This window comes from Halichoerus grypus, chromosome 13, assembly GCF_964656455.1.
Source record: "Halichoerus grypus chromosome 13, mHalGry1.hap1.1, whole genome shotgun sequence".
NCBI lineage: Eukaryota > Metazoa > Chordata > Mammalia > Carnivora > Phocidae > Halichoerus > Halichoerus grypus.
Genome location: NC_135724.1, coordinates 40,129,866 through 40,187,547, shown reverse-complemented (window position 1 = coordinate 40,187,547; position 57,682 = coordinate 40,129,866). Strand labels below are relative to the sequence as shown.

Here is a 57,682-nt window from a genome sequence, read left to right as displayed (position 1 = left end):
ATTCACCTCTATGTTTACTGCAGCATTATTTACAATAACCAAACTATGAAACCAAACTATGAAAGCAGCCCAAGTGTCCACTGATAGATGAATGGATAAAGAAGATGTGAGATATATATATATATATATATATATATATATATATATATATATATACAGGAATATTACTCAGCCATAAGAAAGAATGAAATCTTGCCATTTGCAACAACATGGGTGGACCTAGAGGGTAAAATGCTAAGTGTAATAAGTCAATCAAAGAAAGAAAAATGCCATATGATTTCACTCATACGTGGAATTTAAGAAACAAAACAAACAAAGAAAAAAAGAGACAAACAAGAAAACAGACTCAAGATAATATAAAATATAAAGAACAAACTGGTGGTTGCCAGAGGGGAGGATGGGGGATGAGTGAAATAGGTGAAGAGATTAAGAGTACCTTTGTCATGATGAGCACCACATAATGTATAAAATTGTTGAATCACTATATTGCATGCCTGAAACTAATATAACACTGTATGTTAGTTATACTGGAATTAAAATAAAATAAAAATAAATAAATAAAATAAAACCTAGGGGGAAGAGCCCTTGCCTCAAGAACTTTCCCATAACTACTCAAAATGTCAGACTCTAATTCTTGTCAAAGGTCACATCTGGGGGTGCTTGGGTGACTTAGTCGGTTAAGCATCTAACTCTTGATTTCAGCTGAGGTCACAATCTGAGGGTCATGAGATTGAACCCCGTGTTGGGCTCTGCACTCAGTGAGTGGGGAGTCTGCTTCTCTCCCTCTGCCCCTCCCCCTACTCATGCACACACACCCGCACGCTCTCTCTCAAATAAATAAATAAATGTTTTAAAAAAACTGTCATATCTGGTTGGGCCCAGAATGTAATTTGTCACATTTTTCAGTGGAAAATACTTAGCTGTGTTCAAATTAATAGATATCTTTTTCAAAATATATGCCAGTTTCTACTTGACAAATTACTGACCTGGGCTTCTCAATTTGTTTTGATCACATCTGAGGTTGGGTTTACCCAGAATTAGACCCTGAGAAACAGGATTTGTGGGCAACCTGAGGGGGAAGGGGATGGATGTAAAGGAACACTGCTAAGTAAATGAAAAATGAAATAGAGAAGGGAAAATAGCCAATAGAGGCCAGTCACCCCCATGGGCAACTAAAGCTCAGCCCTCCTGGGGAAAATGTTGGAAGTCAGTGTAGTGCACACACCGCAGAGTTAAACCATCCCAGAAATGAGGATTTCACAGGCCTGTCCTCCACATTCCACTGTAAATAAGAATGGATTGTAAATTAACATATTGATAAACTGGATAACAAAACCCGGTGGTGTAAAATAAGAAAGTCTTCAAGTCCCCCTTGTCATTAATTTGTACCTTTATGATATTATATGATTCATGTTAATTAGATGCCTGTCCCTGTAAAGTGTTTAGACATGTAATCATTCTCCCCTAAGAGATGACTTAGCTTTACTGTTATAAACTTAGGAGTGACCTTGACAGATAATTGGTTTAGATGTTTGTTTACTGCTAGAAAGAAGGGTCATGAGTCCATTAAAGTCATCATTTTTTGTATAGGCAGCCCAACATTTTAAAAGCTTATTTCCAATAACATCATGTTATTTCACTCAGTTTCTAAGACATGTTCTTCACCTGGCTTATTTAAAAAGGTACACCAAAAATTGTATTGCCATTCTTTGGATGTGGAAGTGATTAAATAATAAACTTTGAAATTATGTGTGATACGCAGAGGTCAGCACAGCAACAAACAACAACCCAATAATTATTTGTTGAATACATACATAAATGCAATCCATTCACTACTCGACTTTTCTAAAATCCACCCTTGCATTGACAGTCTATATAAGAACTGAGCCCCCAGATTACACTATATTGCTTGTCAAATTCCACCATTCCCAATAGGACTTCTCCTTCTAAATTATTCTTTGGCCTGATGATTCCTCTTTAAAATGAGGAAGAATATAATTTAATTTTGTTAGATTGTAAAATACATTTTGACCAATGGTCTTAAATGTGCTTTGGAGAAAGATTAGATATATAAAAATTTAGATCTTACTAGGATGTAGTTGGAATTAAAGGTAAACTAAAAAGTAGTTTATTTTCAAATACAACTAAACATTTTTCAAGTGGAAAATATTTGGAAAATAGAGTCCAAAAAAACGGGATGAAAAGGTGGCTTTCTTCATATGACAAAGGTCATGGTGGCAGTTGAAAAAGCGTTCCCAGAACTCTGTGAGATTGATAAATCAACAAGCAGAAACTCAATAATTATTTGTTGGATACATAAATAAATACAATCCATTCACTTACTCAATTTTTCTAAAATATATCACCTGATAAATTAAATCAAATCTTTGTAGAAGTTCAGGCCTTTCCATATGCTGTTCCCTGAGAGAATAAATAAAGGTATTTCCTCTCCTGGTAAAAGAATATCTTACTAGATACCCCTTCAGCTTAGATGAAAGGCATGTCAAAATAACTATTCATCTTTGCTTTCCATTCATGATCAATAAACAATTTTTGAGCTAGTACCTTGATTGCTAGGGTAAGTGGAGGGCATTTAGAGAGAGAATATAAACTTTATAGTTATCCCGCAATGGAAAAATCTCCTCATGGCAAATTAATAAATTAGTATTTTACTTCATAAATCATCTTCTATAAACATGATTATTGAACACCAATCACCAAGAAAACTAATCTACTTTCAATATAAAGATGAAAATAATCTGAGGCTAGAAAGCTTGAATGTAAAGCTTGCCAGCCACCCAGGCGCCCCTAATGAACCAAATTTTTAAAAAGATATATAATGTATTTTGGGGCACCTGGTTGGCTCAGTCAGTTAAGCAGCTGCCTTCTGCTCAGGTCATGATCCCAGGGTTCTGGGGTTGAGCCCCACAACAGGCTCCCTGCTCAGCAGGGAGTCTGCTTCTCCTTCTGCCTCTATCCCTCCCCCCTGCTTGTGCTCTTTCACGCGCTCTCTTTCTCTGTCAAATAAATAAATAAAATCTAAAAAAATAAATAAAAATAAACTCTTTTTAAAAAGATATATAATGTATTTTAAAAATCATTAAAACCAAAATGAAGATCAAAAACCAATTAAATAGAACAAAATTTCAAACACAGGTACAAAACTGTCAGAAATTAATGTGCTATAAACTAGAGGAGCAAGCAATAAGGAAAACCATATTTATTGACTGTCACTACAAATTAAATATTAGTATATGGAAAAAATAGCATATCTTTTTTTCTAAGATTTTATTTATTTATTTGACAGAGAGAGACACAGCGAGAGATGGAACACAAGCAGCGGGAGTGGGAGAGGGAGAAGCAAGCTTCCCGCCGAGCAGGGAGCCCAATACGGGCTCAATCCCAGGACCCTGGGATCATGACCTGAGCTGAAGGCAGATCCCTAACGACTAAGGCACCCAGGAGCCCCCCAAAAATAGCATATCTATAGCTAATGCCATAGGCTTTAATAAATGGCAAGTCTGTTACAGACATACACACTCTAGAAATGATGAAGAAAGAATACTAGTCAAAGAGAGTGGACTATGTGCTAGTTTCTCTATATAAATGTATCTAATTTAACTCCCAAAATCTGCCCGGAAGGAAATAGATGAGGTAATTGCAATTTACAGAGATAAATTAACTCACTCATAGAAACAAACCAAGTTAGTGAAATTTCTGGAATTTGAACCAGATCTGCATCTTTATCCCTTTCAATCTGCTACACTAGCATCACACATTTACCTTAACTCTAAATAGATAATTCTATGAGCATCACAAACTAGAAGCTATAATTAGAGATAAACTACATAAATAAAATTAAATTCTACACGACAAAAGCTAACAAATGTGATAATAACACATTCTTTCAAGATCTAGTGATGTAAGCAAGCTATAGAATTATCAGAAACCATTCTTCGAGGAACCAGTTCCACATCAGTGTTCAGTAGGGGAGTTGAAGCTGAAAGGCAGACTCCTTAAAGATACCACCTTTATTTTCTGTCACTAAGCTTCTTCCCCCATAGAGATTTTTGGGTATGAGGCAGGATGGAAAGGCACAAAGAGAGAGAGAGAACACAATAGCACATTCAACGTAACTCAGAAACCAATCCCAACTAGATTTAATGAGTAAAAACCAGCAGAAACAAGGGAAAGCAGAAAAATACCTAAAAAGACTTCAGATACGAAAATCATCAGGCATATACTATCAAACAAATAGAAATTTAGTAAAATTTATATACCTAGTGAGGCTGATCAAAGCAAAAAGAGAATGTACAAATAAAAAATATCAATTGTTCTTTAAAATAGGACCTGATTGTAGATTCCACAGACATTAATGAAATAAGAGGAGATTATAAATAACTGTTGCAGATTTAGATGAAGTGGACAAATTCAGAGTAAAAAGTACAATTTACCCAAACTTTCAAGAGCCAAACACTCAAGAAAGAAATAATTTCAATCTTATACAACTCTTCTACATAAGAGAATAAGACCTTACAATCCTCAACTCATTTTATAAGGCTAGCATAACTTTTTGACAAGTTCGACAAGATCAGTGTAAGAAAGGAAAATTATATGTTAATTTCATACATGAACATGGATGGAAAATTCTGTTTAGGGGAGTGGGAGGTACAGGCTTCCAGTTACGAATGAATAAATCACAGGGATGAAATGTACAGCATAGGAAATAGAGTCAATGGTATTGTAATAGCATTGTATGGTGACAGATGGTAGCCACACTTGCGGTGAGCCCAACACAACATATAGGGTTGTTGAATCACTGTATTATATTTGAAACTAATGTAACATTGTGTGTTAACTATATGTGAAGGAAGGAAGGAAGGAAGAGAAAGTTTACCAAAATTGCTGGATATAACAATCAAAAGGCCAAAATCAATTGTATTTCTTTTTTTTTTAAGATTTTATTTATTTATTTATTTGAGATAGGGACAGAGAGAGCACAAGTGGAGGGAGGGGCAGAGGGAGAGGGACAAGCAGACTCCCCACTGAGCCCGGAGTGGGGCTCAATGCGGGGTTTGATCCCAGGACCCTGAGATCATGACCTGAGCTGAAGGCAGACGCTTAACTGACTGAGCCACCCAGGAGCCCCAAATGTATTTCTGTATGTAAGAAAATAAATGTTGGAAACTGTAATTAAAGAAAATACATCATTTATACTAGTAAGATAATGAATTTTTGTTGTTTTTAGTCACTAAGTTTGTGATAATTTATTACCACAGCAACAGGAAGCTAATAGACAGGACTATTTATAACAGTCTATTCCAAATAAAAACATAATCATTTTCAAATGCAAAAAAAAAAAAAAAAGAAAAGAAAAATCACAACAAACTCAAAAGAGAAAAAAAGCAAAAAACAGTTTCAACGTATTTGACAGAAGTTGATTTCCCTTATATGTGATGAGTATTTACAAATCCATAGTAAATGCATCAGTAACACTGATGGGTGGGAAGGAAGTAAATTTTTCAAAGAAACACAAATAGCCAATACCAACCCCGCATGAAGAGATGCTAATCTCATGATATTAGAAAAATATGTTTACCAGCTGCCGTTTCTGCCTACGCCAACCTAGGCTTAATTACCCTGACTCGGTAGTTCTTAAAACTTCAGCCTGCACCCCCAGAATTATGTGAAGAGCATGTTAAGAATAAATAATTTTGGTCCCATCTCCAGACATTCTGATTCAATAAGTCTGGGGCCAAGAAATCTGTATTTCCTATATACTGGACCATATGATTTTTGGCACAAGTGGTCCAAGAAACAGTTTCAAAAACCACTGCTTAGCTTTTGACCTTCCTACTCCTGAATTTCTTCCTAGACAGCCTAAGCCCACATCCCACTTCAGAGTGTGCTAGATGCATGACTAACAGCATAAAGGGTAACCTATAAACACAATACAACTTTGCCAAAGAGGGGGGTCACCGCCAGAGCCACTGAAGCAGCCTGCATGACACTTAAGTAATTACCATAGTGCAGAAGGTGCGGCCACTGACATCATGACCAGGAGTCAGGGGACAGACAAAGATGATATTTTTGTGGGATAAGGATGCAGCAAGTATGTAATAAGCATGTAAGTGCACACTTTAATTAATACAGAGCGAGAAGCCACACTAGTCTTTCTGCACTGACTGAGAAGACATCCCACACCAAGGACAGGACATCACAGAGAGAGTCAACAAGTCCCCTCTGTCAGGGGGTAAGTATGATTTTAGGGTGTAAACTGACATCATCCTTATGGTATTAACGTAACTCTTTAGGAAACTGACATTTAATCTCTGTGATTTCCAACACCTCCTAAATAACCTGGTTTGCAGGAACCACAGTTGCCATACATAAATTGGGTTTAACGAGGAGACAGGTTGTTTATCTTCCGTGCCATTAACTCAAGGTGGACAGTCGGAGGTGTATTCACAGCACGGCTCTAGGTCAAAACCAAGACAAGCTTTGTTTACATTTTTGTTCATGCCCCTAGGCCCATGCTAATGAAAACCCTTTTGCTTGAGTCAACTCTAGAACCTACTTGCCTACTGCATTTGACAAACATAGTTTAGGACCATAAATATTTTTTAAATTTCCTTTCTTCTAACACCTGCTATCAAGAAATAGAGCTGCACTTGGATACTTAAATAATACCCACCGGTAACCCTACGCTGATAACTTGATGGCAAATGCTGCCTTAACATCATGTTCACAATATTTGGCCTAAATAGATTACATTTCTTTTTTTCAAAAAGAATTTGTACTGGCATGCATTCAATTACCTGTCTTTGGCGGCATTACTTTTAAAAATATGTAAGTGTTAAGATACTTACTCTTTTAGATGGACATGAGGTATGGAATGAGAAATGTCCCACTACTTTAAAATGTCCCGTACGAGACAATATTACAGAAGCACAGAACAATGCTGAAATATCAAGAGCATCCCTGAAATTCTACGTAGGAGCAAATGAGATGCTACTGGTTTGATATTGAACATTAATAAGAGGACAAACTTACTTTTAGAATTTGCTTGCAGTGCCAGCTATTAAACTTAAGAGTTTGGTAAACTCTAAACTCTGTAAAGAGTTTTTGTAAAAGATAATAGCATTTAGCCATCAACTCTTTTTTATTTTGCTTTCACATATCCAGCCAACACTGAATAGTGGTTTGGTATTTATATAAACTGACTATACTCAGGAGGTAGAATTCTTGCCCTACTTGGGCGCTAATAAACTGTACAGCCTCTCAGGGTTATACCTGTAACTTGGATCGGAGAAAGGAAGAGAGGAGAGATTGCATTAGATCATCTCTAGGGTATTTTTAAGCATTAATATTTTAATGTTCTGTTTTTATGATGGCTGGTACCCCAAAAGAGAAAGAAAAGTAGCTGCTCTTTATCTACCTAAGCTCAGAATCATGACCTAAGTTTTGCCCAGAAAAGGATTTCAGTTAGTAACTAGCCACAAACTGAAATCCTTTCAGGATTCTACTCTGAGATCACTTCCACAACTGTCCCAAGGAGTAAATACAAATGAGGTGATGGGGCATCAAGTGTCCACTTCTCATTTACTGCACAACCTTTTAAATTTGCCTATAATCATAATCACCAGATTCAAATTCTGAGTCACTGAGTACTGGAGTTACAAATGGGGAAATCTGGAGGAATCACCTAAAAGATCTAGTACCTATTTCTATTGTTTGCTGTTTCTTTTCTTTTTTCCTTTTTTTGAAACTCACCTTATGAATAAATAGCAAGTTGGGTAAGTAGAAAATTTTATATTTCAGGAGAAATCAACCAATCACGATACAAACAAAGGGTGGAAACCCTTGCAAATACCTCCATCAGACATAGCCAGGAAAGAGTATAATTTTTCCCCTTGTGAAAAACAATAACACAGAGAGATCTAGATCTGTTTCATTAATCCTCTTAAGCAAATTAAATTATTCTAATTCAATATTAACTAAATATTGAACTGAACTATTAAATAAAACAAAAATGAATTTCTTTAGCTGGCTACACAATAATCAACTTGCCCTACGATGCCCATTAATGTAATGCACTATTATATGTTGACTCAGAGCCAACATATAATGGTGGAAATAAAGTAGTGGTGAAAATAAAACCATCATAACAGCCCCTGACTTCTCCCTGAACTTTTAGTTCCTTCTTAAGCTCTGACTGACCCATTGTTTAGCAATAATCGCGCCTCGGATAAACCTCATTGGCTACGATACTGCCACTGCGCAAAGCTGACCCATTGTTTATAACCATAAATCTGCTAAAGGATCCTTACTGGCTTCTCCCATTCTCCACTGTTGTGCAGTTAGTCCCATTGCAATAAAAAGGTCTCCCAGATTCATCTCTGCTTGATGGCCCAGAGCATCATACTGAAAATACTGAAGCTATACATTCTCTTCTATGCCTTCATATTTTCCTTTGGATACAGACACCAAAGGAAATTTTATGTACACAGGCCACAGTCAACTGGGTGGCACATAGAAAGAAGATGTCAGCCATTTATTTTTTTAAAGCCTAAAATTCCATTTATTTGAGACACTTTATATTCTTCTCTTATATTTCTATAATTCAAATCTGAAGCAGCCTTGCACACTGTATTTCCACAAGACACAAACCATCTCCATAGCTGTTTCTGGTGCGTTTCTAGAGATAAAAATGCACACCATTAGCCAAGGACTATCCCTACTCACCGATAGAGCGCAAATTCTCATCATCCTTCCTTCTTTATTCCAAAATAATTCGAGCGCTTTGTGCAAAAATTAAAAAAAACAAAGCCACAACACAGTTTTAGCCAATGAAAAGGTCTTTGGTAAGCTGGATTGGAGAGAACCACTCCACACCACCCTGTCTCTTGGAAATCATTTCAAGCAACAACACCCTTTGTATTTCTCACATATAGAGAAACACAGGGAAAATGCCACTGTGTCCCCAAAGCCCAAAGCTCACTAGCACTATTGACAGAGGTTATATTTCAAGAGTAAAAATATTTAATTTAATGTTGTCCTAACCTTTCTATAAAAGAAAATTTTTCCAAGGTAGATAAAATTGTCACATTTCAAACCTCTGAACAATTCATGAAAACAAAGGATGAAAGCTCAGTTGTGTGTAAAAGAGTTGTAAAAGAATTTTCTTAAAGCTTATTTACTCAAGCATAGCTTTCCATAACTCTTGGTTTAAGGACTTATCTAACACACAATGAAAGAGTAAATATCTGGAGGACTACCTGATGTACTTTAAAACTTGATATCATATGCATGCTTTATCAGGTCAGTTTATATATTTTTTAATTAGGTAGATATCTTCAAATATTAGATTTGCCTTGGGCAGATGTATCCAAATACCACCTTTTTGTAACAATTTACTTTTCCCATTGTTTAAAGATAATTTCCTGCTCTCTTTCTTATAAATCTTTTCAACATATAATTCATTTATCTTCATTTTAGGATACTATGCCAGCCCTTTATTGCTCTCTCCTATGCTCCCCAAAATGCCAAACTAAAATTCTCAAAGACTAAGTGTTATTTAGAATACTTTCCACTACCAGCAATAGAGCCCATCTTGTTTCTTAATTGCAGCAATGGGGTGGTGAAGACAAGAGGCAGTCTCCAACCAACATGTATTAGCAGTTAGAGAATTGTATCAAATTCTCCAACCAACATGTATTAACAGTTAAAGAACATTCAACTACATTTTCTTTTTATGTTTGTTGATGATGCTTGCCAACTTGCAATTTTTTCATGGGGAAACTATACCTATTCTAAACTCACACTAACAAAGGGTTAGAGAGAAATGAAAAAAGGGAAATGATTTTCAGGAACATCCAGCCGCTGCTCTGGTCTTTTCCCCCTAAATTCTCAGGTTCTCAATTTCAGCTTCCTCTTAATAAATATTTATGAGGGATTCAAATGTGTTCCTCACCCATGTTATGTACTTTTTTTACCAGTGGAAATGCCATGAAGAATGAGCAAACTGTCTTGCGGTTACCTTAAAACAGTTTAGTTAATTAATACCATATATAACAGGTTCAACTGTATATTGAGGAAAGAAGTTGCGAAAATGTGGGAACAAACATACTAGTGAAATCAGAGTCTCTTTATCCTAACCTTATTTTTTTCAGAACATCTTTAAAGTTGAGTAATGCAGTTTGACCATAGGACTCCTTAAGGAGGGAAGCAGGAATCACCTGAATTAAGAGATGAGAGTTTCATTATTCTATCTCTCTCCCTACACCATCCTTTGGGCCTGATACCTTTTCACAGTGTCCTCTGCTCAAAGTGTCACCCTTGAAGTTGGTTCTGTAGTGGACCTGTGTGTGTGTGTTGTCAGTATATATAATTTTGCTTTTATGATGTTGGCAGAAGAAGAAGCCTACTAATTTTATTCAGCATGATGATAGGCCCTAACATTTTAATTATTTTTCATGTTGTGAGTAATTTATTATTCATTGGGTATCTTCCCTGTAAATCTTGTCCTCACTCTATAAGATTTTTCTTTGGTGTCCAACAAAGGGTTTCATTGCAATAAGAATCAAGGTGTGTCTATGTTCTTACCCAGAGCTCAAACAATGCCAACCTTCCAGACCAGCCCAAGAGTTTGGGGTGGGGAAACAGAGTCATTATAGAACATCTTCAATCCTCTGCGCAGACAGCACCAGAGTTATCACCCATGCCCTCCTAAAAGGGCATCTTGAAGCACATCTTGCTGCAGAGCCGAATTCAGAACCCAGAGGACCAGGACTAAAATCAAATCTCACTGGGGTTCGTGTGCAAGAGAGACTCAAAGGAATGGATTGGCTCCTTTTCAGGAACATTTGCCTTTTGATCATTTTAATGGTAAGTAGAATTTAAAGGCCTGGAAAGGAAATGCAGCCTTATCTCCTCTGTCGGTTTTCAGACTTTCTACGTGGGATTTATTCCTTTCTAAACCTGTTCCTATAAAGAGAGTTCTGTGAGTTCAGCCAGTGGTGACTTGAAAGTACTCTCCATGCTTGAGGGACCAAATGCCATAGAAAAGCAGGGGGAGAATCTGGCTAAATTAGAATTCAGTGACATCACAGACATAATCTAATTCAGATTAAATATCAGAACAATTCTAAAATTTATAGTCAGAAACAAAATTATTTTTCTATTTTCTTTTATTTATACTTAAACCAAACAGACTGCTGTCAAAATTCCCAGTGCAAATGGATTCTACATGTGTAGGGAAGTAAAGTTGGTCAAGGCCATTTCTTTTAAACAGTTATTTCCCTGTGAGTTTGTTTCAAGGTGAAGGAATGGTAGCTATGTCAAAATTACATTGTGAATAACTATGAAATATTTAAGTCATACGAGAATTTTTTCCTATCAAAAATGGCTAAAGAAAATGAAGAAAACCAAGCCATCAGGACAAGCCCTTTCTGGCATTATTAAAGCATTCCTACATTCCAGGAAAGAACCATTTAGATGATATATTTCTTTAAAATAAACATGGCATTTTGGATATTGTACTACTTTCCTCCAACCCTTGGGTGCTCAAGGCATGAAGTACTTTCCAGATAGGTATCATGCATAGCAAGTGTCCTATCCTTGAAAAAGGTAAGGCAGCTCCTAATGCCAGGGCCCTAGATAACAAAGATCAGGTTGGTCAATTCACCAATTTTCAATTAGAAAAATCTATTTTAAAAATTCAATTAAGGGGTACCTGGGTGGCTTAGTCAGTTAAGCATCCGAATCAAGTTAAGCTTGATTTTGGCACAGGTCATCTCATGATTGTGGGATCAAGCCCCGAGATGGGCTCTGCACTCAGCAAGGAGTCTGCTTGAGATTCTCTCCCTCTCTCTGCCCCTTCCCCCACTCATGTTCTCTCTCTTTCATAAAGAAATCTTTGAAAAAAATGAATTAAACTACGTTAGATTACATTAGACATAAGTCTATCGATGTTCAGAACAATTCAATCAACACAGTTAAGAAAAATTAAAGGGAATGATAATAGGAGGGGATCATTGAAATTGTACATATTTTTTTTCAAAGCAAATAAATGCAAATACCCTATTGCTGGCCTCACCTCAGTCTCCCAGGAATGTCCACAGTGATGCTATGATATTAGCTTGGAAAATGATTCTCACCATATTCAGGCAACTGGCATTATATGGGACTCATCTGTACATCAGTTCTAAAAGGCAGAGGACAGCCGGGCTAGGGAGATATGGGAACACATGGCCATCCAGTTGGCCCAGCAGGTGCCATTCTTCGGGGCTTCACAGTTTCCACGAGCTTCAAAAGCAGTGCAGGAGCCTAACACTGCCAAAGGGCACACAGCCCAAGCTTGGAAGCGAACAGTGGTAGAACATTCCATTCTCTAAGTTTGGGAGACAGATTATTAAATAAGATCATTTTTGAAAAATATTTGTAAACTGAAAAACTCCAAAAAGAAGTGTAATGCTCTGTTACAATGATCATTTTTATTTATGTTACTAAAGGAAAAGGAAAGAATCTGATTTAATTTTTAATAGAAATTAAGAATCATCCATATAGGGGCACCTGGGTGGCTCAGTCAGTTAAGTGTCTGCCTTTGGCTCAGGTTATGATCTCAGGGTCCTGGGATCGAGCCCAGCGTCGGGCTCCCTGCTCAGCGTGGAATCTGCTTCTCCCTCTCTCTCTGTACCCCGCCACTCATGCTAGCTCTCTCGTTCTCTCTCTCTCTCAAGTAAATAAAATCCTTATTAAAAAAGTATTTCAAAAAAAGGGAATCATCAGTGTAGACCTCTTGTTATACTTCTGTGGGTTATCTTCATGATTTTAAACTCAGATAAATCTTTTGTTTTTGTAAGGAAAACTGATTGCATGCGTCTAGATTTTAAAGGCTACTTCTGAGCACTAAATTTTGCCTCCTGTTCTCTGCACAGGCATGTTTTATGACAATATTATTTAATTGAAGAGTTAATTTTTCTTCTCCTTGATCTTGAAAGAGTATTATATTTCAGATTCTCAGCATCTCTTTTTGGTAGTATTGCTTTATTCCTCTTACTACTTTTCATGTTTCTGATGCTTAATTTCTCCCTACTCCCCACTGATACTACAATATTTGTGTTTTACATTTCTTGGTAATTGTGATAGATTTAAGGTCTTTTCTAATAGATTTCTAATAGAGCTTTTAACATATCAAATAATAACGTCTGTAATTAGAAGTAGAAACTTCTAGCATGTCTCAAGATTGGAATAAGTTAGGGAAAAATCAGTATAATATTATGGATGTTGTGGAAAATAGGCACACCTACTTGCCTTTCACTTCTTGAACATGAACTCTGCCCTTTTTTCATTAACTAAATCAAAGGCTATCTGGGCATCACAGCAGCTTATGCTAATGAGGGTGGGGCAGCTTCTCAGAGATGGCTACTTTGTGTCATCTCTATCTCAACCACAAAGAGCACTTTAAACAAGATTTTGACTGACATGATCTATAAATGGTACCCAAAACTCTAAGCTACAATAGGGTGTCTCATTTTATCACGTGAGCCCTTTGGCATCGTCCTCCTAAGGACGTTCACCACGTTTTGCTTAAAATGGGTTGCGGTGGTCAGGTACAGTCAAAACTGAACTGGGACTCAGAAGCCTCAAGGGTGAGTCACAGCTTCCCCTCAAAGGGGCTGGATAACTTTGGTCAAAGTACCCAACCTTTCAGGGCCTCATTGTGCCCCGTGTCAGGACACACTGTTAGACATGATGTCATGAAGCTTCTGCCAATGCAGAAACTGAAATCCTTTAATGACCTATATTGAAGAGTCGGGTAGTAGAAGTTCATCTCTGGCTCCCAAATATTATTTTCATAACTTTAGTCAAAGAATCTAAAGATTTAGGTCATGCTGTGGATTGTATAAGTTTTACTAGGAAAGAATCACCTAAGACAGAACAGTTATTAGCTGTGAGAGACCTATATTTTATCAAGTTGATACCATAAAAAAAAACGCAGCCAAGTAGCTCTTATCAGATAAGAATTTTTGTGCATATATGGTGATCATTCCTGCTACATATGAAATGTAAACATTTCAACTAAGTCTTCTCCGTCTTGGAAAGTAAAGAAGGTAGATGGCTAAAGCATATAAATATTATCTCACTGTAAATTGAAAACAGACATCAGAATTTAAAAACATATTTAGAACTAACCAAGCCACTTACCAATTTAGTTCTCACATAAAACAATGTGATTCTGCCATATAGAACAGAAATTTGTTTTATTTTATTGTCAGGCAAATCTCTAGGAGTATAGACTTATGGGAACACCACCACCAACAACAAAAAAACACCTTATCTGATTTTGTTTTTCACTTGTGCTAACCAGAATGCCCTAGATAACATTAAATGACTGGTTTTAGTACTGCTTGTCACAGAAACATTGATGTCCCAATTGGGCCAATGCTGTATCCCTTCCATGCTTCTTTTATATTGTCTATTACATTCCAATATCTTTTCTCAGTTACTGGCTTTCCTCCTTCTTTCAACACGTAACACCAAAGGTCACATGGAAGCAAATCCCACCTCTATTATTTTTGTTGTTGTAAATATAAGGAAATACAATATATATTTTAGTCCCAGTTGGCAAATTTATATTTTTGCCTTCAGATTCCTGCAGACTACATGTTGGACTAAAAAAAAAAAAAAAAAAAAAAAAAAGTTATATCCCAAGAGATATCTCGTATTATCACCATAACATGGCCCATAATTTTACTATAGTCTTCTCAAGAATATCTATCTGTAGAGCTATAGGATAAAAATCCTGCTCCAGGGCGCCTGGGTGGCTCAGTCGTTAAGCGTCTGCCTTCAGCTCAGGTCATGATCCCAGGGTCCTGGGATCGAGTCCCGCATCAGGCTCCCCACTCAGTGGGAAGCCTGCTTCCCCCTCTCCCACTTCCCCTGCTTGTGTTCCCTCTCTTGCTGTCTCTCTGTCAAATAAATAAATAAAATTTATAAAAAATAAAAAATAAAAAATCCTGCTCCAAAAATACTTCATGCCTCTTGAGATTCTATGATGTTTCCCCTTTTTCAAAGATATTTCTCTTTTTAAGAGAACTCTTCAATCCTGATTACATAGTCTTCTGACTCTTTGTTAGTCCCTAAGTATCCAGGCAGGAGTTCCTTACAAAGTAATGAAACTATTGTTTGAGCTGCCGGGACATTTCCTTCCCTTTCCCAAGTGGGAGCACAGTTGAAATATTTCATGCACAGGGAGCACCTCTGATGAGAGGGTTTGTGGAAGGAGTGATTGGAGTGAAACCTTCAGATATTACCTGCATGAGAAGTATTTGCCTTTCTTTCTACATGGAAAATTACACGGCTTACAAACTAAAATGCCACTACTCGATATACCTTCAATTATAAACAAAAGTGGTATAATTAGGCTTGTACTTGGCATCTCTAACATACCTCTGTGTGGATACCAATGGCTTTACACAATTATTTTTATAAGTATTATTCAGAAGAGAACTGCTTATTAATAAGTTAGTCCTAGGTGTGCAAGTGACTTCAAAAACTGACTTCAAAAAGGTAAGTCACAAAAATTAAAAATAGTCTTGTTCAGTAGCTACTGCTTTAAATCACTCAGTATGTAAAAGAATCATGTGTAGTCTAATATTGCAGGAAGCACACATAATGACTTAGATTCCAATATCTTGTATAAAAATCATCCTATTCTCTCTAGGAGAAAGTACTGACAAAGAAAAACAGGCCCAGGAAAACTTCAGCAATTTGCCAAAAGTTAGATGGTTACAGAATATTGTCTATCCTTTTATTCTCCCTAGAACAGGTACATCATTACAGGTTGGAACTCCCACACAAAGGATAGTACTTGTTCCATAATATTTTATTAGTGAAAATTTTTAAATAATGAATGGGTTTCATTTCTAATTTATCTTTCTTACCAAGTCACTTCACCATATTTCCCACCTATATGCTAATGGACCACTTTAATGTGGCTAGTGAGCTTGAAGGTTTAAAATTGAGACAACCGGGGCACCTGGGTGGCTCAGTCGTTAAGCGTCTGCCTTCGGCTCAGGTCATGGTCCCAGGGTCCTGGGATCGAGCCCCGCATCGGGCTCCCTGCTCGGTGGGAAGCCTGCTTCTCCTTCTCCCACTCCCCCTGCTTGTGTTCCCTCTCTTGCTGTGTCTCTCTCTGTCAAATAAATAAAATCTTTAAAATAAAATAAAATAAAATAAAATAAAATAAAATAAAATAAAATAAAATAGAGACAACCATGGAGTTGGATCTTGGGGATTCGGTCTGCCACCGCATTCCCATTTTACTGTCTTACACTAACAAAGCACTTTACAGTTAACAAAGTCATTTCACACACATAAAAGAAGTCCTCAGGGATGAAGAGAAGTATCCTCGTTTTACAAATAAAGAAATTTTCAGGGCATAATTAATTCATAAATGTACCATAAGTGGTACAGTTATCAATACTACATGTCCAAAACTTTATCCACTGTTCCAGCACTGACTCCTTCCCATACCTGGGCGGATGCTCTATCCTATCCATGCTTCTTTGATAGTGCCTATACGATGCCCATCTCTTTTTATACATCTCTGCTTTCCTCCTTCTTTGAATGTGGGAACCCCTTCTGGGCAGATACTCCGTCTTAGTCTTCATCACATTCTTGGAGAGTAAGTAGCACAGGCGCATACGTTTTAGCTTCTGAGGAGTTCTTATATTGCCAGAAAAAGTCCTTTTCATGTTACTTCCACTGATGCAATTTATGGTAAAAACATCCAAAGGAAAAAGGAAGATGGGAAACCCTCTCATCAAACTAGGCCACAGAGAGCATAGCACACTCAGCATACCAAACATCTCTCTGGGTTATTTCTGCTCCCTCAACTGCACGTGCCTCTAACACCCTTTTTCCTGTATTCTGCCATTACGGCAACTGGTTCAAACCTCTCCATTCTGTGTGATGTCTTTTAGCCAGGCTCTCAGGCCAAACCACACCTTAGCATGATGTGTGACCTACATAGGCTCCAAAAAGGCGACTTTTATAGGCAAGGAATTTCTGCAATTAGCCAGGAACCCATAACTATCCTGCACAGTTTAATTGAGGTTCATGCAGGTAGGCTACTACATGCAATTTAGAAAGATGATGTCATTTCATGTTTCTTCCAAAACACCTATTCACAGGTATTTCCTGGAAAGTGAGGAGTCTCCTGACAGGGCTCATGATTTTGTAGGGCTTAAGAATAAAACCCACAGTTCGTTCAGTAACACCTGCCCATAAAGGGACAGGATTTGGAGAGTATGGCTATTAGGACTCTCATCAGTAGAGCCAGCTGAGCAGAAAACAGAAATACCAGAAGTGTACCATCCCAGTCAGGCACAACGTAAGTTCTCCTAGATAAGAACCCTAGGATCTAACATTGCAACTTCCCCAAACTAAAAAAAAAAAAAGTCAGAGACATTTACACCTTATACTCGCAGACTCATAGGGCAACCATGGATCGTTGCTACTCTTCAACTGAGTTGGATTCTGTAGAGAGGACAAGAGCAAATAAAATAAATTCAAAACATTGCCTTTATCCCTTTAAACTGAGGACTAATCGGGTTGATGTGGCTAATTTCAAGTCTTTAAAAATGAATGACTAATACTTTTATATGATAGGGTGTGCTGTGAACATACCCTCCAAAGCACAGAAGGAAACTCTTCTTTCACTCTTCTTCCTCTTTATAAATATACTGAGCATTTACTGTGTCTATCACTTTCACACTTTTATTCTTTTTTAGATCAGAACCTGAATCAGAGAGAAGCTAGGAAATTTATCCAAGATCACACAGCTGGTAAACAAAGTCAAGACTCAGACTCAATTCTTCTGCGTCCAATGTGTCTAAACCACATTGCTTTTTATGAAGCTAAATTATAATTTAGGGCTACTTATCTTTGAGATATAAATTATTTGACTTAGATACAGACTTAAGAAACTTGATACCAGCTTAATTGCTGCTACAACAATAATCTTCATTTGGGGCACCAATATCTCTGATGTACATGATCACTTCAGAGGGTACAAGTGTACAGATAGTCCTAAGTGAATCATTTACTAGATCTTCAGCTCTCATATATATATATATTCTTTCCTTAAGTCAATCTTAGGATCATGCACCTGAACTTGAGGTATCAAGCTAGTTGTCCTCTCCCAAATCTCCCTTTAAAAAAAGTCACACCTCTCAACAAATATTATTATGTTGCACTGCAATGGATTATAAAAGTATCTGGGGGCACTGAACCAAGGGATAATTCAAAGTATCTATATCAGTATTGAGAAAAAAATGACTCTAAAACTCATGAAGTGTCTTCTTGCAAGTCATATGATTTTCAATTATTTATTTTCAACAATATTAAAAGAGGACCCAATAGAATTGTCAGCATATAGGTCATTTTAAAAATCATTTTTAATGATAGATGAAATATTATTAAACATTCTCAAGAATGTAAAATACTATAAAAATGTTTCTTTTCATGGCAATGTTAGTGTTTAAAATTATCTGCAGGATCACTTATAAGAATATGAAATCCAAAGATTTATTTTGGAAATATAAAGAAAGAAGATACAAGTAAAATTTTGTTCTCTTAAATTTTACACCTGTATTCTATTTCTTAAAATATTTTTAAACACTAAATGCCTCTGTCAGATTCATTATTAGCAATAAATTCCAAATAGTCACTCAGCAAAAATAAAATACCTGTTTTGTCCTACTTTTAGATCAGAATAAGACTTTCACTTACAACACATATCTCCATGTATACTTCCCATAAATGCACAACTTGAAGCACAATAAATCTCCATAATCATTGATGTTATATTTTCATCTAAAGTCTGTATATATAGTAGAACTAATTTTATGAAGACCAAGCAGTTGGATAAGAGGCAGGGGAAGAACAGTACTAAACTGCAAATATTATTTTGTCTTCTTTTTTTTAAACCCCCACTTTTTCTGAAAGGTCTACATCTCACCCAACTATTTACAAAGTAAATACAGATTATAAACAAAGCCAACTTCTAGATTTCAAACCAAGTTTATATATTCCATTTTTCTTAAACAGAGTTTTGTGACAAAGATCAAGTCTAATAAGACTTTAATCATCCCACAGAGCCATCACATGGCCCTGTAGAAGGCAGTCCCCTCTAGCTATTTTATCACAGTGCCAATGTATACGTAAGGAGTAGAGTTCAATTCACTGCTACCCAACTGGTTTTCTAATCTATCATCTATCCATTTGTACAAAACCATAATTTAGTCACACTGACACTAAAAGTCCTATGGTACAAATGCATGATATACGAGTTTAGTCATGCCTTCAGATACTGCTAATCAAATAGTTATTTTCTCATGTGCGTTTATCATACTTATAATTAGATTAATGCTTTACAGATAAGGTAAAAAGTTAAAAAGAAATCTCAGAAAATTACCATTGAAGGTACATGGGAAGTCTAAGAAATCATTTAAATTTGGAGAGAGAAAATTCTCCACAAGGTAGAAGTGTGTCTGAGTGGACGTGGAACGCAGCCCACTCATTCCAAGGCTGCTCCAAGTTCAATGCTTAATCAAGAGTAGGGATAGTGAGTGATCACATGCATATCGTGAACCAAAAGAAAAGGATATCAAAAGCCACTGTAAAACAATTTCTTTCAAAGAATTATGTGGATTATTTCATACATCTATGTATCTGTGTATATTTTTCCTTTTATATCTTCTACATTTTCTAATAATGCCACACTCAATTTTTGCAAGGCTTAGTATCTTTATCATTTTTATAGTGATTGTCCATTCATTTCTACAACAAATATTTACTGCATGTCTAGACACTGGGCATTCTGATAGGGGAGAGAGTAAGAACATGATCCCCAAAGTCCCAACTTTCTTGGAACATGTATAGTAATGGACAGGTACAGATAATAGAGAAGTAAATGGATAGCTTTTCAAAATAACATTGGACACTGAAAAATGCTAGGAAGACTCCTACAGAGGAAGATGTAACAATGATGGATTTGACAACCATTAACAGAGTGGTGGTCATGGATGCTGACTGAGCGTGGAGGTTGGGAAGTCAGGGATGTCTCACTGAGAAGGGGACTGAGCCAGTGCTTTGAAAATCGAAGTTTGAGCTTTCCAGGCAGTGACTCAGTAACCTGAGACAAGGGAGCACTTGGGTCCTGGAAGAACAGAGAGCAGCAGAGACAGAGATAAGGGATAGAGTTGAGAGATCGGCAGAGCCAAATCAGATAGAGCTTCTTTGCTATGAAGGCGGTGTAAATTCCGTTCTAATGGCCCTGGGAAGTTGCCTTGAGAGTTTTAAGCAAGGGAGTGACTTAATCCAATTTGTGCTTTAAAAAGCCTGCCTTAGCTATTAAATCATTTTTATTTGGCCCTTGCAAAAGATCTATGATGTAGCCCATATATATATATCAGATTTAAATAAGGACTTTGTATTTGGTAACTTTTTCAATCTTAAGAGAATTGGGGATAACCAGTTAGGAAAGAATCTTAGTGAGAAAAGATTTGGTACTCCTAAGGAACATATATAAAAGCTATACATTATACTCCACAATAAATATGTTTGTACAATAGTTTTCTTTTTTCTTTTTTTTTTTTTAAAGATTTTATTTATTTATTTATTTGAGAGAGAGAGAGAGAGAAACAGCATGAGAGGGGAGAGGGTCAGAGGGAGAAGCAGGCTCCCCGCTGAGCCGGGAGCCCGATGCGGGACTCGATCCCAGGACTCCGGGACCATGACCTGAGCCGAAGGCAGTCACTTAACCAACTGAGCCATCCAGACCCCCTGTACAATAGTTTTCAATGGAGGTACCATTCATTAGTTAAAAATAAAAAAGCTTCTATGCAAGCAAGAAAGATTTTCCAACCGTCCTTTAAAATTAGCACAACACAAATGCAATGACATGATTGTCTATGTAGAAAATTGAAAAGAATTGACAAAACAACTCCTGGAACTAATAAGCAATTACAACAAGGTTGCAGGATACAAGATTAATATACAAAAGCCAAATGCTTTTCAGTATACCAGCAATGAACAAATGGAATTTGAAATTTAACACACAGTATTATTTAAATATCCCAAAATTAAAATTTTATATATAAATCTAACAAAATATATACAAAGGTGTACATGAGAAAATCTACCAAATTCCGATGAAAGAAATGAAAGAAGAATTAGAGAGATATTCCATGTGTGAGAAAGAGAGAAGACAGTGCAGGAAAGGGAGAAAATAGAGACTAGTGGGAAGCTGAAGATGAGGAACAAGAACCTTTAACAGTGGGCTCTGCGCCAAGTTCACCAACCTTCTGGCATCCATCAAGGAAGGCCGTGCTTCTAATTACATTAACCTCCCACTGGAAGACAGTGCCTGACAGTCTCATGTCAGATTTAGTCTGTAGCACTAACTAGTCAGTTCTCTGTTACCCTAATAACCCAAAGACCTGAATGGAAGACACCTGTTAGAGTGATACATTAGGCAACCTTCACAATGTATGACGTCTCTATGTATTCACTGATGTGGAACTTTACCACAGTAATCATTGAGTGCAAAAAACATATTACCAAATAGCATATTATAACTCCTTTTAGGTTAAAAAAAAATATTACAACTTGTATATGTATGTGTTTGGGGAAGAAGAAGAAGAAAAAAAGCCTGAAAAATTTTTTCCAAATATTAATAGTGGTAATCTCCAAGTAGTAGGATTTAGTGTGATTTTTACTTTTCCTCATACCTTCCAGAATCATCTAATTTTCTAACAACAAAAAAACACCTAAGCCCCAACAGGCATTATTTATTATGAAATAAAACATCCTTTGCAATCAAATAAAACCAGCTTCTATTAAATACTGAACTTTTGGGACCCTTGGGTGGCTCAGTCGGTTAAGCGTCTGCCTTCAGCTCAGGTCATGATCCCAGGGTCCTGGGATTGAGTCCCATATCGGCTCCTTGCTCAGCAGGGAGCCTGCTTCTCCCTCTGCCTGCCGCTCCCCCTGTTTGTGCCCTCTTTCTCTCTCTCTGACCAATTAAAAAAAAAAAATCTTTAAAAAAATCAATAAAAACTGAAGTTTTTTTCCAGGTCTAGATCTTTTGTTAATGTCTACTAAAAGTACATGTTAGGGAGAAAGTGAATTAAGAGGAAACACTATGCCCCACTGCCAAATTTCTAATCTGTGTTTTTCCCCTTTCTGGACTCAGGTGCCATTCCAAATCCCCACCAGAGCCCCACTCCCTCTTATACCCCCCTACACACCTGCAGGCCTGCTCTGCATCCTCTCCCAGTCAGTCTCTCTCCAGTCTCTCCCTGATTTCACTCTGCTCCCTGACCCACTGGAGTTCACCTTAGTACCTTATCACCTCTCTGAATCTCCCATCTGCCTTGGTAACAATCCCCAGCTAAAGGATAGCCCTCACATTCCTTCTCTTCCTGCTCCCAGGCTGCCAAGTTCTATTAGAAAAAGCACAAAACAGATGGGCTGCACATCATATTCTTGCTTCCTCATCTCAACTAGTCTTCAAACTCTTCAACAACCATGGACTAAGAGTTGGTTTCCTCTGCTTCTAACTTTCGGAGCTCAAGTGTTCCTAACCTGAGAATGCGAGGTGGAACTACTGCTCCTGATTTGAGGCGTTTGTTGGCTTCCCGTCTCTTTCGCTCACCTCTCCCCATTCTTGCTCATTCCAACTCCACAAAACGGTGGTATGATTTTTCTCCGGTTATACCTCAAAATGATTTTCTCTCTTTATTCTTCTATTTCAAAGGAAGAAATAGTCTACCTCATTACCCAATCTCTTTTACTCACAGTTTTGATCCAGCCATTCCTATCCTCTTTTAGTCACAGTTGTAACTGTTCCTTGATGTGTTCCTCCTGCTCCCCTCCCTTTATCCTCTTCCTCTTATCACTCTTTCTCCACAAACCCCTTTTCCTCTCCCTTTAAACTATATATTTGGTCATGATTTCCCAACATAAAAAATATGTCTTGATCTAATTAACTCCTCAAACTGCATCCTACCTCCCACATTTTTTTTATCTCCTAACTTGAAAATGTAATCTCTGCTTGCTATTTCCACTTTTTCAGTAACTCATCCCTTGACTCTAATTTGGCTTATGCCACCAGCAGAAGTTAGCAATGACTGCTTGCTTTAAGATCCCACGACCTTCTCAGTTCCCATTCACCTTGACCTTGCTATGCACATAAATCATCAAATATTCCCTCTTTGTCTAACTTCTTATCACCTCACTCCACTCATTCTGCTTCTTTTCTTGCTACTTTTCCACCTACTTATCCAATCTCTCCTTTCTGAAGTCAGTTTCCTCACCAACCCACCACAACCACCACAATCGCTGCCATTTCTTAGCATTCTGACACTGACAGAATGTGCTGTGCACCCACAACCCTGGTGCCTTGATCTCTCTATTCCCCTAGTCTCTCAGAGCCCTTGGCTTTTAGACTTCCTCCTTCCGTACACTGCACAAATGTCAGCATCTCCCATAAGATTCTTTTCCCTGCCTACTTTATTTACTTTAAACCATTTCATGTAATATCCTCATCTCCTTTAACTTTATTTTTTTTTTTTAAAGATTTTATTTATTTGACAGAGAGAGCACAAGCAGAGGGAGAGAGAGGGAGAAGCAGGCTCCCTGCTGAGCAAGGAGTCCGATGCGGGACTCAATCCCAGGACCCTGGGATCATGACCCGGGCTGAAGGCAGCCGCTTAACTGACTGAGCCACCCAGGCATCCCTCCTTTAACTTTAAATAGCACTCTCCTTTGGCAAATTCTACTTCTTTAGCTTTGATATCTATCCCAAATTTTAGAATCACATTAAAAATAAATAAAACAAACATCAGTCACCCTCTCGCTGCAGTGACACTCTCCTGCTGAATTTTCTGTTTCTATTGTCCCTGAAAGCCAAGCTTACACCACCAGAACCATCTGACCCTTCCTCCCCTGGCACCCCATGGTCCATAAGCCCTATCTGTCCTTTGGGAATGTCTCTGTCCTCTCTCCTTTCCAGTGCCACTTCAGCATAGTTAGAATAGTTGTTGTTCTATGTCCTACCTAAGCCATTGCTAATTCCTAAGTGTCTCGACTTCAAGTGTTTTTCCTTTAAAATCTACCTTTTGTATCAATGCCATGTTTTACACACACTGCTTCGGTCACTCCTAGTCTCTTCTCCAATAAAGTCCAAACTCCTTAATCTGGTATATAAAGCACTTCATGATCTGTCTCCAAAGTGACATTCCAAACCTTGTTTCCCATGTCTCCTTAATACTTCTTCTATCTTCCAGCTAATAATATTAGTTATCATTTCTGGAACATCCTTGACACCTGTGCTCATGTTTTACTCTGGCTGAAACTTTCTTTTTCATCAATTCCTCTTATCAAAGCAGCTTCATCCTGCAGAACCCCTTTAGTCCCTACTTTCCTACGAGGCCTTACCAAAATTCACTTTGAACACTTGAGCTGTCCGCTATACCCTTCCACTGAGCCCATGGGTGACTCTGCCGAAGCATGTATCCTAACCTGCCTCGCTATAATTCAGCGTCTTTCTTCCCTAAAAGTTCAAAAGCCTTTGGAGCACAAAAAGTCTATTATTTATTTTGTATTACCCATGTTTATTCCATATTATGAACAAAATGCATATTTAAGAAATGCATTAATAAAAGAACATTGTCAATGGTTTTATGATACTGCTTCCTTTAATTATGCAAATTTTTGCTAACGTTGTACCTTCTGTAACAGGTGCTGCTGGAAGTAAACAGCAAATTTATCATTGAGGTAATGTATAATAAAACTATTTTCTCAATTTAAAATTGAAAGAAAAATGGAATTTTGTAATGCATCGTCTATCAAATATCAGAATATTTGAAATCATAATCATCTAGATAAAAGGTAAGAGAAAGAACCTCTGCCAAATTGAAATAGCAATGGTAAAACCCATACTCCCAAATATCCATGTTTTCAGGCATAGTTTGTGACAGCTCAATGTCATAGTAACTCCTACTTTTCAAACTATATTAGTAGTTTATCCATACATTTCCCAACTTAAAGCAAAACAAAAGAAGCGCAATAACACGTTAGGATGGGAAGAGGTTTTTTAGACGGTTACATCATCAAGAAAGACAACTGGTGATCTATCAATGAGGGAAAGATAGAAAAGTAAAAAAATATGTAATCATAACTAAGTAGAACAACAGAGAATCTGGTGCCAGTTAGAGTGGGGCTCAGGAAATAAAGCAACCATCCTCGATCTCTGGGAGGGCTTTACTTTATTACAGTAGTTAAACTTTCGTTATGATAGTCCCAAATCATTGAAGAAAACAAAATTTCTTTTCTAATCTCTGTTGACAAAATAGAGAATATGTGGTACATTTCAGGAAGTTGTATCAAAATGGGAGGAAAATGTACATGCTTTGGTTCTTGAAAGGATAAGCTCCATTCACAGGGAACATTTCCTTCCCACAAAGTGCTGATTAAATGAAGCCCTAGCTTAAACAAACCTACAATCATCTGTGTCTCAAATAAGTACCTTAGGAGTTACTTAAAAATTTATATATATACATATATTTATACATATAAATATATGCATACATTTATACATGTATACAAATGCTTATGCATGTAGTAACATTTCTAAACTCTTGAATACTATAAAATTCTTAGACATCCTCCAACAAAAGCAACATAAGACTACAAAGAGAAAAACATATAGCAAGCAGAGATACAAATGGACAACATTGAGAAGTCACAGAGTTGTCCATGGGATTATTACAAGTACCATCAATTCAGTTAAAATACATATTCTTCTAATCCTACAATAATATATCTGGATGCTTAGCCAGAGTGGTGTCCTTACCAACAGAAAAGAAAAATCCCTTCCCTCTTTTAGGTGAACATACTCACCAGCACAACTTTCCTTTTGCATAGGACGTACTCACTGGAACGCTAGTAGTCTTTTAAACTCAGGAGACCAGAAAGCCTGGTCAGAGTTCAACGAAGGGTGATGTAGGCAAGGCCTCCACGTTTTGAGGACAGATTGAAAAAAGTAAAATCATAACATATTATCCAATATAAGACATTGTGAGCACCACACATAGCTAATGAAATTTGTTTCACTAGAATCATATAGTTAGAAGTGAGATGGATTCCAAAAGAAGTAGGTAGGCAGGTGATTGGCTATACCTATCTAGAGTCACGAAGTGTTTACTAAAAACACTTTCTGTGTTCCTCAAATTCAATACCATTGCTTCTTCTGGGTGCACCTTGTAATGTTGAATAAATATCCTTCCTAAGTAAATGTTGAATAAATATCCTTCCTGAGTAAAACTGTACTAACACTGTACAAAATGTGAACTATTTTGCATAAGGTGAAAGAATTAGACATTGAAAATGGCACTACAAAATGGCAGACCGTCAGAAGACAAAAGCGGGAGTGGATCAAGTTTGCTGCTGCCTGTCGAGAAGGAGAGGACAACTCCAAGAGGAATCCGATTGCCAGAGTAAGTGATGAAATAAACAGGAGCATGCTGTGCTGATAACAAATGATTTTGCAGGGCAGGAAAGCCCTCAGACGTTTTGGAGATTGGCAGCCTTCACTACTCCATAGTGATTTAGGAAGATGAGTGACATCTATTCAGTCATCTGCTCATGTTGCTGAGGCACTGTTCTGAATATCACCTTTGGGGAACTGATACAGAGCAGAGAGTCTTTGAGTAATCCTAGAAGAGAGACCTGGATCTCCAGCACAACTGGGCTTTATCTACTCATTTGTGTTCTGCTTATCTGTCTTATGTACATGTTATAGGAAAGGTAGGCATGGAGTAATAATCTTCTGACTATCCCTCCCCCAAATCAAAGGTTTACAGTATTGATTAATTCTCTCCAAGAAAAAAAAGAAAGTGTCAAAAGTTCCCACTAGATTCCTATATCCAGAAATTAGGAGAGACTTAAAAAGTATTCCAAATAATGGTAATTAATAAGGAAGGAGAGTTAAGAAAATGTAGTAAATTGATCCATGAAGAATGGGATCCACATTAGCAGTATCACTAGCTTTTTCTGGGCATCTAGGCCTTGCCCCACTAGTGAAATCAGTAGAGCGATCAACCAGAATTCTCTCCTGAAAGCTTTACATTTATACATTGTTTAAATGTATATATAAAGTTTTACATAAATATAGTAAGCATCAGCAGTGATGTGACAAATACAATCTCAGCTCAAGAAGAGATTATATACTTTCTCTGGGAAGTTTTCAGAATTTGGGAAATTTTTGGAAAGCTTTAAATAATTATTGTTTCCTTTCGACTCACAGTTATAGCTTTATGTTCCTTCACTCTCACTGCACAGCATATTCTTTTCTTTTTATTGCATTTGGAGGATTTCCTGGATTTTCATCTATATAAATAAAATCTCTGGATTAGAGTGGAGCTAATCCAAGTTGTATTTCCAGTTGTCTTCATTTAGTTGTGGCTATTTGGGTCACAAATCTTAGTATTTTACTGAATGTTCTCATCTTCAGTATACAGGTGAGATTTCAAAATTTAAACTATCTTTGTTTAAAATTATGAGCAATAGATATAAAACTATTAAAACAAAACCTATATGGCAGAATATTTGCTATAAAATCAATTTGGCAGATGAATGAATGATATGGTAGGTTTCAATTCAAAAATTATTGCCTGTATCTCTAAACATTGTGTTTCTCTTCTGGTTTTCTTAAGTTATCTAGAATTTTGATTACATCTGCAACTAAAGTCTAGTCAAGGTACATATCAAAATGACTCAATCTTTTAACAAATACTAAAGATGGTGATTTCTTCTGTCAAACTCTTTATATGCAAAGAAAATCAGAGAATTGAACAATGTGTTGTTAATAATAACAAATCCAGCATCAAGCATGTATGTGCCTTATGCCAGGCATTGGGGTGGGGTGTATGCATGTTACCTCATACAATCCCCACAACAAAATTAGGATGTAGGTGGGATTATCTCATTATATGCTGATACGTGGCAAATTTAAGTGAACTTTCCATGGTCACACAGGCCTAAATCATGGTGCCAGGTTTCAACCCAAAGCCCATCTGGCTACAAAGCTATTCCCTTCTCATTCTATTATCCTCTGCAGTTCGTGATCTGCTTTGAATAAGATCACAGTCCTAGCCATTTTCTTTATAGATTCGATCAGACTGTGAAGCGAACCAGAAGATTACATACCGCATCTCTGGGGTAGGAATTGATCGACCACCTTACGGAGTGTTCACCATTAATCCTCGGACTGGGGAAATTAACATCACTTCAGTGGTGGACAGAGAGATAACTCCACTTTTCTTGGTAAGTCACAGCAGTGTGTTTTAATTTATGCATCTTATTTTTCTTCCCCTTTTAAAACACAGTAAAGCTGAAACCAGACAAAGGGATCAAAGAGATGAAAAGAGTATGAAAACATAAGCTTATAGTTCAAGAGTGTCTGTCTGGCGTGTTGCATTGGTATGCCATCAAATGTCTTGATAATGTTTAAATTAATAAACTGTAATATAGTCTGAATTCACTAAGTAAATTGTTTCTTTGCATATTTCCTGAAATATTTTTGAGCATGTTACTTAATTTCCTTTGATGGAAAAAGACAATTTTTTCCCCAACTCTCCACAGATCTATTGCCGGGCTCTGAATTCACGGGGTGAAGATTTAGAAAGACCTCTTGAGCTTAGGGTCAAGGTTATGGACATAAATGATAACCCTCCAGTTTTTACACAAAATGTGTACACAGCCAACATTGAAGAAAACAGTGACGCAAGTAAGTAGATGACAATCCTCTGCATTATACCACATTGATTTCTCTTGGCCAAAAGCTGTAGGAAATTGACATACAGGTAATTTAAAGATCAGAAAAAGTCAAACTTGTATTTTGAACAAACCCTACAAATTCTAACTTAAAACTGACCTAGAAAAAAAAAATTGTATCTAAAATGTTAAATATCCCCTTATTTGTGGAGGATTCTTATACATGTGATTTAGCAGGAGCTTTAGCGCCTTCCTTAAAGATGGTTACTGGCTCATGATTAACTTAATCGAAATGAGTAAACTGAAGAAGAAACCACGGATGTGGAAAAGGGCTCTATGTTGGCCTATTCCTCAAACTCTGGGCTGAAGCACACCAGAGAGTCATGAAGGGTGCATCTCTGACAGTACCCATTGGGTTGGTCCCAGAGGGTAATCACTGGTTCTTCACAGTCTACACAGCAAGCTACATTACATTCTCTCATTTTTTTCACTTTTTCTATCCTGCTTAACACTTTTCTCCCTCTATCAGTTCTCCTGAACGTCTTTCCTTTCTGTGCCTGTCCTATGTTGCTATTTTCCTCTGTTCTCCCCTTTTTCCTTCTGCCTCTTTCTTTTCCCAATCCTCTAATATTCCTTTTCCTTTCATATCTATGTCTGCATGTATACCTCTAAATTAGATTTGGAGAAAAGAATAGAAAAAGAAATTTCAGAAGAAAGGCAGATAGAAAGCAAACTAGAGATACTGATGGAGGGTCAAAGAAAGAAGGATGGAGAAGTCTAGAGGAAAAGAGACAAAAGGCAAGAAATGCTGGAGGAGAGAAGGAAGAGGTAAAAAGGCAGGAGTCGAGAGGGGGTGTCTGCAGAACTCCTTCTTCAGAGACCCTAAAAACGGTGATGTTGAAAATAAGAAACACAAAATGTTTTATAACAAAGGATGGGAAGACATACAGAAGTAAAACAAAAGTTTTGTCCAAGAGAGGCCAAACAGAGAGAAGGTCTCCAAAGCCCATCATTGTTTCCTCACTAATATACTCCAGCACAACCTGATGAAGGGAAAGAAGGTGAAACCCACATGCAAACCCACACCCAAGTCCACGTCCACCTCTGCTTGGTTGCTGGTTAGCAGTCTTGTTAACACTCCCTCATGCGAGAAGAGTGAACCACAGGGCCAGGGCATGTTTTCATAAACTGTGAACTCCATGAAAACTGGCTTTTTCTATTGAAAGGGTCCCTGGTTCTCTGTGTTAGGATTTTTCACTTTGAAACTGGGCTAGGAAGGAGAAAAACATCAGGGACAAGCCAGGTCTGGAAAATCTGTCCTGTGGGCTGATGTCCTTGAGGACTGCCTAAGATGCTTGTTCTTTGTCCCTACGAATAAGTAAGAACTTTTTCTATTCCTGTGGACAAGTCTTCTTTTCAACAGTTATATGTGTTTGATGAATCAATAAAGTACTATCATCCACCAAGGCAACCAACAGTAATTCTCTACTTTCTGGATGAATGAAAATAAAGAATATAGGTGCTCAATAAATAATCTTAAAATTGAATTTAATTAAGCTATAATGTTTCTTAAGCATTTTAAAGTAATGTCACATGACCACAGCAAAAACAAATTGATAAAATCCGTTTTTCAGCTTTATGATAAAGGCTATGGAACTTTTGATACATTAATGATTACTCTAGTTTGCTCTTAATTTACCATTTAATCACTTAAAGAGTGCAAGTACTTTATAAACCGTGAAGGATTTTATAGAAGCAAACCATCATTATTTTTGCAATCAAGGGTGTAGCTGAAAGTTATGATACTATATTCTCATGGGAACTAAAACAAAGAAAATTCAGGGGAAGGCCAACCACTCTTTCCTCCTATGCCTGATGATTTGCTGAACTGATTCTAACAGAACCCCAAACATTCTCCACCTCCATCTTCATTTTTAGACACACTGGTTGTAAAGTTAAGTGCCACAGATGCAGATGAAGACAATCATCTGAATTCTAAAATAGCCTATAAGATCATCTCTCAGGAGCCAGCAGGTGCACCAATGTTCATCCTGAACAGGTACACTGGAGAAGTTCGCACGATGTCCAGTTTCCTTGACAGAGAGGTAAAGCCTTCTATGAATGAATGATAAGAAATAAAGAATTCCATTTTCAAAAGACAAAGATAAAATGACCTATGTATGCCCTTCCTCCAATGTAAAGGAGGGAAGGAAAAATAATCCAACCATGACTTTTCAATGAAAATTGTAAGAAGAAAAAATTATATTAGAGTCTTACATAAAATTATAAAAGGAAATTGGAAGAACAACATCAGAATGTGTTGGATTTCATTCAAAATGAGATCTAAGCCTTACAATTCTTTTTCATCTTAAGCAACACAGTATGTATAACCTCCTCGTGAGGGGCTCAGATAGAGACGGAGCTGCAGATGGACTGTCTTCTGAGTGTGACTGTAGAATCAAGGTTGTAGACGTCAACGATAATTTCCCCACCTTGGAGAAAACTTCTGTAAGTTGTTACTCTTATAATCCTTTTTTCCTAAGTGTCAATAATTGATTTGCTTTCTTGGCAGTTTGTGAGCCTGGTTGTGTTATATGTATGGATGGACTCAGCTTTGCTGCATAAACCTCGGAACTTCTCTTGTATGATAATAATAGACCCCATATAATCAATAATGTTGTACTAACTCTGTATGGTGACAGATGGTAACTAGACCTACTATGGTGATCATTTCACACTGCATATAAACATCGAATTACTACATTGTACATCAAACTAAAATGATAGTGTAGTTCAATTGTATTTCATTAAAAAATAATAATATGCCTTACTAGTCATGTTTACCTCTGAGTCACTATTCTGCACAACTCACATCTATGAAAGCAGCAGACCATCTCCTCCGTACTCTCTACTTACAGAAATGCAGGATTTTATTAATATAAATCTGCAAATCATGTAACATTATTGATCTATCTTTATGGGTCTGATAATTTGCTGAATTAATTCTACAAGAGTCCCAGACATTCTCAACTTTCATCTTCATCTTTAGGCATAAAGAAGCATAAAATTGAAAATAACAAGGCCAAATCTGGCTCAAAAAAAAAAATGTTGGTTAAAAAAAATGTTTTATTGGACCACAACTTGACTCATTCCTTTATATGTGGTCTGTGGGTTCTTTGATCCTACAGCAGCAGAGAAAACTAGTTGCAACATGAACTCTCTGGGTCACAAAGCCTAAAATATTACTATCTGACCCTTCATAGTAAAAGGAGGGAGTAACTCAAGGAAAATTAAAAATAAGCAAGAAAAATGAAACAAAGTGACAGTTTGACCGTGATTTCACATACAGCACCAAAAAAATCAGTTTTATTATCTTATAATCATTTTATTCTTATATTTCTGATTGGAATGTATGGCATTTAATAATGGTGCAGAAATTATTGATGGAGTTTGTTGTTAGTATCTTAAATGACAGTTACGTATTAGTAAATATCTTTCCTCTTTTGAAACTTTATTGATTATAAAATTGATCTATGTCATTTCAGTATTCAGCAAGTATTGAAGAGAATTGTCTAAGTTCAGAACTGATACGATTACAAGCAATTGATCTTGATGAAGAAGGCACCGATAATTGGTTGGCAAAATTTTTAATTCTCTCTGGAAATGATGGGAATTGGTTTGATATTCAAACAGACCCACAAACCAATGAGGGCATTTTGAAAGTCGTCAAGGTACAGTATGGGATCTACAATACTTCTAAAGTTTTAAAATACTCTTACAGACAGAATCTGCCTCCAGAAAACACTCTATAACCTCAAATACTACTTATGTGGACGAATGCAGTAACTTAGCTCACTATGTCAGTCTGAGACTTGCAGCTCAGCAACACACTCTTTATTACCAAGAGCAATAAGAAATAAGGAGGGTGTTTTGTTCTCACAGTGCCCAGTATCTAGTTGAGAAGACAAGGCATGCACTCCTGAATTAGATAGTGAGTTAAAAACAAAGAAGTAGTTGTATAGATGTTATAATGTTAAACATAATTAATGGCCAGATGGGTGAAATATAAAGTAATTACTAAGAGGTGAGATCTTTCTGAGCTGGATTTGTCTGAAAAGATTTCGTGCAGAGAATACAGCTTAAGTAAGACCTTACAACTGAGATTGCTAATGTGAGAACTGAAATGAGCAAACTCACTCAGGTGAGGAAAGGTAAACCATGTTCAGGGTACTGTGAGGAATTCTTTGAGGCTGCAGCAGAGTGTTCATGAAAGGAAACAAAGATGCAAGAACAAAGATGTTGAGTTAGAGTCGGTCTACTGGTTTGACTTTTTCCTGTAAATTAATTTTTCTTAAACTACTTTACGATTTTTACCTTATGGACAGCAATCAAATCTAAAAATACAAATTAGAAACAACTAAAACTGCCATCCAGTAAGATTCAAATTAACTTTAATGTAATAAGGGAAATTAATTTTTTTCTCAAACAAAATTACTACTAACAACATAAGCAGAACTTACAGTTATGAAAATATATACTAATAGACAAATGCACACATTTAATTTGGTACACAGGGTGAACTGTAATTATTCCATTCTGTTACTACTTTTCTTTATCCCAATTACTATATATCAGGAAGCCATTTGGCCTTTATCTAATGCAAACATATCATTTCTATAGAGTCTTTCTCCGTTCTTTTTGCAGTTGTCTGGAGCAATTAAAATATTACTACTTTACCACAAAACACAATCACCAGCACTGAAATCATGCACTGCATTAATTTATGAGGTGGTCACCAAAATTATGGAAAATATCTATGTATACCTTCTAAGATTGTCATTCAAATGAACACACAAAATTTCAAAATTCCTGAACAGAACACAAGGACTCTAAGAACATACCAGAGCCTTCCTGTTTGAGAAATATTGCTTTAGGCCATAGGTCAGCAAATTATAGTCCAAAGGCCAAATATGACCTGCCACCTTTTTGCACATAACATTTTACTGAAACACAGCCACACTCATTCATTATTTTCTATGTCCATTTCTACCTTCCAATGGCTGAACTGAATGTTTAAGACAAAAACTGTATATGACCTCCAAAGCCTAAAATATTTACTATCTGCTCTTACCCAAACAATTTTACTAATCCCTACTTCTAGATGAAGAAAACTTGGGGATATTAAAAAAAAAAAATTGCAGTCACATTATGAGCTCAACTCCGGAAAGATTAAAGAAAATAATTACATACTGTAAAGCAAGTCCTGAAGTGCTAAGAACCTGATCTAAGGCAATAGCAATAAGAATGGAAATGAGGGAACAAGAATAACAACCATTGGCAAATTAACATAGGTAAGGAAGAGACAAGAAATCACCTACCATCCTATCAAACTCTGAATATTTAGTCAAGTTTGTTTCCAGGGATCAGAATTTGTTCAACCTTGTATCTCAGTTAAAAACCAAGATCTAGACATGTCATCTAATTCTTACCCATCTTCTTACCATTTTCATCATTGACTTAGATTGTTATCTCATGACATGTAACTGTTCTTTGCTTTGGTTTGCCTCCGAACCTACTAAAAAACATAGTAAGAACTTTGCATATAAACAACTCGATCTAAAATATCATTCCACTCTTAGCACCTGGCCCAGTGTCCGGAAGATAGTAGAAACTCACAAAAGTTTGAGGATGGTGTGGCTTTCACCCAAATGGGTGTCACCAGGCTTGATTGCATATTTCATATTTCCTAAAAAATTATAAAAATGAGAAAGAAAACATGTTTATAATGCAGGCAATACACTATAACTTACATGATGTGTCTTCTGTGAGAGCTAAAAAGTGTTTTGCTTTTTTTTTTTAACAGACTTAGTTCATCACAAAGAAAAACTATGGGAAATTCAGTTTCATGAAAAATTGGTCAAGGTAGTGTTAGATGTTATGTAGACAGAGTGTCTCTCTTTCTTTCCTGGATGATAACTTCTCAAGTCTATTAAAGAAAGCAGGAAAAATATGCTTAAGAATATCAAAATAATATGGAAAGGCTAATTAAAATAAATGTAAAACCTTAGTATCATGTCAGGACACAGCCAGAGGAACTATGTATTTAGAGAACATATGTGTAATTTCCCGAATTTGGCATTTGGAATGAGGTCACTAATGCCCTCCTGCATCTTCTCCATTTTCACCCAAGCTGCCATTTAACCTTGTGGAAACTTGCCCCTCAGTCATGGGTTTTGACTAAGCTTTACATAAGTCTTTTCTTAGTCTAAGGATATAACCCTTTTCTTAGTCAAAGGATATTACAAATGATTCAATTCAACTCAAATGTATTGAGAACTGCGAGGTGCTAGAGATATGAAGGTGAATGAGACATGGTTCTTATTCTCAAGGAACTTGTAGTGTAACAAGAGAAAACCTTTAAGAAGGTAAAAGATCTCTCTGTCATTAATAACTTCCTTTCGGTATTTATTGATAAATGTGTATGGAAATACTAACAAACAACATAAATGTGTGTGTGTGTACACACATTCATTTCAGCACTGAGAAGAAAAGCAAAATGTTATCCAATTGGAATTCTAACAAAGAAATATCGGTTCTCTGTTTTTATAATAATTCTAATTAACGTTTACTAAGCAGCCACAAATACCAGCTAGTCAGTTATATGCATTATAGAGGTTTTATGCGTATTATCTAATCATCCCAACTCTGGGAAGAAAATATCCTGATTCCTTTTTTTATAGAAAGTGAAACAAACCCGAAGAGGAAAACTAACTTTTCTTAAGTTCACCCAGGTGGTCAATGACAAAGACAGGACCCAACCCGAGCTCTCTGTTTCCAAAGCCTTACTGAAATGCCCCCTCCGTGCCTCACGGTGGAAGGTGGGGCCAGGAAGACAAGTCCGGCTCAAGAACTCGTGCCTTGAGACATTTCCCTCTGTTCACCCCTGTAAGCCCCTTCCCGACCGCGTGTGCCTGCTGCTGTCTTCCAGACCCATTTACAGCAGACAATGCCAATTCCTGCAAAGCAGAACATACACACCCACACACACAGCCACTGCCTCAGTCCCCAGCCACAGAAACACTGCCGTTTGGTGTACAGACTGCTAACCTCCTCCCTTTCCATCCTTGATTCTGAAATGAGCCAGCATCCCCCTGAGAAATAGCAGGGTCCTATTAGACCCAAAGCAAAAACAAACAAAATTGCACGGGAGACTCTAACAGCTAAGCTTCTATGTTAAAATGTAACATAGCGGGGCGCCTGGGTGGCTCAGTCGTTAAGCGTCTGCCTTCGGCTCAGGTCATGATCCCAGAGTCCTGGGATGGAGCCCCGCATCGGGCTCCCCGCTCCCCTGGAAGCCTGCTTCTCCCTCTCCCACTCCCCCTGCTTGTGTTCCCTCCCTGGCTGTCTTTCTCTCTGTCAAATAAATAAAAAACCTTAAAAAAAAAAAAAAAAAAAAAATGTAACATAGCAAAAAACTCCCCAGAGGCCAAATCTTTTTCTGAAGGGGTCATCTTTATCCTGAGCCTCCTGTGGACTCTCTAACATTCGCTCCACCCATTCTGACACAGATCTGCGTATCCTTTGTGAGTAGTCTTCAGTCAGCCTTACAGTGCAGAAACGGAGTTGTTCTAGCCACTCCATTCTAACTCCAAGCAGAGACTCATAGTTGTTTTTATTGCTCTTCGCACAATCCCAGCTTCTGCGCACAAGCGCGAAACTCTTGATAAAAAGTCCCACTTGCATAGGATATGAGAGAGTCTCTGCTATTAGAGGGAAGATTAGCCCCCAACCAATTTCCTGTCACTATATTCTGTGAATGTCTATAATTGACACAATGTTATATACATATTAATATATTTTTCACATCTATTCAAAAGGGAGAGAACTATTCTGACAAACAAAAAGCACATACGTGTGTACACACAAAAAAGCTCCAAGAGATTTCTCTACCAGAAGAGAGGAATCTCAGATCTTTCATTTGTTTAAAGACAGCATGGAATTCTAGAAAATAAAAGCTGAGTTATAGAAGAGGGGTTTCTTCTGATCGAAAATCTATTTTTGAGTACACCATTCATAGTCGGCTCTGTGCAAGGCATCGTGTAGACCAGGGAGGAGAACAGATGTACAAAAGAATCAAAACCCCAGATCTGAAGGGGCTGAGCTGAAATCTAAGAAAATCATGTGGTCACAATTGAATTCCTGTGAATACTTCTTTCTTATTAGCTCTTGTGAAGAAATTAACTAAAATTTACTGAGAAAATATTTATGATGTCATAGAATTTCTTTGAGAAGCAGAGATTTACCTCAGGGTCTTGCTGATGGGGCTGCTATCTTGACTTCTGTTGTTGGTAAATGTGGTGCAAGTGATGCTTACATTAGCTTCCAGAACACTTCTAAACAGACTTTGTCCAGGACTCCCTTTTTCACAACTGCTTCCTCACTTGTTGTGCAAGAGGGAAATCTCTTCCAACCGAAAATCCATTTTTTAGTACACAATTCAGTCAGCTCTGTGCTGAATTGTTGGTGGTGACTTTTCATGTCACCACATCAATCATTCTGGATCAAAAGATTCCATTCACCTTTTATCCAAAGAACCCATTTCAAAGGTGGCTTTTCTCTGGGAAAGGTATTTATTTATTTGAATGTGCCCTGTGAAGAAACCTTCTTGTCCACCAGACCCAGCACAATGAAATTATAGTTTAGGGCTGCATTTAATAATCATGAATTTTCTTTTAGAAGTTGTTTGCATCATTTTTTTTAAATTACATGTTCATTTACACCATATATATTGGCTCCTTTATTCTGCTGATTTCAAGAGATTCTCAGATGTGGATTCTACAAAGAAAACCTGGGTCCTATTTATTCATTCACCAGGTGTAAACCCCTTTTATTTCATGCTAAGTTTATTTTTTATGTTTCTCATTTGGAAAGAGATCGTTTTTGACTTCAGGGTTTTTATAAAAGAAGTTTAAAACTCTAGGATTTGAGTCCAACTTAAGTCACAGGCCAAAATGACCTACATACCTGATTATGCCGAGAGATAAAGGGAATAATATGTCTGAAATATCTGATGCAGTAATTAGGAAAGTTTTATCCATTAAAAATCTGAATTACATAGCTCCTGGACTTCACTCTCGTGTTTGCTTTCTTATCATGGCTACTTATTCTATTGAAAGAGAGTCCTTTTGCTGTTTTGGAATTTTTTACTTTCCATCATTTCAGATGCTGGATTATGAACAAATGCCTAATATTCATCTTGGTATTGGAGTGAAAAACCAAGCTGAATTTCACCACTCAATTGCCTCTCGATTCCAAATGCACTCAACCCCTGTGAGAATTCAGGTTGTTAATGTGAGAGAAGGACCCACATTTCATCCAAACTCTATGACCTTCAGTATACGAGAAGGAATAAGAGGGACTTCCTTATTGAATTATGTGCTTGGCACCTATACGGCTACAGATGTGGACACGGGAAATCCTGCCACCAATGTCAGGTACCACAAATACTGTGCTCATGTCAAAGTGATAAAATGGGGTTTTGTCCAGTGTTAGCTCACGCAGAATGTGCTAGATTATGTGGGTTGAAGTGCTTTTTGAGTTTTGCTTTGCTTCTCTTGTTCATTTGCTTGTTTTAGAACGCTTTTGTAGCACTGACATTTTTCCAAGATTTAATAGTATTTTAGGGGCAATATGGCCTCCAACTGGTTAGAAAGGTAATTGTGCCCAGGGAGAAACTATGAGGTCAAAGGGCTACCTAAGACACTTTGTGAGTCTCTCTAATCTTCTGTGGCCAGTTGCTACTACCCTGGCCCCAGGCTGATTAAGCCATATTGTAAACTATGAGACATCATAAAAGATGAATCACTGCTTGTTTCCTTAAAACCCGTGTTACCTAATGACTTTGGGGCTAATCTCAACCCCCAGCTTAATTTAAAAGGAAGAAAAAAAAGAACAGGAGAAGCTGAAACACAGGCGTTTCAGAAATTTGATGAGTATAAAGAAAGTCAGAATTGGAGAAATAGAAAGGTAAGCATTTGAGGCACTAGGTACACAGATTATACATGAATTACATTATATTACAAGATATTCTAGAAAATGACTCTAGTGAAATATTTAAGTATTCTTTCCTTATCCCTCTTCTTTTCTCTGAACAGTTTATTGACTTGTAAATTACTTTGATATTAACAGTTTTGATTACTTAATGACTAACAAATTGACAGACAACAAAAATTATGAAGTCTATCAATATGGGATAGAGGAAAGGGTGTGTCAGATAAGTGCTTTGGACCCTTGAAATTGTGCTTGGTACAGAGATCTTCTTCCACTAAGGTCAAGCACTTTGAATCCATTATTATATTATAGTATATTATATTATATTATATTATATTAATATAATACCACAATCCCTAACAAGCCAACAGTGAGGTACCCTAAAACAAATACGCCTTAAAATCTAGGAAAAACAAAGTACATCACATGTGAAAATGAATAAAGGATATTCCCTCAGTAGATATTGCTATAATAAATAAATCTGAAAGAGACTCATACATTTTACTAACAATTATAGTAAGAGCTAGAAGAGTGAGAATCATGAAATTTTAAAACTGTTGTGAACCTGTGTATTAATAAGTTCAACACTAAAATTTTATTGATATATATATATATTTTATAAACCAAGGCAATTGTCACCATAAACCATACAAACACCATATTTATGTTTAACACATTGTATGTGACTTAAAATTATTAACTTTCATATGAGCAAATGATGAACTTATTTGTTTAAAAAACAGGTATATCATAGGACATGATGCAGGCAGCTGGTTAAAAGTAGATTCAAGGACTGGTGAGATAAAATTTTCTAGGGAATTTGATAAGAAGTCAAAATATATTACCAATGGGATATACACGGCAGAGATCCTCGCTATAGACGGTAAGAAAATTTCCTCTCAATATTTTAATAAAATTATTATTATTCCATTAAATATAAATGTAATTCTAATATTGATATTAGATTGACTCAAATAAAATATATCATTTAATGTGTCTGTCTACAAGACTTAATAGAGAGTTCTAAATACCTTAGATTAAGAACTGAACTCAGTACACTCATAACCATAATTTACATTTAAATCATAATTTATTTTACCTACTTCCAAAAAAGAACTGTATGTGACTTACAGCAGAAAGCATAAAAGTTTAAGTCTATAAGTAAAATTCAGTTTCTGCTTATGGCCTCATTTCTTGAAATGGTTAAATCAACTTTCAGAGTATGTTAGGAATGTTTACATAAGGTAAATGCTACAAGGTGTACACAAAGTTCATTTGGGGATGACCTATGGGAAAGGCAGTGTCCCAAAGAGTATAGTTTTTTTAAGGATATTTTTGTTTATTTATGAGAGAGAGATTGTGCACACACATGCGAGCGGGAGTGGGGGTTGAGAGGGAGAGCAGAGGGAGAAGGACAAGCAGACTCCACACTAAGTGTGGAGTCCGAGGTGGAGCTCCATCTCAGGACCCTGAGATCATGACCTGAGCAGAAAACAAGAGTCAGATACTTAACCAACTGAGCCACCCAGGTGCCCCAAGAGTATAGTTATTTTAGAATCACTAAAACTGAGCTACAATGAGAAGCCTGTGTAAACGCAGCTTAAGTGGACATGTTGTAAAGCACAAAGTAAAGCACAAGATTATTCCAAATATAAGAGCCAAATTAAAAGTCATAACTGCAGGGCGCCTGGGTGGCTCAGATGGTTAAGTGTCTGCCTTCGGCTCAGGTCATGATCCCAGGGTCCTGGGATCGAGTCCCACATTGGGCTCCCTGCTAGGCGGGGAGCCTGCTTCTCCCTCTGCCTCTGCCTCTCTCTCTCTCTCTGACTCTCATGAATAAATAAATAAAACATTTAAAAAAAAAAGTCATAACTGCAGATACACTGAACTTTTAACTGAGCTGCTTCTCATGTGGGAAAATCTATTAAGCATTCTTCCTGGTGACTACAACAGGAATTTATTTATCAATAATCATTCTCTAAACAGTGCCTAGGAAACCAGCTACTACAGAACAAAACAAAAAAAGGTCAATAACCGGGAAAGAAGAGTGAAAACAGGTGTTCCAGACATATACCTAATATAAGATAGATACTATAGGTTTGTATTGTCTATCTGAGCTTTACAGTGGCCAAAGACAAAGATAAAGGGGCATTATAAGATTTAAAAAGAAACCATGATAATACCCAAGTAACTGTGGTCCATAATTCTGGTCTTCATCCTGTGAGTGTCACTTTTAACACCTGGGTCAGTTATCAAAATATTATAGTTTGATTTATTATCAGTATTCTAGAAAACCTATTCCTATAAAGGATTCTAATCATGTTGATCACGGCCTATGTTTGCATACTGGTCATATGTGAATATCTTCAAAAACTAGAATAAAAATTAGTCATTGAGTGAATAGAGGGAGGAAAAAACTATCAAAATGTACAACAGAAAACTAAAACCAAGGGCTATTGTTATGTACCTAAGCAGCGTATCTGCACAGGCACAAGCCAACCAGATGAAAAAGTGAACTAAAAGCCCAGATTCCTATTTCTTGGTCCTCTGCCCTTTCTAATAAACTATATTAACCCAAAATTTGTTCCAAGTAGGTTAGGAAAAAAATTTAATAGATTTATATTTGTTTTCAGAAGTGTCATTTCGAAGAGAAATAGCATCTAAGGGATGGCATTAAAATAAACAGCAAAACAGAAAGAAAAAATATACAAACAATTATTGCATTTCAATTTTGGGTATTTTCCTACAAACACAGAACTCAATAAGCATCCTGAATGGAAGGCTATAGGCTGGACTGGGAGTCTTGTTCACGGGGACAGGGTAGGAACAGAAAGTTGTGAGCCTTTTCTGAGGGACATTTACTTTTGCATCTTGGGATATGTAGGAGTTGGCTGAATAAAATTGAGATGAAAAACATTTTGGGAAGAATGAATAGAATGCACAAGAGTCTTGGGTTAGGAAGAAACTTGTTCCAAGAACTAAAAAGAAGCTAGTGTGGCTGGAAGGTAGTGAGCAAAGGCAAGGGTGGCTTCGGGTCATTGAAATAAGCAGAAACCCATCAGGCACCACCTCAAAGAGTCATTCATGTTATTCCTCTATGCTGCAGCATCATCATGGAATATAAGAAAGAATTTTCTCCCTCACACCATTTACCCCAACACCCATGATGCTCTGCTGTTTCAGATGGCTCTGGGAAAACGGCAACAGGGACCATATGTATCGAAGTTCCTGATGTCAATGATTACTGTCCAGTTGTTTTGGCTGAAAGTGATTACATATGCATTGCCTCTCCATCGATCCTTATTTCTGCAAGAGATGTTGGTGATCATTCTTATGGGTCTCCCTATACCTTCTGTGTGGTTGATCAGCCACCAGGGACAGCTGACTTGTGGGATATCAGATCAATAAATGGTAAGTGGAATGCAAACTTGCTCATCTTTAAGACCAAAGCAAAAACAATGACTAAATAGTTAGGCAAGACGTGTAATAACACTTTCTATCTCTGTTTCTATGATTCTTGGCCATATTCATAATAAGTAAGAAAATCTTTCATATTCACACTTAGGATATTTGGAAAATTTTTAAACTGAAATAAAAGTAAAAATGTTTTATCAATACTGCAATTACAAATAGTAGTATGTAAATATCAGTTTATCCACCATTTTGTCTACATGGGGTGCTACACCAATATTTGATTAGTTTGAAATAAACAGAACCCTTGAATAACTCACCATATGTCACAATTGCCTATTTTGAATTATTTCAAAAAAAAAAGTTTCTGAAACTCAAGTATCACATAAATACATCTATGTATTTGGTACTCAGGTACATAAGATCAATGAAATTCTTTTTAGAAAGAATGATAAGCTCAGACTTTTTGTAAAGGTAAAAATGTAAATCCAAATTGCTCAATATGGGAAGAATGATTAGGCAAACAGTAGAACATATTATTAGGACGTAGTATGAACAACATTAAAATTAGAATTATGTGAAGCATTTAGATACAGAGAAACACAGAAACCAAAGTATTTAAAGAGTAAAGATCTCCAAGTAGTAAGTGTATTGTGCTAAGGGTTGCTATGTAAAAATGAATGCCTGAATGTACTGAGAGTGAATTTCAGATGACATAACATTTTATATACTTAGGTTCTAGTTCCTTGAGATGTTAAATGTATAATAGAAAATGCAATGCTGTAAGAGAACCTCATTTGGGTTACAATAGCTCTCTAATTTCATATTCATTTGAGGCAAAACTAAAAGATGTTTAGGGGGTGATGGGATGGGGGTCAGACCTCAGAGCCCAAAGTGAGAGGAAATATTTCCCACCTCTCTGAAGCTGCTAAGCTTCTCCATTCAGAGAATGGAGAAACCCTAAAAGGATGCCAGAAAAAAATGCCACCCTTAAGGACTTAGTCAAAAGAGGAAATTAAGCAACTTGTTTTCATGATAGAACTTTTTGGCTCTTTTCCACAAAACCGCTTTAATATTTTAAAAAGCTAGGGACATTAAAGTAACCCCATTAAAATCAAGACAACTTTGAATTCACCCTTCCTATAAAGCCCAATATCCCATTCTTAAATAACAACTGCTAACCACGTTTTCCTCATTAAGATCCTAGATATTATGAGTAAAATCATTTTAAAAAAAAAGTTTCAATGTGGAGGTTCATAAAGGTATTCAAATTATATTATAGATTTGCCAATAAAAAATATAATCGCATTGGAGACAATATTCCTAGAGTCCTATTTCGATGTTGGTGTTAAAGAACAGAATAAACTTTCACCTAATGTGCTATAGCATTGCACGTTATTCAACTCTTGCCTTGTGCACAGGTTACATTTTGGTAGACATAGCTGGCTTATCATATAGCTAAATGAAATTAAGAAACCATAATATTTATAATTATTGCATGTTATGGGTCAATTAATTAACATTCGTGATTTAAGTGTAAATTTAATCATCTCTAAACCCTCCCTGGGTTAATAAATAAATTTCAACCTACGTTTTAAGCAATAATTTCCATGCAAATCGATAGGCAATGGTAGCAACAAGATTTAGGAAAATAATAGTTACTGGAATCATTTACATTTAAATGATAGAACAGCGACTTTGAATAAGAGATCAACAACAGTCTTAAGGAGGGTATTTGCAAACCATAATCCTAAATAGAAGACTTTTAATATTTCCTTTCTGCTCGATAGTCTTCATTCATCGGACAAATATTTATCAAATATTTATATAATATGCCAAATATTGTTGCTCTGGAAAATAAGCAGCAGGGTCCTAGCCTGCTTCAGAGAAATACCAATTCAGCAGGAAGAAGTATTCAACAATTCATTATAAATATTAAACAAAAAATAAGTAGAGGGTGCTGTATGACTAAGGGAACATGATAAAAATCAGGCCCTAGGTGAGTCTTGGGTATTAAGAAGGGTTACCCCAAGGAATTTCAGTTTATTTTCTCTTTCCTCTCTTCCTTTTCAGCTACCTCTGCAATCCTGATGGCTGAGCAGCCTTTAAATCCCATAGTTTACCAAATCCCAATCATAGTGAAGGACAGCTATAACCGAGCGTGCGAACTGCCACAGATTGTGGCGTTAGAGGCCTGTGATTGTGACAACAACCACATGTGCTTGTACTCTAGTACCACGGGCATCAACGTAGAGGACGGCAGCTCAGCTACCAGTGACGTATATGGGACTGTCACTGATGAACAAGCTGGGGGTTCAAATGTTGGTCTCGGACCGACAGGGATTGGCATGATCGCTATGGGACTCCTACTACTACTTTGTAAGTACTGGATCGAATCCCCCTTTTCAGCAATTTTTCAAAATAAGAATGTAACCAGGCTCACTGCGGTGGCTAGGTTCATTTGGCCATGTCCTTTTGGTATCTGTAGCAATTCTCAGGGGAATTTGGAAGAAAACAGTGGGACTAATAAGGGCATGTACTTGTTCAGTAATGATAACTAGAATTAGTGAGGGTCATAGAGATGAAAACACAAGCAAATTTCTAAGTATAATACAGCAAAACATAGAGTAAATCCCATCATGAAAATTTCAGCAACGTGCTTTAAGAGAGGTAAGAAGCAATTCAAGTCCAAATGGGAAAGGTTGGGAGTCTTTATGGAGAAAGTGGCTTTGACCCAGACCCTACACGCTGAAGATTTTCTTAGAAGGAGGATGGCATTTGAGGGAAATCTGAAAGGAACAACACAAACATAAACAAGGAGAAGGATGGAAAGGCACTGAACACTCAGGAAATGGACAGGCTAAAAGGCAGGCTGGGAGTCATCACGCAAGAATGTTCATGATAAGCCAAACATTCTGGGCTTCAGTCCACAGGCAATGAGAAATCAGTGAGGATGTGTGAGATCAGGTGACCTGTTCATGCTGGCATAATAAGAAGCAGGCAGAAGAGCCTAGAAGAGAAAATGAGCCTCTGGACTCTTGATAGGAGTGTCTGCAAGTAGGACCAGGGTCATAGGAATGGTGAGGTCCCTAAGCAAACACCGCAAAAAGGGTCCTCCTCTGCCTATACCATTTTTTAAAACATGTAGATCCTCAGAGGAGTAATACATTTTAGGCTGCGCCTGCAATACTTTAGATTTTGTGGATATCAAAAACTGGATTCTAAAATTAAAGCGGACTAAATCCTTCAAACTATAATATGAATATGTTTCAATGGAGAAGTACACACTGAAACTTCACCATTTTGAGGAATGAAAAAATAACAGATGACTTTTGGGCAGACTTTCTTTCTTAAACTAATATGAACTTTCAAGATTATACCAAGATCATGAGTGATTATCGTAACGGTATTAAAGATATTTTCCCAGAACACGACAATAGCAAATGAGTTGAGGTGTCAGCTTGCCTTTAAGCCAGCAAGTCTCCGTCTCAGCTGCACATCAGAATCATTGGCAATCTTTAAAATTAATCCTTTTCAAGCAGGAGTAATCAAGATGAGACCCCAGGTGTGGCATGTGTAAGCCCTCTGCTGAGGCTAATGTGCAGTTCAGGGATAAAAACCCAGGATCAGCCGCATTCCCAGTGGACTAGCACTCAAAATTTCACGCCTCTTCCTTAATTAGGCCAAGGAAACATAAGAGTTGTGAAGTCGATTGTAGAAGGGGCATACCCTTTTGGAAAAAGTTATTTGTTCTCAACGGAAAAGCCCAGGCTGTGGTCTGGTGGGGGAGGAGCAGTGTGATGGAGAGAGGAGGGGTCACCGCCCAAAACATCTTCTCAAAGGGCCTTCATTTAAGACTTTTGATGTTTGCTCCGAGTGAGATTAACTATTTCAACGAAATCAATAAAAGCCCTGATTTAGCAGCTTTGATATTTTCATCCGTACCTCTAATTAACTCAGTGGAATGCATGTTATACTAGGGAATTAGGAAAGTATAAAAAAAAAAAACAACTAGAGTGGACCCAAAGAACTAAACCAAGTATATACTAGAATTAGAAAAGTTAAGAAATGTCGATATTTAGGGGCGCCTGGGTGACTCAGTTGTTAAGCATCTGCCTTCGGCTCAGGTCATGATCTCGGAGTCCCGGGATCGAGTCCAGGATCGAGCCCCACATCGGGCTCCCTGCTCAGCAGGGACCCTGTTTCTCCCTCTCCCACTCCCCCTGCTGTGTTCCCTATCTTGCTATCTCTCTCTCTGTCAAATAAATAAATAAAATCTTAAAAAAAAAAGAAATGTCGATATTTATGGATTAAAGTGTAGAATTGAGGTAAATTTTTCATTATAGTTTGTAGACAAGAATCTTAAAATAATAAATGTAAATAGCTCAATTAAATTTAGTGGGTGATATTTGATTGATTCAAAGTATAAGGGTTGAAGAGGAGACCTATTTCTAGGTCCTATACTGAAATTTGTATTCAATCCTTCTGATAGCATATATTGATTATGTATTTAACTTATACGTATGTACATGATGTTTGGTTACATAGGTTTGTATATATTGGTTTTTATATGGATATGCAAATATATATATACATGTCCACAGAGACAGTCTATGTGTACGTTTATACATACCCAGGTACCTGTGCATCTACACATGCTTATGGAGATAAGTACATATTTATTCATATGTATATATAGCTAGCAAATACATATACATACACAGACAATTATATGTGTGTACATGAGGGACTAGGAATCAGAAAACTGGATTTGAATCCTGGATCTGCCAGCAACCAGCTGGGAGTGCTAGAGCAGAGGGAAGAAAGACCCTTACTTTCCTAATCTATCAGTAAGAACCCTGATTACATGATCCCAAATTCCCTTCAGTCTAGCTTCAAAAGTCTATGTGATTTGGTGGTTTGGTGTTTATAAACATGGATATGTATATTCAATCCTTTAGGGAAATCCTTTAGGGGAATCCTTTAGCATTCAATCCTGATGCTTTCTTACACTTGCATTTAACCCTTTGGTTCTCAATATAATGCCACGTTTTTCAAAAAAGGAGACATTCAGTGACTTCCTAAATTGGGCAATATGTGCAAACTCATTTTCCACTTTCTTGGGTAGTGTCACCACTCTTGCTGCTCATGTGTTGTTGCAAAAGAAGACAGCCTGAAGGCCTGGGGACGAGGTTTGCTCCTGTGCCAGAAGGGGGAGATGGAGTGATGCAGTCTTGGAGGATAGAAGGCGCCCATCCTGAGGACAGGGTGAGTGCACTGACATGTTCCAGGGAAGTGTGGGGTTTCAATGGAATTGAGCATGTCTTGACAACTATACAAGACACAAAAATAAAAATATGTCAGTTTTTATATGTTTAACATAAAGCATGCATTTTAAAAATATTTTTCTTTCTTTTCAGGATGTGTCGAATATCTGTGTACCCATGACAGCCTCTAATACCCAGGATCGTATAGATTCTTCCGGTCAGTGGACAACAAATTCTGTTGTTCTTTTTTTTTTTTTAATTTACAAAATTATTCCACCAGATAAATTTCATGTATAAGTAATTTTAAAGAAAACAGTATGTCTGCCAATCTCTTTGGATGACAGCATAAAGGCAGGGAAAGTTACGTGTGTGAAGTTAGCACTCTCTTTTTCTTAAACTACAGGCAGCGGAGTATGGTGTAGCAATTTAAAAGGCAAACTCTAGAACTAGAATGTTTGAGTTTGATGCCCAGCTATGTCTTTGCGCAGCACTTAACCTCTCTGGGCCTCAATTTCCTTATCTTTGAAATTGAGTTTGTGATAATATCTACTTCAAAGTGTCACTGTAAAGAGTGACACACACACACACATTACACATATGTATGATATATAATGTATGTATTAGATATTATATAAGTTAGATATTATATATGTATATGTGTGGTATGTGAATATATATCACAAAATATACACATATACGTATACATACAAAATTTATATATATATATATATATATCACAAAATACACATTAGAACGGTGCCTTGCACAGAGTGGTATTATAGCCATTATTTGTAATGCAAGCTGTTCAAAAAAAAAAAAAGAGAACAGAAAAAGCAGCAAATATGCTCTTCTAATATACACTGAAGCACTTTTCTTAAATCCACACGTGCATTTGCCTCACCAGTTATATTCTCCTAATTTGCCAGCTCCATGTACACCTAGCAATACTGTAAAATACCCAGCTAGTGGGCAACGACTGAACAAAGAGGAGAGGTTGCCCAATTCGAGAGCAGACAGGAGATTTCTCAGTGGTGGTTCCTTAGTATCCCAAACCAGACTCTGGGGGGCTGAACACGCCTCTGGAAGCCAGCTGTTCCTCCAGCACTGGGGTGAACGAGGACTGTTTCCGTTTCTGCTGGCCATGCTGTGGAGGGCTCCTGGGTGGGGTGCAAGCCCTCTCTGACAGCCGGGGCAGCTTGCCAGAAGCAGTGATGGAGAGCCCCGGGCGGAAGCGGAGGTCCTGCTCCTTCTTGGCACTCTCCACCTGTGAGTCTAGGGGAGAAGCTTGTGCAAATGTGAGGCCAAAGTCCGAAAGCTGGCTCCCTCTGTACCATTTACTTTTATTTCATCAGCCAGCCTGAGACTGGGTAGAATTCGAATGGCCCCTTGCCTTGCTTTCCGGGACCTACTCGTGCGGGTAGATGTGGTGTGTAGCACGGCACACAGTGGCCGGCAGTGTTTCCCATGGATGAACAGGGCAGGCCATTCAAGCACTGTCACCTGAACACTCTCTCCTTTCAGAAATCTACACTAACACCTACGCGGGCGGAGGAACGGTGGAAGGGGGTGTGTCAGGAGTGGAACTCAACACAGGTCTGGGGACAGTCGCTGGCCTGGCCGCGGGAGACCCAGCAGGAGCCCGACGGAGAAGGAGTTCCACAATAGGGACCCAGTGGGAATATGCAGACACGGGCCTGAACATGGCTTTCCTGGACAGCTATTTCTCTGAGGTAATCCCCCTGCACACGGTTACTCAAAATAGTCTTGAGACTGAATGATAACAACAATGGCAGTAGGTTCTTCTGAAATACGTTCAGTTATTCTCAACTCTATCCCAATCCTGAAAAAAAGAAAGTATTTCATTTCTCCTTAAGATACAGAAAGCCAATTCGCCAAACGCATTTCATATTCAATTGACCTACATCCATTTTAATATTGTGGAAAAGGCTAGCATCTCTCATCATTCCCCACTTCCCTTTTCCCATTTGTTTTGTTTTCTGTTTCCTTCCGGTTTTCCTGCTTTGTTTCCCGTATCAGCAGCAAAACAGGAGGATCCTGATCAAGAAAAAAAAATGTGTATCCGTGTCCTGTCTTTATGGTGTCCTTCCCGCTCTGCAGGTATCTCCAATAGAAAGGAGAGAAAAATAGATTAAAGGCTAGGATGGGGGAAGGAAGAGAATGGTAACTCAGGAACAGAGCATCACCATGACTTGATGATAGATCAGGGCCTAGAACCCCTGTCTCCTATTCTGTATCCAGTGCCCTATCCCAAGGATACCTGTCCCTCACTAAGAGAAGGGATCATGGGTCTATGAGCATTCTAAAGGAAAAAGCTCCATAGGCATTAGATTGGCCTAACAGAGTAGCACAAAGGATAAATAAATCCCCTTGTGAATCCCTACTAAGTATGCTTATTTCATTTAATTAGCAATCCATTTCATATCACATTTCAACTGGTTTGTTTTACCCCCTATATGGTAATACATGAATTTCACCACTGATCTTAACAACAAAAAAAAATGCTAAGGGTGTTGTGGTAATTCTAAGCTCTTTCCTAAAATTGGTGGTTACAAATACTATCACAGACTATGCATGAATAGCATCGACTATTTAAATGAGTGATCAAGGGGCACCCGGGTGGCTCAGTCCTTAAGTGTCTGCCTTCAGCTCAGGTCATGATCCCAGGGTCCTGGGATCGAGCCCCGCATCGGGCTCCCTGCTCAGCAGGAAGCCTGCTTCTCCCTCTCCCACTCCCCCTGCTTGTGTTCCCTCTCTCGCTGTCTCTCTCTCTGTCAAATAAATAAAAAATCTTTAAAAAATAAATAAATAAGTGATCAACATCACTAAGTATACTCAATAAATGGGCACAAATTATATACATATCATAGAAATGTCATAGAAATTATATTTAACGAATCATTCATAAAAATCACACTCATTTTAAAAGAGCTTTACCATTAATGTCAAAATTGCACTGGGCATTCTGATACGTCAAATAAAATCAAAATGTGTTCTCCTTCTCTGTGTGCACTGAGGTCATCCTTCCCCAAATATTTCAGCTCTACACTTAAAAATTGGCACTACATTTCAGAGGTGGTGAGGCACAGACTCTCCCTCTACTAGGTGGAACCTGCAGGACGGTGAAGTGCTTCCTTCCTGCCACGTTTTACACCACCTCCCTCCACCCCTACAGCCAACATGTGCCCCACGCAGGAGGGGATTATCCTCCTACGGAGGTGTCACTTCAAAATATTAAACGGCAGGGCGCCTGGGTGGCTCGGTCAGTTAAGCATCTGCCTTCAGCTCAGGTCATGATCCCAGGGTCCTGGGTTCGAGTCCCACATCAGGCTCCCTGCTCAGCGGGGGGTCTGCTTGTCCCTCTCCCCCTGCCGTTCCCCCACAACTTGCACTCTCTCTCTCTCTCAAATAAATAAAAAATAATAATTAAAAAAATATTAAACAGCAAAGTTTTAAGGTAATACCAAACTCATGAAGAACTGATTTCAAGACTTAAAACCATTTATTTCCAATGGTAGAATTTAGAGTCTAGTACATAGTACAGACCGGAGGGTAGGCAGCACGATGTAGTGTAAAAAGGATAGTTGGACTTGAGGTAGCATTCTACAATTATTTGAGTCTTGGGCACACCATTCACGCTCTCTGGGCCTTCGGTTACCTTATTTATAAAATAGAGAGGCGGTAAGATTATATCAGGTCCTGCGGGATTTCATGGAACCCAACAGGGCCACAGCAGCTGAGGGAAAGCGAGGAGAGAACTAGCAGCCACCCCACCCTCTTCAAATAGAGAAGTTCCCTTTCATCTGTTCTATATAGAGGGCTTCTACCTAGGATTTCATTTAAAGGGGCTGTCATTAAAAATAATTTGAAAGTCACAGTAGGTAACCTCTTATTGTCTTTTCCTGTTAACCTAACTCCAAAGACATCTTGGGTCTCTTTGCTTAGGTCACATAAAACCACTGAACATTTGGACATAAGTCTCTGAAACTTAAAGATATTGACATCTTTATACATGCTTTTATTCCAAGTTGATCAACTATCTCTCCTTAAGTAAATAACATGTTGAACATAACTAAATATATTTTGTTATTTCTAGACCACTTCAGAAACAAAAGACTATAAATCCAAAAAACTAAAACCTTGCCTTTGACAAATCTGGATTGTCAAAATCTGAATAAAATGTAGAAATTATTATTTGTTAGCTTTCAAATAAGAACAATTCACATTTATTCAAATTCTATGCACCATTAATATAGACTGATCTCCTTTAAAAATTCCATTTAGAATTTCAGCAAAAAATCATCAGTGGTTTGTTTTTTTTTTTTCCAGTTCATTCCATTAAAATCTTCTCAAATCAGACACCTTTAAAGCACTGTAGTTATTCTTTGGTTACTTTAAGGAAAAAGAAACTTCTAATTTCCTGTTTTTCTTCTAATTTTAGAAAGCGTATGCTTACGCAGATGAAGACGAAGGTCGGCCAGCAAACGACTGCTTGCTCATTTATGACCACGAGGGAGTGGGGTCTCCCGTTGGCTCCATTGGTTGCTGCAGTTGGATTGTGGATGATTTAGATGAAAGCTGCATGGAAACTTTAGATCCAAAATTCAGGACTCTGGCTGAAATCTGCTTAGATACAGAAATTGAGCCATTTCCTTCACAGCAGGCCTGCATACCTATCAGTACCGACCTGCCTTTGCTGGGGCCTAATTATTTTGTTAATGACTCCTCAGGAATGACTCTCTCAGAGGCTGAATTCCAGGCAGAAATGGCAATACCTGAACCCATGATCCATGGGGATATTGTAGTGACCGAGACTTACACAACGGCTGACCAATGTATGCAACCCACTACAATTGTTTTCGATCCTCAGCTCGCACCGAATGTTGTAGTGACCGAAACAGTAATGGCACCTGTCTATGATGTTCAAGGGAATATCTGTGTACCTGCTGAGCTGGCTAACACACACAATGTAATCTACACTGAGAGAGTGCTGTCTAGTCCTAGTAGGCCTGACATGAGCAGTGGTAGCATGACTGATGGCTGTGTGGGACCTGTAATGAGCGGCGGTATTTTGGTAGGGCCCGAAATTCAAGTGACACAAATGGTGAGTCCCAACATTCACATAAGCCAAACCACTGGTTCCACATCCCCAATGACATCTCGACACCGAGTAACACGGTATAGTAACATACATTACTCCCAACAGTAAGTGTTTTGGGGTCAGTATTCTACAGGGAGACCTTGCACCTTGTAATCACCAACATATCCATCAAAGATGTATAATGTACTATATTTAACATTTTAACAGCCAACAAATATTCAAATATCCTAAGGTCAATGGCACTCTTTGAATATATCTTTTGGGGGGTGAATATGTCTAAGCACTTTAGATATAAGCCTTTTATAATTCTTTCTGGTTTTAAATAATGTGCCAAAAACTTAAAGAAAATGTGTTCTACCCTTTGATACTGTCTAATAAATAGCACATAACTCATAAGGCGAATCTTAGAGGTCTTCAGGCCTATAGGACTGGTCGTGTAAGCCAAGATGCCCTTGTTCTTGGAGGCTGCAAAAGAAGTCTTGCCTGCATTTACCAGTCGTATTTATCTTTTGAGAAATATTTCTGTTAAAATTTTTTAATTGAAAAAGTGAACGAAGTGTACATTTCTGAAAGGAGATTGAAAAGGAAAATAGAGCATCTCATAGCGATCTGAAATCATTTGTCCCTTCAGTTTCTCAAGATATGCAATATTTAGGCATGATTAATATAATACAGGGAAAGAGTTTGCCAGCTGAGTGCATCACTGAAAAATGGTTCACTGAAAAGAATTACATATGTATAGATATGCATATATACATAAATCAATATGGATGAATTTTTATCGCACTTTATTGATTTATATCAGTAACTGTAAATTAATTTAGGATAGTAAAAAGAATTATGACAACAGTAGAGTACAAACAGTTCTTAGGGAAAGCATTAGAGTATTTCCTTCTTACAGAGAATGTTTTTTCTATTCTTGCTAATTGTGTCAGAAAACCATATGAATATGGTTTATTCCATTTTGTTGACCCAAATCATAGAGCTTTGATTTGGTGATCAGATATTCTCCAAAGCACCTGGTAGTTATGCATGTATTCAACAATATTTACTTAGAAGCTACTATGTATTGAGTGCCGGTCTTATCTCTATGAATAAATAGATGAAGAAGACAAACATGATTTCTGTCTTCCTAGAACTTCTAATTCATTTCTAGACTTAAAACTCTGGGGATACAGCTTTGAGTTCCTACCAAGAATAATTAACAAAATATTTAAGTCCATTACCAAGTTGTGTTTCTCTTTTTAACACTGCTACTTATGTTGAATGAATGAAATGGAAACACATACACAGATTGCTTAGTTTTAGTAGGTATAAAGCAGGCTTGAGAAAAACAAGTTCTAGCAAGACCATTTTATTTAATTCTGTAAAATATGTAAACTATATAGTAGTAACTATAATGTGACTCGTAAAATAATGTAAATGAAATAAACTTATTTTCAGGGCGTATTCCTTTTGGAAGGAAGTATCTGTAGTGTTTCTTGCTTAATTTGTTCCTTTATAAATAAAACTACTATCGAATTTGGAGCATCTCCCATAATCTCTTGCCCAATTCTCTCATTTTACAGAAGAGGAATTTAGAACCTGAGAGGTAAAATGACCACAACCTGCTAGTTGTGGTACAGAACTTTGAAGCCATTGCTTGGGTACTCTGGCCCAGGTTTCCATACCATAACTTCATCAGACATGGAGAGGATCAAGTTTGGCCTGTTGCATGGTCTTTGCTATTTCCTAATTGGAAGAAGTATCTCAAAAAAAGACAATAGGTTTTGTGAAGTTTAAGTGCAGAATGGCTAACACAGTATAATGCCAGAAGGTTATTTACATGTTTTCTCATCTTTTCCAAATTACATGTACTACCAGTTGTTATAGTCATTCCTTACTGTAGTTACTCACAACCAAGATCCTGCTACATTTCATAGCTCTATAATTTGATGAATCCATATGGTAGCCAACAAGCATTAGTACCATGGTCATTTTAACAGTCAACAACCAGCGATGCAACACCTTGCATGCATTCAGTGCTATGGCATATCCTGAAGAGGATATTTCTCTCTTGAATTCTGCATTCTACTGGGCCAACAATTTTTAAAATTATGAAAAAAACTAGTGAATAATTAAATGTAAGGTGCTAATGGGTTTAAAACTGAAAACACTATAAGATTTGAGAAATGACAAAGAAAATAGTACTAAGCATTTAACTGAAACCACTTGTGAGAAGGCTAAGAAAATTTCTCTATGAACTTTTCTATCAATACACAAAGATTTAAGGGTGCTTCCAAAAGAGGAAATCTACCTCTCGTGGATGTTTTCCCTCATGCTGTTCATGGAAACAAGACCAGAACCAATTTATTTTCTCTCTCAACATTATCAGTGAGGAGGAACTCCTCCATTATTTATAAGATGGTCCGTATCACTCACATACGATAAGCCTCTGAAGTTGGAATATTATTAAAATATCATACCAAACAAAATAGAAAGCATAAAGTAAGATTTCCCCTTCACTGCTGAAGAGTTAGGGTATTGATTTATCTAGGATATAAAGATGATATAGCATTGATAGCACTGATGTTAAGGTTTGAAAATGGACCCAGAAATCCAAGAAATGAGATTTAATCAATAAATATAATAACATATAGTTTGAGTCACATCTCTTGCCACATGCAATTACCTGAAGGGAAGGCATTATCAAATGCATAAATGGGTTCTCTTAGAAAAGACTTATTAGGTGAAGGGAAAGGAAGACATTAAGAAGACAGAGTATTTATAGGGGTGCCTGGGTGGCTCAGTCAGTTAAGCATCTGCCTTTGGTTCAGGTCAAGACCCTAGGCACCTGGGATATGATCCCAGCCTAGGCTCCCTGCTTAGTGGGGAATCTGCTTCTCCCTCTCTCTCTGCCTCTCTCCCTGCTCATGCTCTCTCTCTCTCTCTATATATATATATCTATCTCAAATAAATAAATACAATATTTTTTTAAAAAAGAGTATTTATAAACTTGTTTCAGAAAAAAATGATTTGAAAAAATTTCTTCTTTTGGATTAGATATTTCTGATTGCAATATATTACTGAATGTAATAATGTTTTATATATTTCTTCAATAAAAAATATGTGATAAAGAAAGAAATTTTTATTTTCTCTTTGGCACATGTAGGGTTCTAAACACAAACACGCATCCAGAAAACCTTTCCCCATTGTGTTACTAGGTGATTATCACGTCTATCATGATGGGTATAATACAGGAGCATGGATTTACTTGTAAATTGAAATTCAGAATAATTTATTTACTCATCAATGGTAAAATTTCTCAGTAAAATCATTTTCTTGGTAAATGCTCACTATAAACAACTCAACTGAATAAATTCCAGAAATTGTTCTAGACATTGTATAAATTACAGAATTAAATATCCTCTTTTTCCCCCATGGATTTAAATTCAATAAAATTATCATTATTGTTCCTCTACCAGAGCCACTAATTTCTGTTGAAATAAGAAAATGATGAATTTTCATAAGGGGAATTGAGGAAGACTTCTTGAAAATGGTGAGATCTGAGCTGGGCCAAGCAGAATTGCTTTAGTTTTTAGGTATAAAAACTAAAAACATAGGATATATTCCAAGAATACTAAGTGGTCAAATTAAATATAATAAAAAAATGTCTAAAGCAAAATAGGCATTATAAAATTATTACATGGTCAGCCATTTGATATGATGCTTACTGTACTAATTACTCAGAATATATTGTCCTACTGAATTCGTAAAACAACACTATGGTATGACTGATACCCATGTCATCCATGAAGACACTAAAGCATTGTTATTTTTATGTTAGAGCTTACGTGAGTAGCAGAGTTAAAATTCAAACCTAGGATGGCCTACTCTTAACCTTCAAATTCTTTTGACTTAATTCTGGAAGGATATGTGAGAAAGGCAAATGGTAAAGAAACTTGAATCCCATTAGGGGTTTGGTTTTAACTTGGTATAAAATGGGAAATAAGTGAAATTTTGTGTGCTGGTAAATGGCCAGCTCTCATTTTAGGAGATGACATTGGGGCAATCATCAGGGTCCTCATGAAGCTGGTGTGCTGTTGATCACAGAGATACCCCCGAGACCAGAGAGCCAAGGACCCTCCAAAAACTCAACATTCCAAGGTGAGATTGCTGGCCCCAAAGCCCCAGCGATCCTCTTGGACCACCACTGTGATGAGCAGGTATATGTTGGGCGGTCTGAAGTGACTCCAATCAATCAATCAAAGTTTTTCTACAGTGAATGCCCTTGACCTTCTTTCCCCCCCCCCCCCCCCCACTTCAAGTGAGGTGTATGGACTATTTGCAGTTCCTGGAATAGGGCATGCTTTCTCATACGTCTGTCACTCTGCCCCTCCCTGGTTCCTTAACCTGGAACCCTCTTCACTCTCCTCATCTACTTAGCTTTTCCTACTTACCCTTCAACACTCAATTCAAGCATTGCCACTTTCTTGAGAGCATTTCCTGGTATCTCTTTCACTGACCCCAAGCTGCTGGCTTAGCTAGCTCTCCTCTACCCCCCACTAACACACAATTTTAGCCTATGCCTGCCGGTCTGTGAGCGCCTTGGGGAAAAGGGTCCTGCTTTTCTCCAGTGTTAATAGAATATCTAGCATATAACATGCACTCATTAATTTGAGAAGTGAAGAATATAGTCCAATTCTTTCAGGCACCTAAAAGGAATTGTCTACCATCTAACAACATTGCCTCTAGATAGCAGCCCTTTGAATGATCTTTGAAAAGCTTGTATAAATGCCATCCTTGGCAAGAAAATATAAGTATATAACTCACAAAGGCAATTAATTTCAGGAGAAATTTACTTTTTGCAGAAAAAGTAATAAAGTTATTGAAAACCTCATGTGCTTTTCAAAATTATGTTATACCTTAGTAAAGTAAATTTTAAAATGTTACAGAGAAAGTGATTTTACTTTCAGGATTTACAGGATAATACATCAGAAGAAAGTTA

The 57,682-nt window shown here is 37.3% G+C and overlaps 1 protein-coding gene and 1 pseudogene across 1 annotated transcript; one reads left to right on the top strand and one right to left on the bottom strand.

The window, feature by feature from the left end:
• Nucleotides 1–8,226: 8,226 nt before the first annotated feature.
• LOC118538641 (U4 spliceosomal RNA) lies at nucleotides 8,227–8,288 on the bottom strand (annotated as a pseudogene).
• A 3,960-nt stretch (nucleotides 8,289–12,248) lies between these two features.
• Nucleotides 12,249–52,803, top strand: DSG4 (desmoglein 4). Its single transcript, XM_078060505.1, has 16 exons — nucleotides 12,249–12,374; nucleotides 24,814–24,849; nucleotides 26,439–26,570; nucleotides 28,243–28,398; nucleotides 28,717–28,861; nucleotides 30,787–30,953; nucleotides 31,222–31,356; nucleotides 32,394–32,579; nucleotides 38,071–38,342; nucleotides 39,642–39,781; nucleotides 42,082–42,309; nucleotides 44,383–44,688; nucleotides 47,438–47,577; nucleotides 47,730–47,793; nucleotides 49,098–49,306; nucleotides 52,036–52,803. Exons 1-16 carry the CDS (start codon nucleotides 12,249–12,251, stop codon nucleotides 52,801–52,803), a joined length of 3,210 nt encoding a protein of 1,069 aa, XP_077916631.1.
• The last annotated feature ends 4,879 nt before the right edge of the window (nucleotides 52,804–57,682 follow it).

Bases quoted from the DNA above. Each gene is read 5' to 3' on its own strand.
- DSG4 (XM_078060505.1), top strand. From the start codon at position 12,249: ATGGCCATCCAGTTGGCCCAGCAGGTGCCATTCTTCGGGGCTTCACAG. The intron at 24,850-26,438 runs GTAATGTATAAT...ATTTTGCATAAG, and splicing joins ACAGCAAATTTATCATTGAG to GTGAAAGAATTAGACATTGA. The intron at 39,782-42,081 runs GTAAGAAAATTT...CTGCTGTTTCAG, and splicing joins AGAGATCCTCGCTATAGACG to ATGGCTCTGGGAAAACGGCA.